General features: G+C 36.7%; 1 protein-coding gene and 4 pseudogenes across 1 annotated transcript; 3 read left to right on the top strand and 2 right to left on the bottom strand.

The window, feature by feature from the left end:
* Positions 1 to 23,286: 23,286 nt before the first annotated feature.
* Positions 23,287 to 24,221, bottom strand: LOC140516768 (olfactory receptor 4P4-like; annotated as a pseudogene).
* Positions 24,222 to 45,648: 21,427 nt separating this feature from the next.
* Positions 45,649 to 46,578, top strand: LOC140516634 (olfactory receptor 4P4-like). Its single transcript, XM_072627636.1, has one exon. The coding sequence runs from the start codon at positions 45,649 to 45,651 to the stop codon at positions 46,576 to 46,578; it is 930 nt and encodes a 309-aa protein (XP_072483737.1).
* A 9,884-nt stretch (positions 46,579 to 56,462) lies between these two features.
* Positions 56,463 to 57,573, top strand: LOC140516767 (olfactory receptor 4P4-like; annotated as a pseudogene).
* A 3,366-nt stretch (positions 57,574 to 60,939) lies between these two features.
* On the top strand, positions 60,940 to 62,313 carry LOC140516519 (pantothenate kinase 3 pseudogene; annotated as a pseudogene).
* A 7,568-nt stretch (positions 62,314 to 69,881) lies between these two features.
* LOC140516825 (nuclear cap-binding protein subunit 2 pseudogene) lies at positions 69,882 to 70,356 on the bottom strand (annotated as a pseudogene).
* Positions 70,357 to 72,089: the final 1,733 nt, after the last annotated feature.

Raw genomic sequence — 72,089 nt, 5'->3', positions numbered from 1 at the left:
TTTGAAAATGTCATTTTTATTTCCCAATGGACAATGCCAAATTTATATTCAATGTTTGTTTCAATCAGTCTTTGAAGTTTTGAAAAGTTTTTAAAGAACACTAGCAATATCAATACAATTTTGAAAGAAAAGGAGAAAGATGAGGAGAGGAAAGGAGAGGGCAGAAGAGGGAAGAGAGGAGAGGAGATAAAGGGAGAATGTAGACATCAACAGACCCCTGCAGACTTTGTATGCATTTTTATTTACTTAATAAAATGTGAAGATTCATGTTATTTTTAAAAGGACATGATCTAAAGATAATCTTCTTGCTCTTTCAGGAAAACAAAATAAAATTAATACAGCTTTTGTTTTTTTTGGTTTTCTTGTGGCCTTTGAATGATGTTCTTTTCCTTTCGGCTCAATGGTCTTAGAAAAAAATAAAAGATTTTGATCTATGATCAACCCATTACTATATTATCATTTTATTTTGAGAACTGGCAATGTATTGCATTATCTTAAAAAAAGGCAAACTAAAACTTTCCAATCTGTTTTTGTCTTGGTAGACTCTCTCAGTAATATTAATTCTAAGAATGTTAAGGATCTGTTCAACGGGCGTGTTTTATGGTTGAAAGGGCACTGGAACAGTGAGGAACCATGGAGATCCCTATCTCTATGGCTCATTGCCTAATACAAATAGGTATGTTTTCTCTTTAAGTATTTTTAACAAAATATGTGTAAAATGTTAGTAAATGGATGTGACCTACTTACCTCATAAGATTTATGGGAGAGCAATGATGTATGTGAAAGTAGAGAATGCTGACATATCTACACCTTCAGTGGAAATTAAATGAATAGAGAAAGAAATTGTTATTTCATGTAGTCAAACAACTCAGAAATGCCTAAAACCCTTCATTAGTCTTCTCTAGTCACCACTTGACAGTTCCGTGATCAAATATCCTCAGTGTTCCCTGCCTACATTTGGTGCCTAATAATCCTGAATCCCTTAGGCTTGTATTGAAAATTCCTTCAGAATGTAAAGTCAGCCTATCCTTGCAACTGACACTGAATATCTTGTCCTCAAATCATCATTCCATTCAGAGTGTTTTGTAGAATGATAAAGTAACCATAGAGACAGTATTGGCAGCTGGGACATAGAGCAGTTTATGGTGGTTACTCTGTGGATAGAGGCAAAATATGAATAAAAGTTCCAAAGATAATCAAAAACATTGGAGAATCATTCACCTTTCTTTATTTTTCTTAACTGGAACATGAAGACTTCTTAGTGATTTTACAACTGCTAATTCTGTAGTTTTGGGGAAGTTTCTACAAATGCAACATCTATAACCTGGGTTTAATTTTACTCGTTCCTTCTGGAAGCTCCCTCATGCCATGAAAGTCAATGGAGACAGTGAGGCTAGAAACAGATTGTTCACAACTTAAGGTGGAAAAACGTATCAAAAAGGTTCTAAACCGTAAATTGACCTTGCTAGTTATTACCTTATGAATGTCATTTGCCTTCTATTTTCACCTTTCCAATTCTTGCCTCCTTAGATCAGAATTCACTTATTAACTTCATCTTTCATCCTCTGTCCTTGAAAAATACAATTAATTCAGTTAGCATTTATGTGCTCAGCATCAAGCAAAGTACAGTCACAACTGAATGAGATTGCTGCAATATCACCAAAACTACACTGTGGTGTGGTGATGAGACATCTGACGGTGAATTCAGTTCTGTTACATGCTAGTATCTTCCTAGAAAGCCAAGTCATGATGAAATTCTTTAAGAACATAAATTACAGAAAAGTTGGTGGTTTGTACTGCTGCAGACAATCTTCTCAAAAATATTCAGTATTCCAACAAAATCCCACCACCAGCCCACCAGTGCTCTCAAAAGGAAAAAAAAATGTCTAAACAAAAGTTACCATTTTTCTTAACAAATTGGAAATTTATGAAGTTCCTTGGACTACCATTCCATTCCACTTCTTTCCTGAAGACCCAGAAATGATACTAGATGAGGTACTTACATTTAACAGAATAAGATGTTGCTAAAATTTTATAAAAGTATTTTCCCCTTTTCTGTTCCAATAAAGGTCAAAGCTCTACTGTCTCTGACCTATACTCTGACTCACAGTGAACACATAAAGGACAGTCTTTCTTAGTCACACAGATACTTATAGATATTACATTAAAGTTCAGAAACTTAGAGAACTGATTCTGTCACCAGGGAAATGAGGCCACCTTTTGTGGGTTAGTTGGCAACTTTAGCTCATTTGACTTTGTTCAGTGACAGAGAAACTTTCCTAGCCAACTAGCACCAGTCTGTCTGCATGCCAGGCTTTGGCTGAATTACCAGGTAAGTGAATCGTATAGTCAATGTATTTTTTTTCTGACATCTATAAAAGTTACAATAACTTCATTTGTAACATTGTTTTTGAGATAAATTTCTCATTATGAATGTCCTGGAAGGTGTCTTTTGAATAACCCAAAGATGTTCAGAAGTACATTTCACAGGATTTTATGTAATTCAAAGTTTAAAAACATTTATTAAATCATAGAATATCAGGCAATATATTATACCCTAGGAAACAAAAACAAGCAAAAAAGAAACCAACCTCTTCCTTTCTACCTGATGTACAAAGCATATATAGAGATAAGCAAATTAGACACCCCCCCCCACATGGACATATACACATATGTGCATATACGTGTTTATACACAAACACATATACATATATACTCCCATATATGTATATGTAGTGCACTTATACACACACATGTACATGTGTGTATGTATGTGTGTGTGTATATATATATACATATATATGTACAATAAGCTCATATACATACATAAATAGGTAGGTAGGTATATATATTTGTATATATATATAGAGAGAGAGAGAGAGAGAGAGAGAGACATAAAGAAGATAAATGGTAGAAAGATGATAAATGATTTCCGATTGTACGTATACAGACAGACATAAATGTTTAATAGATACGCAGAAAGAGATGAAGATGCAAGATGGTAGACAGAAAGTGAGATAAATGGATATAGATATTAGATGGTAGATAAACAAATAAATGTATGGTAAAGAGACAGTAGATAGATTGACAAGTCTGAACATCACCTTTTTTTTAGCAAATAACTAGTCAATAAATAATTTTAAGTACCCATTTTGTTCCAGACTTTGTCACAAATAATGAGGATGCAAAACTATAGTTCCTGCCTTCAAGGAGGTACCAGTCAAAAGGGAGGAGAATGGTTACCCTTAAAACAAAGTCTCAGAGTCACCACAAGTTTGAGGCTTCTCATCCTTCTCTCATATTTGGCTGCCTTCATGTTCCAACTAAATTTCTTTCTCTCCGAGACGCCTTTCCTGTTTCTCTGCAATGTTAGTACTTTGCATCTATTGATGATCTCCAGTTTATGCAGCATATATCTTGTTTGTGCATAGTTGTTTGCATAGGGTCTCCTTCATTAGACTGTGGGCTCCTTAAGAATCTCAGGGGGTGTCCTTTGCCAGTCTTCGATTCCTCAGTACCTAGCCAGTGGCTGCAAAATAGTCCCTTAAGACATGCTTGTTGACTGACCAACAGAGAAAACTTATGTGAATTGATGGAGCATGAAGTGGTTCTGAAGAATAATTTATACAATAAGAACAAGATATGAAAGATTTAGAACACCAATCAATACAGTGCTCCACCTTGATTTCAGAGGATGGAAGGTCATACAGGCTATCCAACTCGTAACAAAGAGGCAATGGATTAAAGATTTAGAAAGAGATGGGCAATTGAAGATATGGCCAATACAGCGATTTATTTTCTTTCATCATGCATATTTGTTTCAAAGTTTTTTTTCTTTTCTTTTCTATTCTAATTTGTGGTTTGAAGTAAAGAAAGTAAATGCTTTTGCAATTAACAATACATAATTTTTTCTTTATTGTGCCAGCATGTAATAATTTACCTTCTTCTGACTATTTTGCACTGTGTGGCTTCATGGAAATTATAATTAAGTACTCTAAATGATAACATTTGTAATTTCATACAGTAAAATAATATTATATTTTATTCATATATGGTAATTTGCTCCCAGTTCCCCAAAAGAAGAGTACCTCCTATGTTTCAGTTTCATTGATACAGCCAAATAAATGTTGCAATCAATATTTGGCACAGATCCCTTCAGATTTTTTAGGTATTTGACTAGAAGTTATTTTACTGAGTTATGAAGTTTGCAAATTTTAGTGACCATTTAATTTTTAGGCATTTTTAAATAATTAAATAATTAATTTATTTTAACATTCTTTAAAACATTCTATCTTCTTTCCTTGCTTCCCACCATTCTCCAACCTGTTGAGAAGGCAAGCCATAGGTTGTCGTCTGTGAAAGTGTCAAGTTATGCCAAACATATTTCCATTTTATTCTTATAGAAGAAAAGGCCAGGAAAATAAAGTGGAGAAGTATGTTTTAACCTTAACTCATAGTTCTTCCAATCTCTCTCTTTGGAAGAGGATAGCATTTTTAGTTATGGATCTTATGATATTTTCCTAGATCATTGTCATTGTGGAGTGGTATCTTGAAGGACAATCTGAAGGCCATACTGACTTGACCTTTGAGTGTGAAATAGAGAGTGATATATAATGAGTATGGTTCATCTCCCTTCAACCACCTAGGCCTTGGATCTCAGATGGCCACATTCTTCTTGGTGACATTTTCACTTATCTTACCAAGAATCATGTTTTCAAGTCACTGTCTAATATCTCCTCAGCATTCGTCTAACATACTCCACTCCCGTTCCATTTCCCCATTATGTATTGTCTATGATTAATAGAGTACAATTGCCATGAGGCTAAAAGTGTCCTTGTTAATTTGTATTAATGTTCCTACCACTTTGCACAATGTTTCACATTTACTGAGTTCAAAATAATTTCCTTATCTGTCCATCCATCTATCCATATATCTATCTGTAATCTTTCTATAAACTATCTATCTATCTATCTATCTATCTATCTATCTATCTATCTATCTATCTATCATCTATTCAGCTAGCTAGCTAGCTATCTTTCTATCTATTTATCTAGTTAAATTGGAAAGAGAGGGTGTGAAAAGTTTTAAAAGCCAAAGAGAGACCAGTCCACCAGGGTTTGTCTGCTTTGATTTTTTAATACACTCCTTTTAATATTTTCATCTTGAGTTTTGCCTCTTTTATCAAAGCAAAAGATCCAAACATAGAATTTTCTCTTTAACAATCTGGCAAGTGTTGGACCCAAGATGACAGAATGATAGCAGGGACTCACTTAAACGCTGCCACAGATTCCTTCAGATACCACCAAAAAGAGAATCTGAACAAATTTTAGAGTCCCAGAATCCAATAGGATACAGAGTGTAGCAGATTTCTAGCAAGGACAGCCCAGAGGGTCGATGCAAAGGATGTGATACACAGGGCTGGGGGAATGCAGAGCACACAGGCTATACCAGAACAGACCCAGCCATAGCAAAGCCAGGGAGGAAACCTCAGGGCATACTGAATCAAAATCAGCAGTGTAGATTCACAAGCATATAAGCACAGTATGAGAGTCCAATGGAACTGAGTGAGAAACAAGCGGAGGACCACTGTAACAGCAGCAGCAGCTTTTGAGAATATCAGTCCACAAACTAAATATTTGTAATTTAACTACCTGAATTTCTGAGAGCCAAAATGGCAGAGTGACCAGTAAATGCTCATACCGTCCCCTTGTTTATCGTGAAAAGCCCACAGAATATATACCCAGGAAAATTCCTGGAAAAGTGGGATCGGCCTAAGGGGTAAACAGTCTCTTAAAGACTAGGCTCAAGGGACTAGGAAAATCGTCAAAGAGAGACCCTCTTGCTGTGGCTGAAGAGGACCAGTGCTGGACTGGAGCTGTCCCAGACAGCACCACTTCATCAAAGCAGGAGGAGATCCTGTGCCCTAGAGGAGTGGAGCCTGTAAGTGCCAACATCAGGACCACAGGCTTACCTTAGCACAACCAGGGAAATTGGAAAGACACCAGCACAGACATAATTCACTGAGGCTACCAGTGTTCTAGCTCAGGAAAGGAGACACAATCAGACCACCCCTCCCTCACACCACATACAGGGAACTTCAGGGTAATTCAAGGGAGACTCAAAAACACTTCACCTGGCTTCTGTCTTGGCACAGCAGCCAGATTAATAGCAGGTAAGCAGCAGCATTCTAGCTTCCAGCTGAAAGAATCAGAAACCATAATACATAAAGCCTCAAGTTATAAGCACAAGAAATGTGGGATAGAACCCCCTGTACCCCAGAAGCAGAGATCCACTTTCAAAGGAAGGAGAAAAGTCATAATCATGAGCAAGAAAGAAAGCACAAAAGAAAAGAACATAGAATGTTACAATGAGGACAAGGACCAAAACACGAATACCGTAGAGGTCAGCATTGAGATTGTACTCCCACGAGAAAACTCAGAAGGGAATATGAACTGGTCTCAAGCACAGAAGAGGTTTTTTGGAAGAGCTCAAGAAGGATTTTAAAAGTCAAATTAGAGAGGTAAAAGAAACATTGACCAGAGATTTTAAAAATATGAAAAAAAAAAGAATTCATGGAAGAATTTAAAAGGAAAATTGTGCAAATGAATGAGAAGATACAAAACCTACCTGGAACAACTGGACAAAAGGAAAAGAAAATACAAAACCTAACTGGAGAAATTGACTCCTTAAAAGGAACAACTGGCAAAATGGAAAAGGAGTTGCAAAAGTTAACTGAAGGAAGCAATATATTAAAACTTAGAATGGGCAAGGAGAAGCTAATAACTCTGTGAGACATCAAGAATCAGTCAAACAGAGTATAAACAATGAAAAAATAGACGAAAATGGAAAATATCTCATTGTAAAATCAATGGACCAGAAAAATAGATTCAGGAGAGACAACGGGAGAATTATTGGTGTACCAGAAAGTCACGGCGAAAAAAAGAGCCTGGACAATATATTCCAAGAAATTATGAGGGAAAATTACCTTGAGGTCCTAGATCAAGAGGACAAAATAGTCATTGAAAAAATACACCTATTGCCCCCTGAAAGAATTCCCAAATTGAAAACTCCAAGAAATATTGTTGACAAATTCCAGAACTATCAAGTAAAGGTGGAAAAACTGCAAACAGCCATAAAGAAGCAATTTAAACATGGAAGAACTACTGTCAGGGTCACACAAGACCTTGAAAGTTCAACACTAAAGGACTGGAAGGATTAGAATATGATATTCTGTAAGGCAAAGTAGCTCAGACTACAACAAAGGATCAATTACCCAGCAAATTTGAGTATAGTATTTCAGGCAAGGAGATGTTCATTCAATGAAATAGGGGATTTCTAGTTCTTCTTGATGACAAAAACAGAGCTCAGTACAAAATTTGATCTTCAAATACAGGTCTAATGAGTGCCATGGAAAGTTATACAGTGAAAGAAACTAGTTATTCAATATGGGCAAACGGTTTATGTCCTCATAAGGAAGGAAGATACTTGTTAATATTGAAAAATTGTATATTTATTGAAATATATAAAAGGGATAGGTAGTGGGAATAAATTAACTGATATGATGATAAACAATGTGATTAAAGGGTGTGAAGTCATTGCAATTGGGGATGTGAAAAGCAGGAGCAAGAAAAAGGTAAATTACATCATAGGAGGAGGCACAAAAACATATTAAAGTAGAGGGAAAAAGAGGAGGGAGATGAGTACTGTTTGAGATTTACTCTCATTTGATTTGATTCAAGGAGGGAAAAACAAATTCATTTAAGTACAGAAACCTAAATTAACTTATAGGATGAAGGATGGGAAGGGGAAAAGAAAAGGGAGAGGAGGTTAAAAGGGAAGGAAGATGTAGTAAGAGAAAAAAGGAATAAAATGAATGGTAGCTAATAGAAAGCAGGGAAGACTAAGAGAGGCAGTAGTCAAAAATTAAAACTATTGTAGAGGCTAAAGGAGAAGGGAGAACTATAAACATAAATGCGGGGAAATAGGATGGAGAGAAAGATACAGATAGTTATCATAAATGTGAATGTGAATGGGATTAACTCTCCATGAAATGGAGGCAGACAACAGAACGGATTAAGAACTATAATCCAACAATAAGCAATTTACAAGAAACACATTTGAAAAAGGGTGATACATACAGGATAAAGGGAAAAGTTTGGAGCAGAAAATATTATAATTCAACTGATATATTAAGAAAGCAGAGGTAACAACCATAATCTCAGACAAAGCAAAAGCAGAAACGTATCTAACCAAAAGAGATAAGGAAGACAACTATATCCTGCTAAAAGGCTCCATAGACAATGAAACAATATCATTACTAAACATATGTGCATCAAGTGATACAGCATCCATCATTTTAGAGAAGTTAAGGGACATACAGGAAGAAAAAGACAGCAAAACTCTACTAGTGGGAGACTTCAACCTCCCCCTCTCTGAACTTAATAAATATGACCTCAAAATCAACAAGGAAGAAGTGAAGAAGGTGAATAGAACTCTCCATAAGATCGATATGATGGATCTGTGGAGAAAACTGAATGGGGATAGAGAGGAATATAACTTTTTCTCAGTGGTTCATGACACATATACAAAAATTGACTATGTACTAGGACATAAAAACCTCACAATCCAGTGCAGAAAGATAAGAGATAGTCAACGCATCCTTCTCAGATCATAATGCAAGAAAATTATATGTAATAAAAGGCCATGGGAAGATAAACCAAACATTAAGTGGAAACTAAATAATCTAATCCTAAAGAATGAATGGGTTAAATAACAAGTCATAGAAACAACCAACAAATTCAGTCAAGAAAATGACAATAATGAGACAACCTACTGAAACTGATAGAATGCTAAAAAGAAATTCTTAAGGTACGTTATATATCATGGAATGCCTCCATGAATTAAATAGAGAAAGAGGAGATCAATGAATTGAGCATGCAGCTGAAAATGATAGAAAAAGAAAAAATTTAAAATCTCCAAGTAAAAGCCAAATTAGAAATACTAAAAACCAAAGAAGAGACTAATCAAATTGAAATGTTAAAAAATATTGAACTAATAAATAAAACTAAAAGGTGTTTTTATAAAAACACAATAGAATGGATAAATCTTTGGTCCATTAGATTTTAAAAAGAGAGAAGAAAACCAAATTATCTATATCAAAAATGGAAAGGATGAACTCACCTCAAACGATGCAAAAATTAAAGAAATATTAGAAAATATTTTGTCCAACTGTATGCACATAAATTTGGCAACTTAAGGAAGATGGATGAATATTTTTTAAAAATGTATAAATTGCCCAGTTTAACAGAAGAGGAAGCTGAATGCTTAAATAACCCCTTCTGAGAAAAAGAAATTGAAGAAGCCATCAATGAACTCCCCAGGAAAAAATCTCCAGGAATAGATGGATTTAAAATTTAATTCTATCAAACATTTAAAGAACTATTAGTTCAAATACTATACAGACTATTGGGGAAAATTAGTGAAGAAGGAGTCTTACCAAATTCTTTTTATGATGCAAATATTCTTTTGATAACTAATTCAGGAAAAGCCATAAAAGAGAAAGAAAATTGTAGACCAATTTCTCTAATGAACATAACTGTCAAATTTTAAATAATATATTAGCAAAAAGAATATAGCAACTTATGATGAGAATAATACATTATGGTCAGGTAGCATATATAGAAGGAATGCAGGGCTGGTTCACTATTAGGAAAACTATTAACATTATTGATCAAATCAGCAGCAAAACTAATAGAAACCATATGATTATCGCACTAGATGCAGCAAAAGCTTTTGAGAAAATACAACACCCATTCTTACTGAAAACACTGAAGAGCATAGGAATAAATTGAGCCTTTTATGAAATAATAAGCAGTATCTACTTAAAACCATCAGCAAGCATTACATGAAATGGTGATAAGCTAGTAACATTTCCAGTTAGGTCAGAGGTGAAGCAAAGATGGCCATTTTCACTACTGTTGTTCCATATTGTACTAAAAGTGTTAGTTTTAGAAATAACAGAAAAATATAAATTGAAGGTATTAGAAGAGGCAAAGATGAAACTAAGTTATCACTTTTCGCAGATGATATGACATACTCAGAGAATCTTAGAGAACCAAATAAAAAAAAACTACTTGAAATAATTAACAACTTTGGCAAAGTTGTTAATAAAAAAGCCACATACATCATCTGTACTTCTATATATTACTAACAAAGCTCAAAGGCAAGAGATAGAAAGAGCTATCATTTTTATTTTTTTTTCCATTTTTTTTATTTAGCTTTTAACATTCATTTTCACAAAATTTTGGGTTACAAATTTTTCCCCTTTTCTCCCCTCCCCCCCCAAACGCCAAGCATTCTAATTGCCCCTATGACCAATCTGCTCTCTCTTCTATCATCCCTCTCTGCCCTTGTCTCTGTCTTCTCTTTTGTCCTGTAGGGCCAGATAGCTTTCTATACCCCTTTACCTGTATTTCTTATTTCCTAGTGGTAAGAACATTACAGTTGATTCTAACACTTTGAGTTCCAACTTCTTTAGCTCCCTCCCTCTCCACCCCTTCCCTTTGGAAGGCAAGCAATTCAATATAGGCCAAATCTGTGTAGTTTTGCAAATGACTTCCATAATAGTTGTGTTGTATAGGACTAACTATATTTCCCTCCATCCTATCCTGTCCCCCATTACTTCTATTCTCTTTTGATCCTATCCCTCCCCATGAGTGTTGACCTCAAATTGCACTCTCCTCCCCATGCCCTCCCTTCTATCATCCCCCCCCTACTCTGCTTATCCCCTTATCCTCCACTTTCCTGTATTGTAAGATAGGTTTTCATACCAAAATGAGTAGGCATTTTATTCTTTCCTTTAGTGGAATGTGATGGGAGTAGACTTCATGTTTTTCTCTCATCTCCCCTCTTTATCCCTCCACTAATGAGTCTTTTGCTTGCCTCTTTTATGAGAGATAATTTGCCCCATTCAATTCTCCCTTTCTCCTCCCAATAATTCTCTCTCACTGCTTGATTTCATTTTTTTTAAAGATATGATCCCATCCTCTTCAATTCACTCTGTGCACTCTGTCTCTATGTGTGTGGGCGTGTGTGCATGTGTGTGTGTGTAATCCCACCCAGTATCCAGATACTGAAATGTTTCAAGAGTTACAAATATTGTCTTTCCATGTAGGAATGTAAACAGTTCAACTTTAGTAAGTCCCTTATGACTTCTCTTTGCTGTTCACCTTTTCATGGTTCTCTTCATTCTTGTGTTTGGAAGTCAAATTTTCTTTTCAGCTCTGTTCTTTTCATCAAGAATGCTTGAAAGTCCTCTATTTCATTGAAAGACCAATTTTTCCCCTGAAATATTATACTCAGTTTTGCTGGGTAGGTGATTCTTGGTTTTAGTCGTAGTTCCTTGGACTTCTGGAATATGGTATTCCACGTCCCCTTCCATCCCTTAATGTAGAAGCTGCTAGATCTTGTGTTATCCTGATTGTATTTCCACAATACTTGAATTGTTTCTTTCTAGCTGCTTGCAATATTTTCTCTTTCACCTGGGAGTTCTGGAATTTGGCCACAATGTTCCTAGGAGTTTCTCTTTTTGGATCTCTTTCAGGCGGTGTTCTGTGGATTCCTTGAATATTTATTTTGCCCTCTGGTTCTAGAATCTCAGGGCAGTTTTCCTTGATAATTTCATGAAAGATGATGTCTAGGCTCTTTTTCTGATCATGGCTTTCAGGTAGGCCCATAATTTTTAAATGGTCTCTCCTGGCTCTATTTTCCAGGTCAGTTGTTTTTCCAATGAGATATTTCACATTATCTTCCATTTTTTCATTCTTTTGGTTTTGTTTTGTGATGTCTTGGTTTTCCATAAAGTCATTAGCCTCCATCTGTTCCATTCTAATTTTGAAAGAACTATTTTCTTCAGTGAGCTTTTGAATCTCCTTTTCCATTTGGCTAATTCTGCTTTTGAAAGCATTCTTCTCCTCATTGGCTTTTTGAACCTCTTTTGCCAATTGAGTTAGGCTAGTTTTCAAGGTGTTATTTTCTTCAACATTTTTTTGGGTCTCCTTTAGCAGGGAGCTGTTTTGCTGTTCATGCTTTGACTTCATGTCTCTCATTTCTCTTCCCAGCTTTTCCTCCACCTCTCTAACTTGATTTTCAAAATTCTTTTTGAGCTCTTCCATGGCCTGTGCCCATTGAGTGGGCTGGGACACAGAAGCCTTGATTTCTGTGTCTTTGCCTGATGGTAAGCATTGTTCTTCCTCATCAGAAAGGAAGGGAGGAAATGCCTGTTCACCAAGAAAGTAACCTTCTATAGTCTTATTTCTTTTCCCTTTTCTGGGCATTTTCCTAGCCAGTGACTTGACCTCTGAATATTTTCCTCACACCCACCTCACCTCCTGATCCTCCCAGCCAGTGTTTGTGGTCTGAGATTCAAATGCTGCTTCCAGCCTCAGGGCTTTGGGCGGGGGCAGGGCTGCTATTCAGTGTGAGATTAAATTCAGATGCTCAGGTGAGGGCAGGGCTGACTCTCAGGCTCAGTTCCCTCAGGGAGTTTATGCACAGACCTTCAACAATGGATCCAGGCTCCTGCCTGCTTGGAGAGCCCTGGTCTGCCGCTGCCCCTCAGCTTCTGTCTGCCGAGGGGGCCCGAGCCATGGGGGCACCCCACTCCCCCCTCGACCCTCCAAAGGGACTCTCTCACAGACCCCCGTCACCTGTGGGTGGAGGTACTTGTGCGGCCGCTGGAGATCCCGTCCCTCAAGCCCGCTCGGATCTGTTCCTCTCGGTGCCGCGGCCACGGCAGGGCTGTACTCAGCTCCCAGTCCCGGCGCCCAGTCCGCAGCACGAAGGACCTTTTACGAGAGGTTTGCAGGTCTCTCCGGAACAGAAATCTCCCTCGCTCCAATGTTCTGTGGCCTCTGGGTGCAGAATTCGCCATGAGTTACTTCTTTGTAGTTGTTCTATGGGTTGTGGGTTCGGAGCTATGTGTATGTGCGTCTTTCTACTACGCCATCTTGGCTCCGCCCCCAAGAGCTATCATTTTTAAAGCAATGATAGATACTATAAAATATTGTAATGGTAATCAAATTTGAATCTTTTGCTGTTTTCATTTTACTAAAAGTTCCTCTGATTGATTAATGTTATTGGAGAGCATCTTTCCCACCCATTGTTAGGACTGCCCATTGTAGGAAGCTAGATTAGGGGAGTTGTTTTCTAGAAGGGTCCCAAGTACCTTTTTTTTATTGAGGCATTAGGTCAGAGGGTTATGTCCTCTGGCTCTAAGAAGTGTACAAATACTTTGAGTGTGAATTTTACTTTGGGGTCTTAGTTTTTGGAAAAGAGTCTGTGTTCCAGATGACAAACTAAGAAGGCACTAAAAACCCACCCCCCTCCCTCCGGCTTTGTTAAAAACTCCGATGCTGTTGCTTCCCTCTCTGGCAAATATGAATGCATGTTAGTGGTCAGACAGTTTGGAAGCCCGATCTGTTGCTTTCTTTTTTGATTTCTCTGAAAATTTGACTTTGATTTTCTCTGATAACTGTGCTGGATTAAAGTGATTATTAATCCCTTGAAAATTGTTTTACTGTCATGAATGCAGATCTAAGAACCTGCTGTTATAAGCCCTCCTGTATATGTTGGGGTGTTTACTGATTCAAGTATCTGGAGGTCTACCTGCCAAAGGAAACCCAAGAATGATATGAACACAATTACAAAACACTTTTCACACAAATAAAGTCAGATGTAAATAAGTGGAAAAACATCAGCTGCTCATGGGCAGGTCAAGCTAATATAATAAAAAAGACAATACTACCTAAAATAATTTACTTAATCAGTGCCATACCAATTAAACTACCAAATAATTCTTCTCTAGAGATAGAAAAAAATAATATGAAAATTCATCTGGAAGAACAAAAATTTCAGAATATCAGGGAAGTCAATGAAAAGAAATGCTAGGCAAGGTGGCTTAGCCCTACTTGATCTCAAATTGTATTATAAAACAGTAGTCATCAAAATTACTTGGTACTGGCTAAGAAATAGAGGGGTATACCGGTGGAATAAGTTAGGTACTCAAGAGACAGTAGTCAATGGTTATAGCAATTTACTGTTTGATAAACCCAAGGATCCCAGCTTCCGGAATAAGAATTCACTGTTTGACTAAAACTGCTGGGAAAATTGAATAACAGTGTGGCAAAAATTGGGCATATAGAAAAATGCCTGACACGGTACACAAGAATAAAGTCCAAATGGACACATAATCTAGGTATTAAGTCTGATACTATAAACAAATTAGGGGAGCAAAGAATAGTGTATTTGTCGGATTTGTGGAGAATGGAGAAATTGATGATCAAACAAGAGATAGAGAACATTGTAAAATGGAAACCCAATGCAACCAAGATAAGGAGGGAACCAGAAAACTGGAAAAGATTTGTTGAAACTAGTGTAGGTGATAAAGGCCTTATTTCTAGAATATATAGAGAACTGAGTCAAATTTACAAGACTACAATTCATTCCAGAATTGATAATTTGTCAAAGGATATGAACAGGTAGTTTTCAGAGGAATAAATTAAAGCTATGAATAATCATATGAAAAAATGCTCTAAATCACTATTGACGCCAGAGATTCAAATCAAAATAACTATCAGATTGGCTAACATGACTAAACAGGAAGATGATAAATGTCGAAGAAGATGTGGGAGAGTTGGAACACTAATTCATTGTTGTTGGAATAATTTGGTACTGTGCCCAAAGGGCTACAAAAATGTGTATGCTCTTAGACCCAACAATATTGCTTCTTGAACTGTAAGACAAAAAGATCATGAAAATGGGAAAGTGTTCCATATGTACAAACATATTTATAGCAGCTCTCATTGTGGTCGCTAAGAACTGGAAATCAAAGAGACGTTCATCCATTGGGGAATGGCTGAACAAGTTGTGGTATATGAATGTAATGGAATACTATTGCGCTATAGGAAATGATGAATAGGAATAGTGCAGAGAGGCCTGGAAGGACTTCTCTGAAGTGATTCTGAATGAAAGGAACAGAACCAGGAGAACGTTGTACACAGTAACAACCACAGTTTGTGAGGAATTTTTCTGGTAGACCTAGACTTTCACAGAAATGCAAGGACCTAAAACATTCCCAACAAACTCTTGTGGCAAAATGCCATCTACCTCTAGAGAAAGAACTATGGAATTGGATCACAGAATATGCTCTCTTCTGTTACGTTTTACTTTGTTTTGATTTCTCTCACTGTTTGTCCCATTCATTTTAATTCTGCTATGCAACATGACTAATATGAAAATGTGTTTAATAAGAATGTATGTGTAGAATTCATGTAAGATTGCACACCATCTCGGGGAGGAAGGAGGTAGGGAGGGGGAGAAAATCTAACACTTAAGGAAGTATTTGTAGAAAGCAGAAAACAAATAAATCAATAATAAAAAGGAAAACCACTGATCTAATAAATAAAACTAAGAGTTGGTTTTATGAAGAAAGCAACAAAATTGATAAATCGGAGCCAAGATGGCAGAGTAGAAAGACGCACATACGCTACCTCTGAACCCACTGCCCATAAAATATCCATAAAGAAAGAACCACCGGCGAATTCTGGAGAAGCAGAAGCTGCAGAACAATCTCTGGAGATTTCTTGTCCAGAGAGCCTGGAAACCTCTCCCAAAAGGTCCTCGCGCCCCAGACCTGGAGCAGAGCCCAACCCTGCCTTGGCAGCATGGCGTGGAAAGGAGTGGATCCGAGCAGGCTTCAGGGATGGAATCTCCAGCGGCTGCACGGGTTCCCCACCCACAGGTGACAAGGGTCGGTGAGAGGGTCTCTTCAGTGGGTCGAGAAGAGTGTGGGGTGCCCCCACAACTCAGGCCCCCTCGGGAGGCACCAACGGAGTTGGGAGCAGACAGGGGCTCCCCAGGCAGGCGGGAGCCCGGATCCACTGTTGAAGGTCTCTACATAAACCCCCTGAGGGAACTGAGCCCGTGAGGCTGCCCTGCTCTCACCTGAGCACCTGAACTTAATCTCACACTGAATAGCAGCCCTGCCCCCACCCAAAGCCCTGAGGCTGGGAAGCAGCATTTGAATCTCAGACCCCAAGTGCTGGCTGGGCGGATCTGGAGGCGTGGTGGGGGTGGAGAGGACACTCAGAAGTCAAGTCACTGGCTGGGAAAATGCCAAGAAAAGGGGAAAAAATAAGACTATAGAAGGTTACTTTCTTGGTGAACAGGCATTTCCTCCCTTACTTTCTGATGAGGAAGAACAATGCTTACCATTAGGGAATGACACAGAAGTCAAGGCTTCTATATCCCAGCCCACTCAATGGGCACAGGCCATGGAAGAGCTCAAAAAGAATTTTGAAAATCAAGTTAGAGAGGTGGAGGAAAAGCTGGGAAGAGAAATGAGAGACATGAAGTCAAAGCATGAACAGCAAATCAGCTCCCTGCTAAAGGAGACCCAAAAAAATGTTGAAGAAAATAACACCTTGAAAACTAGCCTAACTCAATTGGCAAGAGAGGTTCAAAAAGCCAGTGAGGAGAAGAATGCTTTCAAAAGCAGAATGAGCCAAATGGAAAAGGAGGTTCAAAAGCTCACTGAAGAAAATAGTTCTTTCAAAATTAGAACGGAAGAGATGGAGGCTAACGACTTTATGAGAAACCAAGAAATCACAAAACAAAACCAAAAGAATGAAAAAATGGAAGATAATGTGAAATATCTCATGGGAAAAACAACTGACCTGGAAAAGAGATCCAGGAGAGACAATTTAAAAATTACGGGCCTACCTGAAAGCCATGATCCAAAAAAGAGCCTAGACATCATCTTTCATGAAATTATCAGGGAAAACTGCCCTGAGATTCTAGAACCAGAGGGCAAAATAAGTATTCAAGGAATCCACAGATCAACGCCTGAAAGAGATACAAAAAGAGAAACTCCTAGGAACGTTGTGGCCAAATTGCAGAGTTCCCAGGTCAAGGAGAAAATATTGCAAGCAGCTAGAAAGAAACAATTCAAGTATTGTGGAAATACAATCAGGATAACACAAGATCTAGCAGCTTCTACATTAAGGGATGGAAGGGGACGTGGAATACCATATTCCAGAAGTCCAAGGAACTAGGACTAAAACCAAGAATCACCTACCCAGCAAAACTGAGTAGAATACTTCAGGGGAAAAATGGTCTTTCAATGAAATAGAGGACTTTCAAGCATTCTGGATGGAAAGACCAGAGCTGAAAAGAAAATTTGACTTTCAAACACAAGAATCAAGAGAAGCATTAAAAAGTAAATACCAAAGAGAAGTCATAAGGGACTTTACTAAAGTTGAACTGTTTACATTCCTACATGGAAAGACAATATTTGTAACTTTTGAAACTATTCAGTATCTGGGTACTGGGTGGGATTACACACACACACATGCACACGCACATGCACACACATAGAGACAGAGTGCACAGAGTGAATTGAAGAGGATGGGATCATATCTTTAAAAAATGAAATCAAGCAGTGAGAGAGAAATACATTGGGAGGAGAAAGGGAGAAATGGAATGGGGCAAATGATCTCTCCTAAAAGAGTCAAGAAAAGGCTTATTAGTGGAGGGACAAAGAGGGGAGGTGAAAGAAAAATATGAAGTTTACTCTCATCACATTCCACTAAAGGAAGGAATAAAATACACACTCATTTTGGTATGAAAACCTATCTTATAATACAGGAAAGTGGGGTATAAGGGGATAAGCAGGGTGGGGGGGATAATGGAAGGGAGGGCATGGGGAGGACGGAGCAATTTGAGGTCAACACTCATGGGAAGGGACAGGATCAAAAGAGAGAACAGAAGTAATGGGGGACAGGAAAGGATGGAGGGAAATATAATTAGTTCTTACACAACACTACTATTACGGAAGTCATTTGCCAAACTACACAGATTTGGCCTATATTAAATTGCTTGCCTTCCAAAGGGAATGGGTGGGGAGGGAGGGAGGAAGAGAAGTTGGAACTCAAAGTTTTAGGAACAACTGTCGAGTACTGTTCTTGCTACTAGGAAATAAGAAATGCAGGTAAAGGGGTATAGGATGGAGACAATGGCAGAGAAGGATGATAGAGGAGAGGGCAGATTGGCACACAGGAGCAATTAGAAGGCTCGGTGTTTTGGGGTGGGGGGAGGGGACATAAGGGGAGAAAATGTGGAACCCAAAATTTTGTGAAAATGAGTGTTAAAAGTTAAATAAATAAATAAACAAACAAATAAAGAAAGAAAATTGATAAATCTTGGTCAATTTGATTTCAGAAAAGAAAGAAGAAAGCCAACGTACTAATATGAAAAAATTAAACTTGTGAAATCAACTCCTAGGAGGAAATTAAAACAGTAATTGGAAATTACTTTGCCAAATATATGCCCCTAAATTTGGCAATCTAAATGAGATGGAGGAAGATTAATAAAAAACATAAATTGTCCAGATTAACTGAAGAGAAAGTTAAATACTTAAATAAGCCCATCTCAGAAAAATAAATTGAACAAGTCATTAACCATCTCCCTTGGAAAATATTTACAGGGCCAGATGGATATGCAAGTAAATTCTATCAAACATTTAATTAACAGTTAATTCCAAACTGTATAGACTATTTTGAAAAATTGGCAAAAAATGAGCCCTATCAAATTCTTTTTATGATACAATTCATATTTTTTTCTCGGAGGATTTAGATACAGTAGCTTTGGTTCTATTGTCTTCTCCTGCTTGTATGTTTTGATCTTTCTCATCATCAATGATTTAAGAAAATATCTCTTCACTGAAGAAGCAAGAATTTATAACCTGTTTCTCCTCCGCCCTCCCCCCCATTTGCCAATTTTCCCAGCCAATTACTTTTTTGAGCTCTTTGTTAAGTGGAGGGTTGCAGAAGCAGCCTCTGTTTCAAGTGACTGCCACGACTTGGGGGCTGGGTCCTGGGCTGGGGCTCGGTTTGGACTGGGACTGGAGCCGGACCACTCTCCCCTCTCAGCCAGGTGAGAGACACTTCCAATTAACCTTCCAAGCTGTCTGTGGCATTTGTAAGTGGAGAAGTCAGGATACCGCAGCAGCCACCAGCAACTCAGTCCCCTAAGGCTTGGTCCAGCTCCATCCAAGCTGGAAAAGCTCATGCTGAACTGTGCTCCACTCCCAGCCTGTTGGGGTACGCTCTTCCCATTGACCTTCCAGATTGTCTTATGATGGAAATCTGCTTCAGTCTGTCATTCGGTGGCTTCTGCTGCTCTAGAATTTGGTCAGAGTCATTTTTTACAGGTTATTTGAGGAATTGGGGAGGGGGGAAGAGCTATAACAGATCTCTACATCTACTCTGTCATATTGGCCCCATCCACAGCAACATATTATCTTTCACCACAAAATTCCTGTCTTCCAAAATCCACAGTTATTTCTGAGTGACCAAGACTCACTAACTTAATTACTCATTCACACTCATCCCACATATACAGTCTTTTTGTAGTTCCTGTCATTTCTACCTTGTCAAATAAAACAGTATCTTTAAAGTACTAAGCTCAGTGACTCAACATAAGGCAATTAATAAATGCTTTTTATTTCCTTCCTTTATCCTGTAACATTCCCCACATGTGTGAGCTCCTCACCACAAATATTGCTGCCTACTTGATCCCTCATCACATTGTTTCTGAACTATCACAATATCTTTTTGTTCATCTCTCTGCCTCAAGTCTCTCTACACTCTCATTAACTAAGATACAAAAATATTTTTCCAAAAGCACACATCTTCCCAAATCATATACCACTCAGAATACCTGTTAGCTCTAAAATTAAATATAAAATGCTGTGCTATCAAGTTACATTATCTTCCATTTTTTCATTCTTTTGGTTTTGTTTTGTGATTTCTTGGTTTCTCATAAAGTCATTAGCCTCCATCTGTTCCATTCTAATTTTGAAAGAACTATTTTCTTCAGTGAGCTTTTGAACCTCCTTTTCCATTTGGCTCATTCTGCTTTTGAAAGCATTCTTCTCCTCACTGGCTTTTTGAACCTCTTTTGCCAATTGAGTTAGCCTATTTTTCAAGGTGTTATTTTTTTCAGCATTTTTTGGGTCTCCTTTAGCAAGGTGTTGACCTACTTTTCATGCTTTTCTTTCATCTCTCTCATTTATCTTCCCAGTTTTTCCTCCACCTCTCTAACTTGATTTTCAAAATCCTTTTTGAGCTCTTCCATGGCCTGAGCCCATGGTATATTTATTGTGGATGTGTGGGGTTCACAAGCCTTGACTTCTGTGTCTTTCCCTGATGGTAAGAATTGTTCTTCCTCATCAGAAAGGAAGGGAGGAATTATCTGTTCACCAAGAAAGTAACCTTCTATAGTCTTATTTTTTTCCCCTTTTCTGGGCATTTTCCCAGACAGTGACTTGACTTCTGAGTTTTCTTTCCACCCCCACCTCGCCTCCAGATCCGCCCAGCCAGCACTTGGGGTCTGAGATTCAAATGCTGCTTCCCAGCCTCAGGGATTTGGGCTGGGGCAGGGCTGCTATTCAGTGTGAGATTAAGTTCAGGTGCTGAGGTGGGGGCAGGTCCGCCACACGGGACTCAGTTCCTTCAGGAGGTGTATGCAGAGACCTTCAACAATGGATCTAAGCTCCTGCCTGCTTTGGAAGCCCCTATCCACCGCCGCCCCCGCTGCTGCTTCCCGAGGGGGCCCGAGCCATGGGGACACCCCACTCCCCTGTTGACCACCTAAAAAGACTTTCTCACCGACCATTGTAACCTGTGGGTGGAGGGACCTGCGCGGCCACTGGAGATTCCATCCCTGAAGTCTGCTGAGATCTGCTCCTTTCGGTGCTGCGCGGCCAAGGCAGGGCTGGGCTCTGCTCCAGGTCTGGTGCTCGACGGACCCTCCGCCTCAGGCCTTCAGGTCTCTCTGGAACAGAAATCTCCTCCACTCTGTTGTTCTGTGGCCTCTGCTGCTCCAGAATTCGCTGGGAGTTCTCCACAGATATTTTATGGGCTGTGGGTTTGGAGCTAGCATATGTGTGCCTTTCTACTCCGCCATCTTGGCTCCTCCCCCTGTGCTATCAATTTAAAACCTTTCAAGCTATGATCCTTTCCTGCCCTTACAATGTTTTCACAATTTGCTTTCCTCCTCATACACTATGATCCAGTTACACTAGTCTTTTTGCTTTTTATTTAATCACAGCAAATAATTTCATATCTTCATACCATTTTTACTCATTTTCTTGTATGACTGAAATTTTCCACCTCTTCCTGGATTCCTTGAAGACTAGCTCACAACCTGCCTTCTAGAGAAAGGCTTCGTTGCCCGTCACACAATGTTAGTGCTTTCATACTTAAATGAATTCCATTTACAACGTGTATTTTATGTAAACATTATGTAAACATTATGTAAACATTATGTATGTGTGTTGTTTTATCCATAAGACTGATGCTTTTGAAGGTGGGTATCATATTTTAATTTATTTTTGAACCCCCTAATACTTAACAGAGCATCTTACATATAGTTAAATATATATATATTTAACTATATCTTACATATAGTTAAATACATATATATAAACAGTATTCAGCTACAAAAATATTAGTTATACACAGAAGTACACTGAGAGAATAATCTTTCTTCTTTGACATAGAACTGATAATTATAGCAGTATCTAAAGTCTTTGAATGTATTAGGAATATCAACCTTGAGAATGATGAATTAAAAATCCTGAGTTGAAAATGACGTGATATCAAAGCCAGAAAATCAAAGTTTTTCAGCAAAAAGAATAAGAGACAGTAAGAGTATTCCTGAAAGGGAAAAGGTACAAAAATACATGCACACACACCTATACACATATACACATATGTACATGTATAGTTAATTGTGTGTATTTATATTCTGATTCTAATTGTGCTATCTTTTAAAAATGTTTTCTATCCTTAATATTTCTTATTAAAAAACAGACCTATGAATATGTATGTTCATACAAATCTGCTCATATACTTATATCCACATGCAAGTAAATATATGTATGAATGTATGTATGTCGATGCATCCCCATTAAATAATAAAAAGTTTAAAAATATAAAACATTTTTAAAAGAAATCCATTTTATAATAAGAACTATAAACTATTACATATTTGGGAACTGATACACATACTTTCTCCTAAAGAAAAAGGGAAACCATTAAAAAATAATGAATGAAAGGACGACTAATAATTATAGTTCATTCAAGCTTCATGGACAGGTTATATTAATCTAGACCCAAAAATACTACTCCCCAAACTGTGATACATATTGCATTCAATTCCATTTAACTTTTCTTGACTCTACATATTCATAGTAGATAGATAGACAAGTATTGAGATATGTAGTTATATTTGAATAGATGATGGATTGTAAATGTATATATGTATATGTGTGTGTGCATACACACACACCATTTATTCATCTAATATATTCCATAGATTATACAAGCATCAGAAGACTCCACAATGGGGGCAACACTCTCTATTTGCCTACTACTACTTCCCATTAAGAGCTGACAATCTCAGTGGGGAGGAAAGTGCAAGAAGATATAAGTAGTGATAGAAGGTAGTTGTCAAGTGAATAGAGTGATGAACCTGGGGCCAAGAAGACATGTGTTAAAATATAACCTCAAATACTTAATAGCTATGTGACCCTTGGCAATTCACTTAATCTCTTTCTGTCTCAGTTCTGTTATCTGTGAAATGAGAACTGTAATAACAGCTATCTTACAGGGCTATTGTGAGGGTAAAAACAGATTATGTATGCATAGCACTTTGCAAAGTAAAATTACTATATAAGTGGAATCAATTATAAGATAGTGACATAAAGACCCACTCATCTTGAAATATATCTATTCCCTTAAAAAGGAAGGATTCCAGTTAGTGGATTATTCCACTTTCTGTATGATTAAGTAACCTGGTAAAATCAAAATATATGAACAAAACTTTACTAACCAATGAAATCACTTGCCATCAAGATTATTCAACATTTAGAAAGGTTTAGCAGGGTGAAGTCAGAAAGTGAGAAAACTAGAATTCGCATTCTGGTCTAGTAAAAACCAACTCTATGTCCTTCAGGAAGTCACTTGGCTAATCCTCACTCTTGTTTACTCATTAGTAAGAATAATGTGGTGGACCTGATGAATTCTAAGGTCTCTTCAATTCTGCATCTCATGCCAATATATATATTTGCGTGTGAGCCACAGAGTAGCCTCTGGTACTCCTCTGCTGAATGAGTTGGTACTTAGTCATTGCATCAACAGCCATAGAGAAAGGCACCAATGCCTTTTAGAACATTTGTTTTCTTCCCTTGCATAAGTTTCTGTTCCACACTTTCTTCATGGTCTTTTTCATTTCTGAATTCTTCAAAGTGCAGACCAAAGGATTACACATGGGAGCAGTGATTGTGTGAAAAAGAGCCAAAATTTTATCCTCCTGGAATGTGGTGACTGGTCTAATATAAATGAAAAGTAAAGGCCCAAAGAACAAGACAACAGTGATATGTGATCCACAAAAGGAAAGAGATTTTTAATGGCTCTCAAAAGAATGTGCCTGAAGAGTATATAAGATCATAGCATGTGAAGCCATAAGAACCATGAAAACCACCAATGCAATCATCCCTGAATTGGGTCTCACTAAAAGATGAAACCTGTGAGTATCAATGCAGGCAAGTTTCAGCAACGGATATGTGTCATAGAAATAGTGATTGATCTCATTGGGGCCGCATAAAGGTAAAAGAAAAACAAGGATAAGTTGTGCAAATGAATGCAGAAACCTCCCACCACAAGCAGCCAAGACCAGTGCATTGAACCTGTCCTTTTTCATGATAGCTATATAGTGTAGAGGTTAGCAAACGGCCACGTATCGGTCAAAGGCCATCCCTGTTAGTATGAAGACCTCCTCTCCTCCAAAGAAATGTATAGTGAAGAGCTGGATCAGGCAATTAGTATAAGAAACACTCTTCTATTCAGCCAACGTATCACTGATGAGTTTAGGGGTCACTGTGGAGGGGTAGCAAACATCCATAAAGGACAAGTAAGTCAGGAAGAAGTACATGGGTTGTTCAGTGAGCCAGCTACATGTGATAGAGATCATGACAATGAAATTTCCCATCAGAATAGCCATGTAATAAAATAAGAAAATGACGAACACAGAATCCGAACCTGGTAATTCTGAGAAAGACTCAAGAGAATAAATTCAGTGACATTACTCTTATTTTTCATCTTTTTTTTTTAACGTTGAAAGATGACCAGTAGTTATCTGAAAAAAAAAATAACATGAAACAACATGAGAAATGCTGTATCAGTAGTGCGTCAGTTCCGTTATGGGGAAATGTTCACAAACACAACATTTATGCCTACAGAGTGAGTAATTTGAAGTATCACTTAAATATCCTATGTGGAGGGCATTTAGGAGCTCAATTAAATAGCACTGATTTTTGATGATTCAACTCATAAACTCTCATAATGTCAGAGTTCGAAGGAATGGCTGATATCAAATCCAGACCACAACTGAGCAAGACCCAGGTTTATTCCCAAGTGCCTTCTTAATTGCTTCTTAGATACTTCCTGTGGCAGGAAACATGCAACATTCTGAGTCAGATCAAGTCAGTTCTTAGAAGTACTGATAATATTAACATGTCATAAAATTGATCAACAAAAATTATTTATATATGATAACAAACTGCTGTTTAAAAGGTGGTGGTCTAAAAGTGAAGTTTCTTGTTCTTTATTTTTTAGACATAGCCAAAGCAGTAATTTGCTTCAGTTCACTTTTGCATGTTTGTAATTCATTTTGTGTTTTTACTTTCTCAATGGGGATTGAATAGGAGAGATTACAGTAAGAAAATGCAGATCCAAAACTACAATAAAATGACTTGAAAAAGGTAAAATAAAATCATTAAATTCTTATTTTAGCTAGCCCTTAGACCAGTCAAGCAAGAGGTGCTATATATACATGTATACACATACACATATGCGTTTATATGTATATATGTAATTTCCTATTTCTTACAATTATTTTTTTGACTACGGTAAATGAGAATGTCATTCAGAGGGACAACACATCTGTTTCCACATCTGCAAAGTGAAGAAAACAGGACTTGCTGTAGGTACCTGAACTGATGATTCTGAGTCTCAAATAAAAAAAATAGGTGAATTACAGATGTCAATTCTTTTTTCATTTCACAGCATCTTTCAGTTGGCAAGATTTTATCAAGTTTATACTCTTTATGAGTAAGAATCACTCCTATATCTCTGATCAATGCTTATCCATCTCATTCTTAAAGATTTCCAATAATGAGGAGCTCACCACCTTGAGAAACACATCAAATTCGGTATTATGCAAGTTAATTATTATGATAGTTATATGCAATAAAACAGTAAAACCAACTGACTAAGTATTATAATTGCATTTTGGACTATTCTTTGGTGTTCATATATGTTCAATTTGATCATTTTGCTCACATCCAAAGGAGATAATAATAATAAGTATAAACAAGCCTGCTGCCTATGAGGCAGAAATCTGGCGTATTCTGTACAGAGTGGAAGTGGGGAACAACTAACAGGATATAAAACGGAAAAAGATAAGACCAAAAATTTACTAGTTAATGCCTAAGTCTAAAGTTTTCATTTATATGGCATAAATTCTACCTTTACTCTACTCTACTCTGGGCAGCTGGGTGGTACAGTGGACAGAGTGACAGTCCAGAAGTCAGGAAGACCCATCTTTCTGAGTTCAAATCTGGCCTCAGACACCTACTAGTTGTATGACATTGGGAAAGTCATTTAATCATTTTTGCTTCAGTCTGCTAATTTGTAAAATGAACTGGCAGAGGCAAAGACAAATAACTCCAGTATCTTTGCCAGAAAAACTCCAAATGGAGCGGTGAAGAGTTGGACATGACTGAAATGAATGAACAATAATTTACTCCACTCGAGTATATTTTAATGAATGTTTGTATAAGTTTGGGGAATGACTTGTATTCTTGTATTGACTTGACTCAGTTTTCTATATAAAAAAAGAAGCCTTTAAAGAAAAGAATACTTACTAAATAGCATAGGAAGCAAAGACAAGATGAACAGCTTGGATCACAAGGTGTAATATTTATTATATAAACTCTCTTGAAATGGATATTTACTGCTGTGTATTTTGAATCCTCTCATAATCTTCTGTACCCATGGAAACTTTTCATTCTTTTTCTTTACTATTTAATTTTCTAATGTTTCATTTTCTTTTCTAATTGTACATTTAAGTTTTTGTATTTAACTTTAAAGGAATTGATAAAAAATAAAATGAAGCCTTTATCAGAGAAATTTGCTATAAAATCCTCCTTCCCAGTTTTCTGCTTTACTTCTAATACAGGTTGCAATGCTTTTGTTTGCATTTTTTCCTTTTAGTGTAATCAAAATTATACTTTTAATATCCTGTAATGCTTCTTATCTCGTGTTTGGTCACAATATATTTTCTTTTCCCAGATCTGGCATGTACACTATTCTATGCTCCCTTAATTTGCTTATGGTATTACCCTTTATGTCTAAATATTGTATCCATTTTTTTACCTTATATTGTTTTATATTGTAAAGTATTGTTCTCTAGCTAACTTCTGCCAACATGTTTTCCAGTTTTCCTAGCAGTTTGTGTAAAAGAGTGAGTTCTTTTCCAGAGTATTATCAAATATTAGATTACTGTAGTCATTTACTGCTGATTATTGTGTGCTTAATCTACTCTACTAATCCATTACTCCATATCTTAGTCATCACCTGACTGTTTTGATGATTACACTTTGTGATGCAGTTTGATATTTAGTATAGTTAACCCACGTTCGTTCAATTTTTTGTTCATTAAATGTCCTGATATTCATGACGTTTTGTTCTTCTAGATGAATTGTTACTATTATTTTAGCTCCATCAAATAATTTTTGGTGGTTTGAGTACAATGGTACTGAAAAAGTAAATTAATTTAGGTGGAGCTATCATTTTGGGGCAATCAATATTTTTGAAATTCTTTAGATTTGATTATATTTACGGGAAAAGAGTTTTTAAATTGTGGTCATATAGTTGCTTGGATTATTTTGCTAGGAAGACTCCCAAGTATTTTGTATTGTCTATGGCTATTTAAAATGGAATTTCTATCTCTTGTTGCTGTGTTTTATTGGCAATATATAGAAATGTGAATGATTTATAGGAGCTTGTTTTCTATAACATAACATTACTGAAACTGTTATTTCCACTAGGTTTTAGCTGATTTTCTGTGATTCTCTAGGTAAATCAAAAGCTCTTCCACAGTGATCGTTTGTTTCCCTCATTGCTATTCTAATTCTTTCACTTTTTAAAAAAAATTCTTATTGCCATAGCTAACATTTCTGTATAACATCAAATAATAATAGTGATAGTGGACATCCTTGCTTCACATAATCTTTTGGGGGAAAATTTACGTCTTATCTCCCTTACAGATAAAGCTTACTGATTATTTTAGAAATACTACTTACTATATTAAGTAAAATTACATTTTTTCCTAGGCTTTCTAGTATTTTCAATATTAGTAAGTGTTTTCTTTTGTCAAAGAGCTTTTTCTGCACCTTTTTAGATAGGTATGTATTTTTTGTGGTCTTTATTATTCATATGGTAAAATTACACCAATAATTTTCCAAATATTCAACCAGCCCTGAATTCCTTTTATAAATCTCACCTGGTCAAAATATATGATCTTTGTGATATATTGCTATTATCTTCCTGCCAGTACTTCTACTGTTTTTCTATCAATATTCATTAGGTGGTGCAGTGGATAGAGCACCAGTGCAAAAGTCAGGAGTACCTGAGTTCAAATGTCACCTCAGACACTTGACACTCACTAGCTGTGTCATCATGGGCAAGTCACTTAACCCCAATTGCCTCATCCTGGGTCATCTTCAGTCATCCTGATGAATATATGGTCATTGGATTCAGATGGTTCTGCAGGAGAAGTGAGGCTGATGACCTACACAGCCTTCCCTCACTCAAAACAAAGTCAAGTGCAAGTCTTGTCATTATTTCTCTGATGGCATGGTCTTCCTCTGCAGTGAAGAATAAACACACATCAATATTCATTAAAGAAATTTATGTGTAGTTTTCTTTCTCCGTATTTGTTCTTCTTCTATGAGGTATCAAAATCATATTGATTTCATAAAATGAATTTAGTAGAACTACATTGCCTCTTTTCAAAATACTTTATTTAATATTGTAGCTAATTTTTCTTTAAATGTTTGATAGAATAAACTTGTATATACCTCTGGTCCTGATTATTCTTTCTTCAGGAGCACAACGATGACTTGTTAAATTTCATTTTTTTCTAACATAATCTTAATTAAATATTCTAGTCCTTTTCTGTTTATCTTGGATACACGCACACACACATACACACTCATACTCACATATACGCATACATGCACATATACACACATAAATGAAAACATATTTATACATTTAAATTGATTATGTATATGTATAATATATACACTTGTATGTATGTATTGCCATCCATTTTACATATGTTATCAAATTCATTGGCATAAAATTGAGCACAATAACTCATAATAAGTGGCATAATTTCCTCTGGACTGGTGCTAAATTTATTCTTTTCATTTTTGACACAAGAAATATTTTTCCCTCAGTTTTTAAAAATGAATTAACCAGTGGTTTATGTATTATATTTGTTCATAGGAGAGCTGCTAGTTTTATATATTAGTTCACTGAATTTTTATTTCAATTTTATTAGCAACTTCTTTGATTTTCAGGATTTTCAATTTGGTGTTTAATTGGAAGGTTTTAATTTGTCCTTTTCCTAGTTTTACTTTTTAGTTGCATGACTTATTCATTGATCTGTTCTTTAATTTGTTGGTGTGTGTATTTAGAGACATACAATTTCACTTATAAAAACATGCATAATCTACTTTTAAGGATATAACCCCCCCCCCCTTTTAGAGCCAACTGAGTAATGCTTTAGAAAAAGTGCTGAATCTGATATAGAAAATCTGTATATGAATCCTAGCTTGAACAATTTGCTGATTGTGTAAGCCTGAGTAAATCATATTAAGTCTTAGGGAATCTAAATTTTGTTTACTGTCAAATGAATAAATCGTATTGAATTCAGTAATTTCTAGGTTCTCAAATAAAGATCTCTACTAAACATTTTCAATATATTTCATATGTTTGCTGAATTGAACTAAAGATATGCATACATACATACATACAAACAGATAGGTAGATAGATAGATACGTAGACAGACAGACAGACAGACAGAGACAGAGAGAGAGAGACAGACAGACAGACAGACAGACACAATAAACTTGGTTTCTAAACAAGGGCACATAGTGCTTTTATATTAATATTATTTTTTTCAGTGTTCTACAATCACTACCATAAAACTTAGATCACTTTGTCCCCTCCCTCCCCAAGATGGCATACAATTTTATATAGGTTGTAAACATACAATCCTATTAAATACATTTTTACAATAGTCATGTTGTGTAGAAGAATTAAAATGAATGGAAAAAATCATATAACAAACAAAACCTAAAACAAAAGCAAATGATCTGCTACATTCTGAAATTGAATCCCAAAGTTCTTTCTCTGTGTATGGAAGTAATTTTGCCTTAAAAGACAATTGGGAATTTTTTTAAGTCCTTGCATTTCAATGAAGTTCCAAGTCTACTAGAAAAATCTCACACACACTGTGGTCGTTGCTGTGCACAAAGTTCTCCTGTTCTGCTCCATTCCCTCACCATAAGATCATATAAGTCTTTCCAGGCCTCTCTGAAGTCTTTCTGTTCATCGTTTCTTATAGCGCAATAGTATTCCATTACATTCATATACCAAAATTTGTTCCTCCATTCCCCAATTGATGGGCATTCCCTTGATTTCCAGTTTTTGGCCACTACAAAGAGAGCTGCTATAAATGTTTTTGTACATGTGGTATTCTTTCCCATTTTTACGATCTTTTAGGGATACTGTCCTAGTAGCGATATTTCTGGGTCAAAGGGTATGCACATTTTTGTAGCCCTTTAGGCATAGTTCCAAATTGCTCTCCAGAATGGTTGGATGAGCTCACAGCTCCACCACCAATGAATCAGTGTTCCAAATCTCTCACGTCCTCTCCAACATTTATCATCTAACTGTTCTGTCATGTTAGCCAATCTGGTAGGTGTGATGTGGTATCTCAGAATTGTTTTGATTTGCATCTCTCCAATCAATAGTGATTTAGAGCATTTTTTCATTTGATTATAGATATCTTTAATTTCTTCCTCTGAAAACTGCCTGTTCATATTTTTGACCATTTATCAATTGGAGAATGACATGTATTCTTGTACATTTGACTCAGTTCTCTACACATTTTAGAAATGAGGTCTTTATCACAGACATTAGTTGCAACAAATATTTCCCAGTTTTCTGCTTCCCTCTTAATCTTGGTTGTACTGGATTTGGTTGTGCAAAAACTTCTCAGTTTAACGTAACCAAAATTATCCATTTTGCAATTCATAATGCTTTCTATCTCTACTTTATTAAAAAAATTCTTCCCTTCTCCATAAATCTGAAAACTACACTAATTCTTGCTCCTCTAATTTCTTTATAGCAACAATTTTTATACCTAGATCATGTATTCATTTGGACTTTATTCTTGTGTATAATGTCAGACATTGGTCTATGCCTAGTTTCAGCCACATTGTCATCTACTTTTCCCAGCAACTTTTGTCAAACTGTGAGTTCTTATCCCAGAATTTGGGGTCCTTGGGCTTATCAGACAGTAGATTGCTATGTTCATTGACTGCTGTGTCTTGAGTACCTGCCATTTTCCACTTGTCTACCCTTCTGTTTCTTAGCCAGTACCAAGTGGTTTTGATAATTACTGCTTTATAATACAATTTCAGATCTAGTAGAGCTAGGCCACATTCCCTAGCATTTCTTTTCATTAGTTCCCTTGCTGTTATGGACCTTTTGTTCTTCCAGATGAATTTTGATAATATTTTTCAAGCTATATAAAATAATTATCAGATAGTTTGATTGGTAGGACACTAAATAAATTAATTCATTTAGGTAGAATTGCCATTTTTGTTACATTGGTTCAGTCTACCCATGAGCAACTGATGTTTTCCCACTTACTTAGATCTGATTTTTTTCTGTGAAAAGAGTCTTGTAATTGTGTTCATATACTCCCTAGATTTGTTTTGATAGGTAGACTCCCAAATATTTCATAATGTCTACCGTAGCTTTAAATGGGATTTCTCTTTCTATCTCTTGCTTTTGGGCTTTGTTAGTAATATACAGAAATATAGAATATTTGTGCGGGTTTATTTTGTAACGTGCAACTTTGTGCATTATTTGTATGTATTATTTCAAGTATTTTTTTTGCTTGATTCTCTGGGATTCCCTAAGTATATCATCATATCATCTGCAAAGAGTGATAAATTAGTTTTTTCTTTGCCTATTCTAATTTCCTCAATTTCTTTATCTTCTCTAATTGCTACACTAACATTTCTAATACCATATTGAATAATAGTCGTGCTAATGGTCTTCCATATTTCACCCCTGACCTTATTGGAAAGGCATCTAGCTTGTCTTCATTGCATATAATTTTGGCTGAGGGTTTCAGATGGATACTGCTTATCATTTTATGGAAAGTTCCCTTTACTCCTATGTTTTCTAGAGTTTTTAATAGGAATGGGTGTTGTATTTTGTCAAAAGCTTTTTTTTTTTTTGCATCTATTGACATAATCATGTGATTTCTGTTAGGATTGTTGTTGATATGATCAACAGCTAATAGTTTTCATAATATCGAACCAGTTCTACATTCCTGGTATCAATCTTACCTGATAATAATGTATTATTCTCATGATAAACTGTTGTATTCATTTTGCTAATACCTTATAAAATTTAGCATCTACGTTCCTCAGAGAAATTGGTCTATAATTTTCGTTCTCTGTTTTGTCTCTTCCTGGTTTAGGTATCAAAACCATATTTGTATCATAAAAAGAATTTGGGAGGACTCCTTCCCCAATTTTCTCAGATACTCTATGTAGTATTGCAATTAACTCTTTTTTAATTGTTTGATATAATTCTCTTGTAAATGCTTGCAGCCATGGAAATTTTTTTCTTAGGGAGTTCATTGATGCCTTGTTCAATTTTTTTTTTCTGAGGTGGGATTCAGTATTCAACTTCCTCTTCTCTTAATCTGGGGAATTTATGTTTTTTAAAAAGAATCATCCATCTCATTTAGAATGTATAATTTATGGGCATAAAGTTGGGCAAAGTAATTTCTAACTATTGTTTTAACTTCCTCTTCATTCGAGGTGATTTCACTCCTTTCATTTTTGTTATTGGTAATTTGATTTTCTTCTTTCTTTTTCTTAAACGAATTGACAAAAAGTTTATAAAATTTATTTTTTTTCTTAAAACCAACTCTTACCTTTTTTTATTAGTTCAATGACTTTCTAAATTTCAATTTTATTAATCTCTCCTTTGGTTTTGAGTATTTCTCATTTGGTATTTGCTTGGGGGTTTTCAACGTGTTCCTTTTCGAGCTTTTTCAGCTGCATTCCAGATTTGTTGATCTCCTCTTTCTTTATTTTATTCATGTGGGTATTCAAAGATATAAACCTTCCCCTAAGAATTGCTTTTGCAGTATCCCATAAGATTTGATAGGTTGTCTCATTATTGTAATTCCCTGAATGAAGATGTTGATTGTTTCTATGATTTGTTGTTTAACCCATTTCTTTAGGGTTAGATTATTTAGTTTCCACTTAATTTTTGGTCTATTTTTCCATGGTCATTAATTACATATGATTTTTATTACATTAGGATCTGAGAGGGATGGATTGACTATTTCTGCCTTTCTGCACTGGACTGTGAGGTTTTTATGCCCTAGACAATGGTCAATTTTTGTATGTATACCATGAACCACTGAGAAAAAGGTGTATTCCTTTCTATTCCTATTCAATATTCTCCAGCGATCTATCATATCTTCCTTATCCAGAGTTTTATTCACCTTCTTAATTTGTTACTTCTTTATTTTAAGGTCTTATTTATCAAGTTCAGAGAGTACTACTAGTATAATTTCACGGTCTATTTCTTCCTGTAACTCCCTTAACTTCTCCTCTAAAGATCTGGATGCTATACCACTTGGAGCATATATGTTTAGTAATGATATTGCTTCATTTTCTATGGTGCCTTTTAGCAGGATATAATTTCCTTATCTCTTTTGATTAGATCTATTTCTGCTTTTTTTGTGTGTGAGATTAGGATTGCTATCCCTGCTTTTCTTACATCAGCTGAAGCACAATATATTCTCCTCCGACCTTTTACCGTTATCCTGTGTATCCCTCCGTTTCAAATGTGTTTCTTGTAAACAGCATATTGTTGGATTCTGACTTTTAATCCATTCTGCTGTCGGTCTCTGTTTATGGGAGATTTCATCCCATTCACATTCACAGTTATGATTATGATCTGTGTCTTTCTCTTCATCCTCTTTCCCACAGTTTGTCCTTTTAGATATCCCTTCTCCCTTCCCCTCTACAGTAGAGTTGTAATTTTTTACATCACCTCCCACAGTCTTCCCTTCCTTTTATCAGACCTTCTCTCTTTTCCTTCCCTTTATCCTTACTACCTCTTCCCTCGCTTTTACCCTCCCCTCCCCTTTCTTTCCCGCTTCCTCTTCTCCTGCCTATACAGCTAGTGAGATTTATATACCTAAAAAAGCTTGCTGTTTCCTCCTTGATTAATATCAGATGATAGTGCCTCTCAAATAATGCTTGTCTCCCTCCCCTCTTTCCCTCTACTATGATATAATTTTGTAGTTCTTCCTGTGATGTAATTTACCATTTTCTGCTTCCTCCTTTTCACATCTCCTGTTACACTCCCTTCTCATGCTTAAATGACATTTTTATTATCACATAATTTACGTTATACCATTTTCATCTATCTCTGAATATTTCTTTTATATTTCATGTTAGATATACAATTCTCTAGAGAAATGAGTATCATATTACCTTATAGGGAAGTAAACAGTTTGCCCAAATTGAGTAACAAGTTTTTTTTTTCTTGTTTACTTCTTTATGCTTCTTTCAAGACCTGCATTTGAAGATTGAATTTTCTGTTGATTTCCAGCCTTTTTATCAGGAAGGTTTGTTAATTACTTATTTCATTGAATGTCAGTCTCTTTGCCTAAAATGTTATGCTCAACTTTGCTGGGTAATTGATCTTTGGTTGTAGTCTCAACTCCTTTGCCTTGCAAAATATCATATTCCAATTTCTCCAATCTCTTAATGTAGAAGCTGTAAGGTACTATGTGATCCTGACTGTAGCTGCTCGATATTTCAATGTTTTTTTTTCTGGTTGTGTGTAGTATTTTCTCCTTTACTTCGTAGTTCTGGAATTTGGCAACAATATTTCTTGATGTCTTTAGTTCGGAATACCTTTCAGGAGGTGAATGGTGGATTCTTTCGATGACTATTTTGCCCTCTGGATCTAGTACTTCTGGGCAGTTTTCCTGGATTGTTTCCTGGAAGATATTGTCTAGACTCTTTTTTTCATCATGGATTTCTGGTAGGTCAATGATTCTTAAATTTTCTCTCCTGGATCTATTTTTCAGATCAGCTGTTTTTCCAATTAGATATTTCACATTTTCTTCTATCTTTTCATTCTTTAAATTTTGTTTGACTGATTCTTGATGTCTCATAGACTCATTAGTGTCTACTTGCCCAATTCTAATTTTCATCAAATTCTTTTCTTCAGTTAACTTCTACATCTCCTTTTCCATCTGTGCAATTATTCCTTTTAAGGAATTATTTTCTCCAGTTAGTTCTTGTACTTCCTCTTCCATTTGTCCAATTTTCCCAGTTAGGTTTTGTGCTTCCTTTTCCATTTTTCCAGTTTTCCCAGTTAAGTGTTGTGCTTCATTTTCCATTTGCCCAATTTTCCTTTTTGAAGAGCTGTTCTCTTCTGTGAATTCTTTTTCATACTTTTAAAACCATTGGCCATTTGCTCCTCTATTTCCTTCTTCAACTGTTGCAGGAATGCTCTTTGTGTATGCGAGCAGTTCATAGTCCCATGTGAAGTTTCAGATGGGAGTACAGTCTCAATACTGACCTCTTTGGTATTCTTGTTTTGGTCCTTGCCCCATAGAAAGATTCTATGGTCTTTTCCTTCCCCCTCTGCTTCTTGCTGATGATGGTGAAGCTTTGTGTGTTGTGGCCTCTGGTTCTATCATCTATGCTCTAAAGAACTTCCTGCTGAACTGACTGGTGTCAGAAAGCAAAAGCAGTGGAAATCTGTTTGTGTTTCCTGGGATTAGCTCTGGAGCTAGCTTGTCAAGTATGGGGGAGGGGTGGTCTGTTCAAGGGACATCTGCTCAGCTGAGCTAGAGCAGAGGCAAGCTCAGTGATTGGTAATCCCGGCTGTCTTCACTTTCCCTTTGAGTGTTTAGGCACACCTGAGTCCAAGTGCGAAGCTCCACACCCCTGGAAGCTGTCTGAGACAGCTCCGTTCCTCAGCCACAGTAAAGGGAATATTTCTTTGCTATTTTCCTAGCCTCACGTGCTATGGGACTGTTTGTCCCCTTTTCCTATCCCACTGATCCCAGGTTTTTCTGGGGAAATATTTTATGGTTCTTTCAAGGTCAACAAGGGGAGAGAGAGAGAGCATTTACATATCACTCCGCCAATTTGGCTCCCAGAAGTTCAAGTAGGTGACTTACAGCCATTTAATCTTCGGATTGAAATTCTCCGTGAAGCTGCTGCAGATACGTGGGCTTCCTTCCTTGGTTCTTACTTGCTCAACTCCACTTGACCTTCACCCTGAGTTGCTATCGCACCATGTTGCCACTTTCTCAGACCACCCCCGGGTTTTCCTGCTCAGCTGTGCAGTGCCAGGGACGTTATTCTGTGAACTGTATGCTCTCCCACCCTAGTGGAATATATTCTTCCCGTCAACTTTCCAGTCTGTCCTGGACTGTGAAACTGCTACAGTCTGTCTCCTATTGGATTCTGTGCCTTTAAAATGTGGTCACATTCTTTTTTTAGAGGTATCTGAAGGAGTTTGTCTAGGATCTTAGATGAGTAGTTGCTCTCTCTCCACCATCTTAGCTCCACCCTCCTCACAGAAGAATTTAAAAAGGAAATTGGACAAAGGGAGGAAGAGATACAGAACTTAACTGGAATAATTGGACAAATGGAAAAGGAGACTCAAAAGTTAACTGAAGTAAAGAATCTATGAAAAATTAGAATTGGGCAAGTAGAAGTTAATGACTCTTTGAGACATCAAGAATTAGTCAAACAGAATCTAAAGAATGAAAAAATGGAAGAAAATGCAAAATATCTTATTGGAAAAAGAACTGACATGGATAATAAATGCAAGAGAGAACACCCAAGAATTATTGGTCTCCTGGAAAGTCATAGCTTGGATAATATCTTCCAAGAGATCATCCAGGAAAACTGCTCAGAGGTCCTAGATCCAGCGGGCAAAGTAGTCATCCAAATAATCCACTGGTCAGGTCCTGAAAGAAATCCCAAACGGAATATACCAAGGAATATTATTGCCAAATACTGAAACTATGAAGTAAAGGAGAAAATACTGCTAGCATCCAGAATTCAACAATTAAAATATCAAGGAACTAAAGTCAGGATCACACAGGACCTTCCAGTTTCTACTTCAAAAGATCAGAAGGACTTAATTATTATATTTTGTAAGGCAAACGAACTTGGCCTATAACCAAGGATCAAGCACACAGGAAAACTGAGCATAACACTTTAGCCAAGGAGATGGACATTCAGTGAATTAGGGAATTTCCAGAACTTCCCGATGAAAAGTCCAGAGCTCAATAGTAAATTTATTTTCAAATACAAGTCTCAAGAGAGGCATAAAAAGGTATCCTGGGAAAATGACACTTCTTTTTCAATATAGGAAAACTGTTTAAATTCCTATAAGGGAAGATGATACTTGTTAGTCTTAAAAATTGAATATTTATTCTGATATTTAGAAGGGAAAAACATGGATAGAGAGAGTGGGTGTAAGTTAAATAATGTGATGATAAATAACGCGATTTAAAGCTGCGAAGGGAGGAGCCATAAAAAGGTAAATTAAATCACAGAAAAAAGGCACAAAAACGTATTATGGTAGAGGGAAGGAAGAAAGAGATATTAGCACTATTTGAGATTTACTCTCATCAGATTTCGTTCAAGGAGGGAGAACAAAATCTGTGAAGTATAGAAATCTCACTATGGCAATAAGCAGTAGGAGGGGAAAGAGGAAAGGAAAGGGAAGGGAGGCTAAAAGGGAGAGAAGAAGTTGTAAGGGAAAAGGGGAAATAAAGGGAGGGGGGCTGATAGAAGGGAGGGAAGACTGACGGAGGTGGTGATCAAAAACTGAAACTTCACTGGAGAGGGTAAGGGAGAACTAAAAGCATAAATGAAGGAAACAGAATGGAGGGAAAGACACAGATAGTAATCATAATAGTGAATGTGAATGGGATGAGCTCTCCCTTAAAACGGAGGCCAAATAGCAGAATGGATTAATCACCTTAATCCCACAATTAGTTGTTTACAAGAAGCACATCTGAAGCATGAGGATACACACAGGAGAACGTAAGAGGTTGGAGCAGAATATATTATGAATCAGCTGATCTAAAGAAAAGCAGGGGTAGCAATCCTAATCTTAGGTAAAGCAAAAACAGAAATAGATCTAATCAAAAGAGATAAGGAAGGAAACTATTATACTAAAAGGCACTATAGACAATGAAACAATATCATTACTAAACATATATGCTCCAAGTGGTGTAGCATCCAAATTCACAGAGCAGAAGTTAAGGGAGTTGCAAGAAGAAAATCTAATATTTAAGGAAGTGATTGTATAGAACTGAAAACAAATAAATAAATTTTAACAATTAAAAAGAAACCCTTGCTTATTGCCTGTTTGTACGTTAAGAGAAAATGGGTGGTGTGACGGAAAGTGTGCTGTATTTGGTGAATTAAGAGAGAGACAAGGAGCCAGAGAAGAGAGAAGGCAAAGAGAGAGGAAGAGAGAGACAGACAGACAGAGAGAGAGAGAGAGAGAGAGAGAGAGAGAGAGAGAGAGAGAGGAGTTAAAATCTATTAAGTACTTTATACACACTAAATGCTGTATGAAATGTTGGGGTACAAATACAAGAAAACAAGATCAGCTTTACTCTCAGTGTATTCACATTCTAAATCAATTAATACAAATTCATCTAGGGAGCAGAAGAGTGTTGTTTAAGAAGTGCTACAGCTGGGAAGAGAGTTGCAAATTGTTCTATATTTCACACCTGAACAACTTCTGGCAAATCAGTTAATCTTTCTAGATCTTAATGTATTTATCTGTAAAATATAAGAATGGTTCAAGCTTTAAAGCCTCTGAAATAAACTAAATGACCTTGCTGTCAACGTACACTCCTATCACAGCACTCACAAGTGCTGTAACTTTTCCAAATCAAAATAGGCCTCCTTAAATACCACCTTTTAAAACATGTGTTCTTAGCTCCTTTGAGAATGTGTGCTCTCTGAAGGCAGAGACATTATCTTATTTGTATTACCAACCTTTAGCATGATGCTTGGTGCATTATAAGAGTTTAGTTCTTTTTTCAATTAATCAATTGATTCATTTTAAAGGTCATCTTATATTTCCCCTTTTCAATATTCTGAATTTATATATATATATGTATATATATTTGTGCATGTATGTGTACATATATATACATGGATGTACACATACGTATACACATATGTGTCTATTTATACATACGTTACAAGATAAGATCATTTTGAAATGCACAGTGTTATTTTCATAATATTATGGGTAATCAAGCAACATACAATTTTGAAAATGTCATTTATTTAAAATCTACTATATACATATAAAGAGTGAATGTTCAGTGAGAGACATATAAATGGACTTAAGATTGCTCTTGTTGAGCTTTCAGCTGAATGGAGCCAATATGACAAATTTATATATTGAAACTAATACTATGCACAGAGTAGTTAAACTTTTTTTTTTAATCTCGGAAGGCAGAATCAGGAACACTGAGTATATGTCATAGGGAGGCAAATTTGGGTTTTGTGTGGAGAATAAGAATAACTCCAAAACGGGGTGAACTTTTCCAAGGGTTGGTGAATTTCTATTCTTTGTCATTCTCCTCTTTGTTTTTATTTTGAAAAATACAGATTATCCATGAAATATGTTAGCATAGCAGGTTTATTATTATTTCAAATAAACTAATAAATATTATGAAAGTTATTAATCTAAATTTCTAAAACTAAATATTGATCAACCTCACCTACATTTAGGATACACACACACACATATGTATGTGTATATATATATATATATATATATATATATATATATATGTTATATATATATATATATATATATATATATATATATATGTTATCATTGAAAGGAGTCTGATGACTAAGGCTGAGAACTGTGTCATTAACCTAAAAATAACTACTTTGTAGAATGTGACAATCAAACAAAATGGAGATATAACATGCTTTGATAAAACTAGAGAAATTGAGATAATTTCACATATGAAAATGAAGGATACCTTGAAGGAGAAGAGAGTTATTTGAAGTAGAAGGATATTTTGCCTATGTGGAAATAATTACTGAGGGCTTTTTGAGAGTTGAGAATGATGTCAATGAATGACGGAATATAAGAAAGAAATGGTGGCTATGTTAGCTCCCCACTGTGTCTCGAATACAAACTATGTGGCAGAAAATCTTTTCACTAAAAGTTGGAAAGCTAAGAGTGGTGAAAGGTTGTGAGAAGCCTTAAGTGAAAAATTACTTGCGCTTTCTCTCTAAGGAATCTGGAGCAACAGGAAGGTTTTGAGAAGAGGAATGATGTAGGAATTCTTTAATAGCGTCCCTCTTCTCACTTTCACTTAAGAATTAAGTCTCCCAATGAAAGAAGACCTTGTGATCAAGGTGTTCTGAGTCAAAACTACTTAATGATAACTTATAAGCACTCAGTGTTGCATTCGCATTCAATATGACTTGCTAAAAGCAAAGTTATTTGCTGGTATGAAAGAAACATTTTCCCCCCATTGGCAAGAGTAGTTATATATTTAGAATACACTGCTTAAGTAGCACACTCATGAAAAGGCAACTCATACCTCCAGCATTACTGGAACTCACTTTAACAAAATCCATTGAATTTGACAGTTGGGAGAGACTTCAACAGCCCTTGATATATTTTAAAAAATATAGGGAAGGAAGACATAGTTGAGTTTAACATATATAACATTTTTGAGATTAAATATGGTCTTAGACATTTACTAGCTATGGGATACTAGGCAAGTCAGTCCATCAGTTCCAATTTACTCATCTAGAAGAGTACCTATCTCTCAGGTTGTTTTGTATGAGGATAAAATAAGATAATATTTTAAATACTATATAAATATTACAGTGTTATATAATTGATAGGCATAATAGGTGAGAAATTGTCATCTAGACTGTCCTGGAAAATGTTGTAGACCTTGAAGGACTCCTCTCTCTCCCTCTTCCCCACACCTGCATGCACCGCCCCCCCACACACACATTTTGAGATTACTCTAATTTTTAGTGTTTCTCTTTTCCACCTCACTCTGCAAGTTATCACTTGCTTCTTTAGATCTTTTACCTGTTGTTCTTGGTTTTGTACTCTTGCACTCAACAGCAATATATATCTTCCATACAACTTCTTCTGTTATATCTTCCATATAACTTCTTCATGAGTCTTTTCTTTCTTTCGTCTTTATGTACTGTTGCTTTATGTGGTTCTCATGTGACTTAGAATAGGAATAAGAACTTTTAACCATACTTGTTGCCCCACTCTCGTCATTCTTCAGCTCATCAATATCCTTGGAACTAAGACTTGCACACTGCAGATGAGTCCTGACAAAGTCAGAGTACACCATGATAAATATCTTCCTGTTTCTTGTAGTTCTACCTCTATTGATGCAGTCTAAATTGGCCCTAGCTTTATGAATGAAGCATCAAAATGTTCCATTTTAAACTTGTGGGACAGTAAAGTCCCAAATGTATTTTATTAAAACAACTCTGGTCTAAGCACACATTTTTTTAAAATTTTATATTTATAAAATTGATATTTTCTACCTACGTGCTAGAATTTGCATTTACCCTTATTGAATTTCATCTCCGTCAATGTAGCCCAATATTCAAATATAGTTGAACCATATCAAAACATAATTTGGAAATATTTAACAAAGTAAATAGAAATGCAATGTACAAGATCCTATGCATTCTGAGGGCTGGGCCCCACTCCCACATATTACATGGGGATATCATTGTATGGTTCAAAGAGACATGGAATAGATATTTCTAGCCTCTTCTTCCCACCTCCCTTAGTCAAGAGAGACATTCATTCCTGCCAGGAGGGGAAGCAATCATCAAATGCTATAGAATTGCAGGACTAAAAGGAAGGATTTGGTGACACATGCACTTTAGACAATTTTCAAAAGAGGTATATGGAAACTAATGGGAATAAAACCAGATGCCGGTGGATTAAGCAACAAATGATTTTTTTTAATGTGAGCATGCCTCCATTGGTATTGGTTTGATTGACACAGAAATGATAAAGGAGGAGAGTCTTCTATGTTTTCTCTCTTGATCTGTACCGTCTAACAAATAGACTCCTGTGGTGATGTGAAACTCTCAGGTATGTTCTAAAATTGTAAGTAGGCGTTTGACTTAGGAATGCATAGATTGGAGGGGATTGGGACTGGATAGCAAAATTGCCTGATATCTGGTAATTATGCCTGACAGGAGCCAGAAAGGAAAAGAGAAAAATATGATATCCCGTTGCATCAAAGTCTGTCATTGTACCATAAGTCTACATTTTGGTAGACTGCTTTGAAATGCCTCTGGGAGCCTATCCCCTGACCCCAAACATACCTTTAAAATGAGAGCATGCTAGATAAAAATCCCTAGAAGCTTCTTTCATTGCAAGTTTTGATGTGGTATCCAGAGGTGGGAGCACTTCTTTGTGCTTCTTTGGACTCCTCTCTCAAAGAAAAAGAAGTATTTCTTGACCACAAAATCCCCTTGACACATTTCAATGAATTTACACTTCCCTGAAGATCTTTTCCTCTTCCAGGTGACTTAAAAACCATTAAATGAAGTACATATGTATCATACACCTCCTTTTTTGAGATACCATCTAAATAGGTAACTGTTACGAAGTATGAGTAAGGAAGCAGTGTAGGCTTCATGTCACAATGCTCTTCTATTTTTGTTTTAAGAGAAGACATTCTGAATGAATGAGCCTTGGTATCTGGAGTAATGTAAGTTCCTACCTATATACATATATTTTCCACTGCTTTCAGTCCTATATTGGTTGCTACACTATATACGAATTTGCTTACCTCAGAATATATTTTGAAGGGGAGTTTTTTGTATATCTTTATTGAGATTTCTTTCAATACAAATGTAGTTTGGGTGCACTATGGAATCAGGCAAAGAAAATAATTAAAACTTTTGTGGAGACTTGACGATATGACCTACACACTTGTGGAACCTTAAATCAGTCAGGGATTTGGAAAGGCTTCGTAACAGATGATGGGATTTTAGCTGGGATGTGAACAAGATCAATTGCCAACCTTGGCTCAATCAAAACTTTGGGTACAGAATCATTTAAGATTTAAGAGTGGAAGTAGATAGTTTTATCTAAACTTTATAAATGCTTTGTTATATTCACCTTCACCATATTGCTCTGCCTTCAAGCAGGACTTTCATGTGAGAGTATTGTGATATGGAAGGTATCAGAAGGTAGTTCCGTCCCTGAAGATTCATGAAAAACAAATTTAAGTATGACCCTAGAAAGATATTGTCTAGGTAACCTTAGTTAAATCATATAAGTTGTATGTGCCTTAGGCAACTTTAAGATGATAAATTTCAGAACAGTGACCAATCTGCCTTAGCAAAAGTACTTTTATTTGTGAAAATTCTCTATACAAAATCTGAAAAACAAAGCAACAACAAAACACAAACAATAAACACACAAGGTAACTATATCACATATTATTGAAATAAATCAGCATTATAATAATAAATAATTTTCACTTTAAGGAACTATTCTTTTCTTCCTCTTTCTGTTAAAATCTTATGCCTGAAAAGGTTAGTCAGACTCTGAAGGGTATCAGTGAGTGATAAGTTTTCTTCTAGCCCCCAAAGCATATGTTCATTCACTAAGTTGGGTGGGTATACAAATAGATATAAATTACATCAGGAAGTATCAATGTCTCTCAAAAATGCAGAAGAATTATTTTCAATTAAATTTAATTAAATTGTGTTTGCCAAGTGGTCTTTGCTCAACTTCTTTGCTACTTTTCTTGAGAAGCTGTTAGGCCCTCATTTTCTTCCTTCTTGTGTGAGAAAATACACTATTTATTGATATCCCTTACCCACTGTCCTCTACCCAGAAAAGAAAAAAAAGTTTTACAATTCACTGAATGTCAGAGTTGTAAGGTTCTTTGAGGAGATCTCGAATGCATAGATGTATATGTGTGTTTGATTTCTCAGTTTTCTCTTTATCTCTCTCACTGTGTCTATGCTCTCTCTCTCTCTCTCTCTCTCTCTCTCTCTCTCTCTCTCTCTCTCTCTCTTTCTCTCTCTCATTCTCTATTACTCTCTGCTGTCTGTCTCTCTCTTTAGTTCTCCCAGTCTTCATTATTCTGTCATTCCTCTTCCTTGTCTGTATCTCTATCTCATCTCTTTTTCTCTGTCCCTGTCTCTCCTTTTTTCTCTATTTCTCTTTCTCTGACTATCTCTGCCTGTCTCTTAACACAAAATAGTAAACATGGTAGGTTTGCACTTACAGGAACTAGATTAAATCTCTGCTTTTCTAAGTTATAATTGGGAGAACTTAGATAATATATCACCATTTTGAGATTCAACTTTGTCATCTGTAAAGTGAGGGAAGTGGTACAAGATTTTTTCTAAGGTCTTCCCGACCTAGATTCCTTCATCCACTTCCCGTTTATTAGTTACAAGTGTTCATTTACTGACCACCAGCTCATGAGCGCTTTGGCTGAACTCATTTTAGGACATAATATGAAACAAGTACAACAGTGAGGTAGATTCAGTAGCTCAAGTTCTATGGCTAAAAATATTTGTAGTCACAGTAAACTCTCCCATCAGAATCAGTCCCAGGTCTCTATGTTCTGCACTGTACATCCAAGAAATAGAAACAAGGTCCTCACACCAACAGGACTGAAATGTTCATGTCTGTGTTGTGGCTCGAAATTTTGGCTGTGAAATTGCTTGTTAGAAATATCTTGGAAGATCTCTCCCCACCCCCCAAACAAAAAAGAGCAAGTAATCTGAACTTTTATTAACTAACATTGCATAATAAAAGATTATGAAAATAGAGGTCAAATTCTGCAGACCCTGGCAAGTATGTAGTGTATGAAGTATGACTCAATATATTATTTACCTAAGGGACAACCAAAGTAAGAATAGAAGGGAGGGAGATAAATAGAAGTGAACAGAAAGAAATAGAAGGAGAAGAGACCCTTACCTGAAGAATAATCAGAATAGCACAGATACATCCAGTATATATGAAAAGAGATTGATAAAGAGTGAGAAACTATGGACTAATGGAGAGGGAAGTGACAACACATTATTTCATTCTGCTCCACAAATGCAGTCCGATCAAGCTTCCTTACCAATACTTCAGCTTCAATTGTCCCAGAGCTTACAAATATCAGTGCTCTGTGGAAAGCGTATGCTTTTTGGAAAAAAACCAAACAAACCCTTCACATTGCTTTCTCAGATCTTTTTAAAATTCCCTTCAATATATTATTAAGCCATTCAGTTTCTGAGCTCAACTTGACATAACAGTTGCATTGATTGGTCAGTTCTTTGTTTTACTTTTTGTCTCATTTCTTCCTTGTGTTAAATGTTAAATGGTTTAGGTACCTATAATGAATCAGGGACTACAAATTGATTGTGGGAGGCAGGCAGGCTCAGGAGAAATCTGAAAATTATTTATCTTTATTCTTTAAAAATATTTCCCTTATATTTGATATTCAAAAGGCATTTTCAATTCATTTTAGGATATCTTTCATCATATTGACTTTCAATAGCTTAATATTAAATTTTCTCCTAAACATTAGTATATTTTGTCATATGTCTACTTAAGAAGTTAGAATAAATATTTATTTCCTTATTTTTCTTCACTAAATCAGTGTGTTAACATTAGCTTTGTCATAATTGTCTATAGAGTTAATTAGTTTTGTGATTCAATTACCATCCTAATGGAGAAATATTAAAAAAAATCTTAGAGTTTTTAAAAATTGTCACAACATTTAAAGATACATGATGTCTTCTTTTCTTTTAAACTACGTACATAAAGTGACGTTAGTAGAATGGACAAGAAGATGGCTGAGGTACCTAATTTTCAAAGAAATTCTAGGACCTAGCTGAAAAAAATTGATCTTCTCAAATTTAAAAGTATTGAATGATCCACTCTAATATTAGACTGCACATTTAAATAATCTGAGTATAAGCTTTACATCTACCATGATGTTGGTAATAATTTATCTTGTTATATTTGATTTCAGAGGAATTAGAATTCTCCTGGATATTTAAAAAGTATTTGAATTACATGGAAAATCACAGCAATGTAACAGAATTCATTCTTTTGGGGCTGTTCATGAATCAAGACCTGAAAATGATGTGTTTTGTAATCTTCTTGTTCTGCTATTTTGCAATTTTCCTGGGGAACTTCATCATTTTTATCACCATTACATGTAGCCATCTGATCCAACAACCCATGTACTATTTCCTGTGTCATTTGTCCTTAATGGATCTGTCATATACATCCACCATAGTCCCTAGGCTCATCAGGGACTTAATTGCTAAAGAAAAAATCATATCCTTCATTAGCTGTATGACTCAGCTCTTTACTGCTCATTTCCTGGCTACTGTGGAGATGTTCATCTTGGTGTCCATGGCCTTTGATCCCTATGTTGCCATTTGTAAACCCTTACACTACATGATCATAGTGAATAGACAGAGATGTAACACAATGATCCTGATGGCCTGGGGAGTAGCCTTTTGGCATGCCATTGCCCAGATGCTCATGGTAGCTAGGTTGCCATTTTGTGGCCCTAATCAAATAGATCACTATATATGTGATGTCAAACCCCTCCTAAAACTTGTCTGTGCAGACACACATATTGCTAAGATCTTAGTCATAGCTAACTCTGGCATGGTTGTGTTAACAACTTTTCTTGTCTTGGTGGCATCTTACGTTGTCATACTATACAATCTTAGAAAGCACTCATCAGAAGGTCGGCGCAAAGCCCTTTCCACTTGTGGGTCTCATGTCATGGTTGTTGTTCTGTTCTTTGTGCCCTGCATTTCCACCTATATTCGACCTCCCAGTGCCAGCAAAAATGATAAGGAGTTTTCTATGTTTTACACTGTCATTGGACCCATGCTGAATCCTCTCATCTACACACTAAGAAATACAGAGATGAAGAATGCCATGCAGAAAGTGTGGTCTAACCAAATATCACTGATATTTAAATAAAAATATGAGATTTAATTTAATTGTTTTCCCCCTTTATGCCCTTAGTGAAGAAATGGATATTGCATCACCAAAGGTACATTAATGAACATTCTTAAAAAATCATCATGTCCAAAGTGAACAGGGATATATCTTTATCAAAACTTTGTTAAACTGTTGGTGTTTGGCACTAGGCTTTATACAATTTAGTTACTTCCCAAATACTATGTTGTGGGAAGGAGGAACAGGAAGCATAATCTGTCTTTTTTTTCTTCTCTTAAATTACCCATTATTCCAAATCCAGAACATGTTCCTCTTCTAAGAATGGCAAAGAAATGGTCTGTGACATATGGGCAGGCTCTGTCCCAACTGTCAAGTAATCATAGATTTTCTTTGATAGTCAAGTATTTCAGCCAAATCAACAAGTATGTATGAAACCCATACTCTGTGTCAGGCAGAGTGCAAAGCACTTGGGATACAAATGCAAGTAAAGAGAAAGTCATTCCTTGCCCCTAAGTAACTTATGTTCTAATGATGAAACCCAATATATAAAAACGAGTGCTAACAATTTGGAAAGAGAGAGGGTAATGGAGAACTATGTCTATCTAGAGGACCATGGCAGGAAAAGAATCCCAAATGGGAAAAAGAAGAGTCTACTGAGGAGTAATGGAGTGAAAATGGCTAGCCTGCATACTTTCTTTAAAAGGATGTTGAAATAGGAATGGACCAATAAGAGGAAGGGATTATATAAAGCAGTAGGTATCTTCCAGGATGAAAAGTCAAAGAGTGGTGGAAAAATAAAAAAATAACAGAGAGAAAGGAGCAGACTTAGGAGACAAATGGCACTTTCCAAAGTGCTCTTTTTTGCTTTCTTCTGATATGTTTGAACAAAAGAAATTCAAGAGATAGATTCTTCTGTCCCTTTTTGGTTCTCAGGGTTATTTAAATTTACCCTTTTAAAATAAATTTCCTACATTGTAAAAATGTCATTAGAACTTAGGAAGCCCTAATTTTCAAATTACCAATGAATGATCAAAGTCAACAAAAATGCTTAGTGGATGCTCGATTTGCAATACTGCATGTGGAATCAGAAACACCTGACTTCAAAGCCTAATGCAGACACTTATCAGTAATCTAACTATGACTGGTCATCATCATCATCATCATCATCATCATCATCATCATCATCATCTTCCTCATCATTACATTTCCTACGAGATATCAATTCAGGCAATCAAAATGTGAATCTGATTAAATTAGCTTCTCTGATGAGGTACAAGTTCAAATTACAAATTTTACTATGAGCAATGTTACACATAAAAACACACATACACATCTGAAGACAAACCACTGATGGAATGAGAAGTAATACACAGTAATGATCCACTCTTTTGTCTTTCTCATTAGAAATTTTTCCTTAAAAATTATTAGTATACATAGAGAAAAAAATACTTTAAATATATGCTTCACTTTTTGTCCTTCATTCTTTGTATAAAATAAGAAGGCATCACATGTAGAAGAAGAACAACAACCACAATATTGCATTTCCCACTTGAATACTGTGGTTATACCTAGACTATCAGAGGGGAAACATGTTCCATGTTCTTCTCACAATATGGCATGACTACTGTTTTCCTCTATTATTCTACTGTGGTGTTTTCCCCACGCTATATAGTAAACAGTAAGTTTCTGAATTCAGGGAGTTCTTAACAAAAGACAGGAAAGAAATGAGATCTATACATTCTACAAGTACTTGTTAATTTCTCAGAGAATATATTGGTTGACTCATTTACATCAACCTCATTTAATGTGGATCAATGACGTTGTCTCCATTTTTATATGAGTGAATAGGTTCTAGAATTGTTTAGACTGTCCCTTATTCATTCTATCAAAGATGTCTAAGGCGATGTGGATACAGGGAATCAAGTCATAGTTCTTTCTTATCTAGGTAAAACCATTCTTTCTTCTACTTATCATTTGTCCACAACCTTCTGCCATAGAAAATGGAACTAGAAAGGAGTCTGGAATAAACTGATACTTGAATAATCACTCTTCATTTATGGCCTCATAAGAGATTGTAAGAGGAAGAACTGTGAGCTAAGTCTAGAAAGGAAAGAGAGTACTGGATTGTATGAGTTCTAGAACATTTTAGAGTATGAACTTTGCTAAGTAGATAATAAGGAATTATGGAAGCACTTAAAGGAAAAGGTGATGCAAAACATTAGATTATAATAAGGACCCTTTTGACAACGAATGTCAGATTATAGGAATGAGGCAAGGGAAAATTTCAGAGAACAGACACTTGCTAGGATGATATTACAATAGTCCAAATGTATTTGAAATAGTGCCTGTTCTCTGAGGGTGTCAGTAGCCATAAAAGGCAATGAATTCACAAGTATTTCAAAGATAGCACATACATCACTTAGTAATTGATTGCATGTGGGAAGGGTGAGAGAAAGATCAACAAATAACACTGAGATTTCAAGCATAAATGAATCAATTTTATTGATCAAAACAAAGTAATAAGAAAGGAAGTCTTTGAGATGGAATAATATACTCTATTTTAGACATTTGTACTATGTGATACCAAAAGAATAGCAAAAAGGAAATTCCAAATATGACATTGTAAGTCTAAGTCTGACATAAAAGAGACAGAATAAGAATGATAAGCATTTATAAGACTCATCAGTAAAGAAATGAGGATTTAAAAGAAGAGAGGGAAAACAAACCTTTTGAAAGCCCAGCATTAGGGGACACAGAAAGCAGAAGGGGAGACAGAAAGCAGAAGGGGATCCAGTCTGCTTATAAAGCAGAAGAAAGTCAAAGTTGAGAGCAAGTAGTTGAATATATGTGAGTGTTGAGTGCAGGATGCACTCAGTCAATTAGCATGGATTAAGCTCTAAGCGCTCTCTCTCTTTCTCTCTCTCTCTCTCTCTCTCTCTCTCTCTCTCTCTCTCTGTGTGTGTGTGTGTGTGTGTGCGTGTATGTATATATGCATATGTATATGTATATACATATATACATATATATGTGTGTGTGTGTGTGTGTATATACATACATACATATATATACATACATATATATATATATATATATATATATATATATATATATATATATATATATATATATATATATATATATATATATATATATATGCCAGGCAATTTGTTAAACATTGGGGATGCAAAGAAAGGCCAATCCCCTAAAAGAAAAGCTTTCCTTCATCTCAAAAAGTTCATTTTTTAATGGGGGAAATATGCAAAAAGTAAAAATATACAAAATGGTATATAGAGAATAAATTGGGGCTAATCTCAGAGAAAAAGCACTAGTATTATGGATATAGATATAGAAAGGCTGTTTGCAGAAAGTTGGAATTTAGACGACACTTCCAGAAATCCAGAAAATTTAGGAGACAGAGATGAGAAGGGAGAAAGTTCTAGACAAGGGTGACAGAATATGTAAATTCTTCATGTTAGTGGGGGGTTTTCTATGAATAATATAAAAGAACACAGTGTCACTTCATCACAGAGTATTTAGAATGTAGTGTAAGAAGACTAGGAAGGTAGGAAGTGTCCAGGTTAGGATGGTCTTTAAAAATCAAACATAACAATTTGGATTTTTTCTTAAATGTGATAGAGATCAATTAAAATTTATTGCATAAAGTGGTGACATGTTCAAGGGTATATTTAAGAAAATCAATTTGACAAATGAAAGGACTGAGTTGGAACATAATAATATTTCTCTCAGTGAGAACAACAAAGATGCTTATTTCAATCACGTAGGCATGAGTTATTGTAATGTCTGAGGAGAGTAGGAGGCATATCCGAGAGCATTTAGGCAGGTAAAAATGACAGAATTTAAGGACAAAATAGATGTTGGCGCAAGCGCGCATGTGGGGAGGGAGATGGACAGCAAGAAAGTCTAGGATGGAAGCTAAATTCGACTCTAATGATTGAGAGAATATTAATGTCTTTGACAGTAATAAAGAACTTAGGATAAGGTGAGAGTTTAGAGGGAGAAGGTAATGAGCTTAGTTTTGGATTTGTTGAGTTTGATATGTCTACCGAAAATTCAGTTTCAGATATTGGATAAACAGCTGTGGATGTGATACTGGAAGTTAAAAGAAAGCTTAGTTCAGGGGGGAAATGTTATCTTAATAGAAATCATATTAGGTGGTGATATCGGCCAAGTGAAATAGTGGAGAGAGGAGATGAGAAGTGATGTGCATTTAGAATGGAAAGACAAGTCAGTTCCAAGTTGGGAGACCTTTGGATGTCAAATAGACAATTTTGTATTATGTTTTATCATATTTTTAAAAGTGATGGAAAATCATTCTAGCTTTTTTTTTTGTCAGAAGAAAAGTATACTCAGAATTATTCAACTGGACTAGTGTCTTGGTAACTGGTTGAGGGGTGGATTAGAGGAGAAGAGTGTATCCAAAGAGGTCTATTTTGAGATTATTACAATATTTCAGGGAGAAATGATAAGGATCTCTCATTAGGTGTCTATGATATGACTACGAAAAAATATACTGATGAAAGTGATGTATAGGAGAAAGAATTGACAAGATTTGGCAAATTATCAGATGGGGAGGATTAGAAAGAACAAAGAAACAAAAGACATTAGGAAAATGATTTTATAAATAGGAAAATTCACAAAGAGCAACAATTTAGGGCAAAATTATTAATTTTGTAGGCCATTTTGAGTTTGAGATGCCTTTTAGGCATACGCATGGAGTTATCTAGCACGTAGTTTAAAAATGTGGAACTTGAGATAATCAAAGTTGTGGGGTAAATATGTATATATGGAAGGGTTTTTCACCAAGGTGATAGTTTTATCTATCATAATAGATGAAATTACCAAGTACCTAATTGTAGATAAGTAAAAGGAAATTGCTTAAAATAGAGATCATGGTAATTTCCACTCAGAGACATCAGGACATTGATGATGAGGTTCTCAAACAAATGTAGGTGAATCTGGTCAATTGGCAGGCAGAGAATCACATTATATTTTCCACAGCAGCATACTGTTGCGAGGTGGAGAGGGAGAAACAGAGACACAGACAGAGAGAGAGAGAGAGAGAGAGAGAGAGAGAGAGAGAGAGAGAGAGAGAGAGAGAGAGAGAGAGAGAGAGAGAGAGAGAGAAACACACAGAGAGAAACAGAGACAGAAAGAGAGACGGAGAGAGACAGAGAGACACAAAGAGAGACAGAGACAGAGGGGAGGGAGTCAGAAAGAGAGAGGAAAGAGACAGAGGGAAAGAAAGAGGAGGAACAAAGTGTGAGAGGGGGAACAGGAAGAGAGGGGAGATAGGGAGAATATGTAGAAGGAGAAATTAATAGTATTCTACAGAGAAGTCCACAAATTTTCCTAGGTGTCACATATACTTCTGGGATGCACTCAGATATCGGAAACACTAAGTTTGTGTATTTTCAATATCCAGTTAACATCTATCATTTAGCAGACACAATGATATATAGTCCTCAAGATTTGCTACACAGGAAGAAGTGGAAAGGCAACTGAATGCCAAAGTACAATTTATGCTTGTGGTATATGTGTCAATGAAGCAGCATAATCATCACTGAAAAGTAACAGACTAAGTAAAGTTTGCTTCCTGTTGGTAATACTGTACTTGTTGGAATGCTTTGAAGGGCCTTTGGGAACCATCTCCCTGGATTCTAATATGCCTTTAAATTCAAGTAATACTCAGTAAGTTTTTCCTGGAAAGTTTTTTGATTTAAAGGTTTAGTGGAGAGATAGTGACTTTAAATGATTGATTGATAATTTTTATGGACTCTGGTCCAGATGAAGAAGAACTATCTACACAACATCAGTCCTTTTCTTACCATTCTTAATGAGTTAGTCATTACGAAAAACACAGCTTCCTCCCAGTTGAGATACAGCCTTTTGGAGATCCTTTCAGCCACTGTGTTGTCCCACACAGATAGATGTTTGCCATCAATGCTTCCTCAGGTATCAGTCCAGGTTTTCAGGTGCTATGTTTGGATTCTTATAGTATGGCCATTATTTGTTATTATTATTTATTTTTCTTTTATAGTTTGTATTTATTTTCACTGTCTTGAGTCCTGGATTTTCCCTGGACTAGGTATTTTTTAAACCTGTTGTGTCCTGTATAGCATTCGTCTGTCTTGAAAGTCTTGTGGACACCTATGAATGATGTTGCTAAATGCATAAAATACAATTCACGTTATTACAAAGGGAATCAACTGTATTTAAAAAAAAAGATGTACTTTTTTTCCATCCAACATCCCAGACACCCTAAATCTGTCTGTGGTTTCCAGGTTAATACTCCCTTCCTATACATATCACCATTCCACTAGTTTCAGAAATCTCTATTATTTTTATGTATATTTTTGTGTACATTTATATACATTTCTCTAAAATCATCATCTTTTTAGATTAAGTAATCAAAACTCTTTAACTGTTTTGGGAGAGATCTGCACCAACTCATAAACATAGAAACATATTAAATGGGACACTTCAATACAACAACAGGGTCAATTCTCTATACAATCTTTCTCCTTAAAATTCTTTTCCTCTATTTCCCACACATAATTCTTGTCATTGATATCTTCCTCACTTCCGTGGCCTCAAGCATGGGGAGAAAGGTGAATGAAAAAAAATACGGATTAAAGGGTTTTTATGAGGCAAGTGCCATCTAAAGCTCTTATATGTTACGGAACCATGATTAATTATTTTTCAGGCATCAGTTTGTTCCTCTAAAAAACATTTTTGAGGCAAGAAAAGAAGCACTTAGGTGGGCATAGTTTCACTTATATTTTTGATCCTTACAGTGGTATAGTGCTTAATGTACTTCAAAATACATTGTCAGATATTATCTGGTCTATTACCAGGAGCCAGTGACTTGTCAAGTATCTATTATGATTCCCTTTTTGTGAGTAATGAGGCTCAGAGATATTTAGTCATGTGCCAAAATCAAGCTACAAGCTATATAGTAGCATACACTAGATGCCATCCCGTTACAGACTTTACCCACTAGGACGACCTTCTGTGTTCCTTCTATCAGTCACTGGATCTAGGGGGAGAAATGAATTTATCATAATAGGTTTACAAGAAATCTCATAGTTTAAAGAGGATTATTCTTTGTTTTCATTAAAAATAACCAAGCATGTAAGTGGGAAAATCTGTCAAACCCTCTCAACTGCATTTTTATTTACTCCTGAAGTACTTATTCTCATGGAAAAATAATGTTGTATTGCACATCATATGTAAATGTTTCTGTTTGTGCGAGAAAAAAGAAGGAAGAAAGGAAGCAAAGAGACAGAATGAAAGAAAAAATAAAAGGAAGAGAATGAAAGAGAAAGAAAGTAAAAGTAGGAAGAAAAAAGAATATGAAGAAAGGAATGAATGAAGAACACAGAAAGATAGCACACAGCACTAGGATTCCAAATCACGCCTTCCAACTGCAAGAGCATTACTTTTAGTGTTGTATCCCATTGATAGCTTTTAAAATATTCTAACAGGAGACAATAGCATCTATCTTAATTTCTCTCCCCTTAGAACTTTGAAAAATCTATTGGCAGGAAAACATTGAATTTGAATCCAGACCGTCTAGTTTTGAAGACCAGCTCAATTGCTTAATAGTTATGACAATCAGCAAATGACTTCACTATGTGATACTCAGTTTTCTCACATGTAAAGGGAGAAATCGAGTTTTGATGAAATCCCAGTTTTCTTCCAACTTAAAAGTTCAATATATGATTTATCATGTAATAGATTACAGTCAGATCTATTACAGAGATATGGGATATACAGCTGAGAAATGTGTGAAATCCTTCAGGTATTTTTTCTTCTCTATTCCACTTTGGAAAATTCAGGAATGCAGTGTTTCTATCTACCTCCAATCTATTAGACATCAAAGCACAGGATACACACAACTGATGGAAATGTAACCTAAGAAACACCATGCCAGATTCCAGTTGAATTTTTTTAAGATACTTGGAAGAGGATTGAAATTCTGGAGAGGGATTGAGCAGAAATTATGTTAATCATTCATTTTAAATGGCAACAGATGTTCATAGAGTTATTCTCTCTTATCTATAAACAGATCAGGTCCTCCAAATAGGAAGGATTTTGAATTAACTTGAGCTTAATAACAAATTATGATGACAAATAAGTTCTCTTAGCTCCATAAGATAACCTGGTAACTCCTGTATCTCTCCAAGTACAATCACAGCACCTCATCCCACAATAAATACTTCCTCCAACAATATCTCCTCATATCTTTATTAAATTTCTACCATATGAAAAATATAACATGATAAGCTCTGGCTTGAGGAAGGCAAAATGTCTAACAGCAAAAACTGCATCTGGAGGGCATCTAGGTGGCCAAGTGAATAGAGTACCTGCCGTGGAGTCAAGAGGACATAAATTCAAATCTGCGCACAGACACTTAACATTTACTAGCTGTGTGAGCTTGGGCAAGTTACTTAACCTCAATTGCCTTGCCTCCCCCCCTCCAATTTTTTTAAACTCAGATATCTGTGTCCCACATCTGATAGAGACAGAATTCTTAAGAACAATTCCCTAGTCCTCCCTCATTCTGACTGGAGTGTGACTCAGCTCTTTACTTCTCACTTACTGGGAGGTACTGAGTTGTTGGTCCTGGTTTCTTTGGTCTTTGTTGGCATGCCACCATACATAAAGCCTTAAATTCCATGATGTTTTTCAACAGATAATGATGTGGCACTCTAATCTTGCTTGCCCGAATGGTGACATTTTGGCACTCTGTCCATCTAGTTATGATCCTGAGGTTAACTTTTTGTGGCCCTGATGAAATATTTCACTATGTGTGTGTCTCAGAAGTCCCATTACAACTTGCCTGCACAGTCATATATACTGGTGTATTTTAGCATCTGGAATAATGTGCAAAGTTCTAGTTTCACATTTGTAAAATGACACTTATAAGATAATATAATGTCCAGAAGAGGGCAAACAGTGTGTTGGTAAACATCAATATTACACCTTAAGAGTATCTATTGCAATCCATGGAAATATTCAATCATCAAAAAAAAAAAAAAAAAAACATCACAGCATTTTCAGTTTCATGCAGGAATTAGTTGAGGAAGAAGAATTATTCTCAGGCTGTAGGATGGAGTGAGACGTCATGGATTTCAGTTGCAAAGAGGCAGATTTATTTTCAATATGAGGACAAATGCTTCCTAAATATTGTTGAAAAGGGGAATAAAGTCTGTTGGATTGTATTTGGTTCGATAGTTGAGGATAATAGGAGATGTATAAATAAGCTTCAGTGTCCAGGACCTAGCAAATGTTTAATACTTGGGGTAGCAGGTTTAATTGATTGGAGTAAGGAATAAACTATGAGGTAGACGTAGGTGGTAAGATGGTACATGGAAAATGCAGTGGACGAAATTAAGCTTATCTTTTGCCTAGGCTGCCCTTTACTTAGTGTAAAGACACTTTCATCATTGGTTTCTGAGAACATTGTAAAGCATTTCTAGAAAATCCACTTTTACTCATATGATCTAGCCAACACATAGTTTGGTTTAGTTGCTTTTGTGTGTATGTGCGTGTGTGTGTGTGTGTGTGTGTGTGTGTGTGTATTTTCCCTAGTGTCCTGACTTGACTATTGTTTGATGCTTTAAAAGACAGAAATGAGATAATTTAATTTAATTTATTCTAATGGATTATTTAAGTATGTGGTATAGGGAAGGGCCTGCAAATCTATTGCTTTTGATGACAGCTTTTGATATCCCCCTATATACATATATATAATATAATTATAATATATAATATATAATATATATAACAATAATATATATATATATATAAAATATGTTAATCCCTGAACTGAAATCTCTTATCTTTGATCACTTCATTTAAAATGTTTAAAATATTTAAGCATGTCTAAAAATGAGATCAAATTTAAGAACACAGTGTAAGTTGTAGTAATGATGTGGACTTTGATTTTAACTTCAAAAAATTATTCAGTCATTGCTAGCCAGGCTTTATCATGATATCTATATTTTCAGGTTAATTAAACTTCTGGAAAGAAACAAATGAAGAAAATGTGTTTTGTAAAATGACACTTATAAGATAATATAATGTCCAGAAGAGGGCAAACACTGTGGTGGTAAACATCAATATTACGCCTTAAGAGTATCTATTGAAATCAACGGAAATATTTTCCTGGTCTGTTAGTTAGCAATCTTCCTGGGGAATTTCACTATCTTTATCACTATCATATCCAGTTATCTGATGCAGCAACCCATTTACTACTTTCTCTGGCACTTGTCTTTCATGGATCCATGCTTCACTTCCACCATAGTTCCCAGGCTGATCAGGGACTTAATTGTCACTAGGAAGGTCATCTCCTACAATTGCTGCATGACTCACATCTTTACTTCTCATTTACTGGGAAGTGTTGAGATGTTCGTCCTGGTGTCCATGTCCTTTGATCGTTTTGTTGCCATCTGTAAACCCTTATACTACATGATAATCATCAACAGGCAGAGGTGCAACATGCTGATCCCGCTTGCCTGAGTGGTGCCCAGCTACTCATGATCCTAAGGTTACCTTTCTGTGGCCCCAATCAAATACATCATTATATGTGTGATTCAAAACCACTCTTAAAGCTTGCCTGCACAGACACACAGGTTGATAGTATTTTAGTCATTGCTAACACTGGAATGGTTGTCTTGGCAACCTTTCTGGTCTTGGTGGCATCTTACATCATCATACCATATAATCTCAGGGAACACTCCTCTGAGGGTCGGAGGAAAGCCCTCTCCACCTGCGCTTCCCATGTGATGGTGGATGTTCTGTTCTTTATACCTTGTATCTCCACCTATATCCCACCCGCCCAATTTTGTAAACAATGACAAAGCCTTCTCAGTGTTTTACACTGTGATTGCACCTATGTTGAACTCTCTCATCCATACACTGAGAAATGCAGACATGAAGAATGCCATGACAGTGGTATGGTCCAGGAAACTGACTTTGTTATTCAAATAAAACAGATGAATTTCAACTTGTGATTTTCTTTTTCTTTTACATTCATCCAGTTAAGAAATAAGTATTTGGATCACAAAACTTTCAGGAATAAACAGTACCATAAATAACAAGGACTACCCAGACTCCATAACGGCTAGAAAATGGTATATTTCATGGTTATCAAAGGGTTTTCCTGAATCCTTAATGGTATATTAGATATCCAGACCAGTGACTACATTGCCCATTGACTGCTTTCACTGAACTTTCAGTCTGGCCACATGTACACTAGTTCTGCTTATAGCATTAGTCATCGAACGGCTTTTACAAAGACGTATAATAATGAACACATAAGCTTATCTCTTTACAATTTCAAACTCCGGGAAGGGAAAGGGGATTAGGCTCATAGATTAGCTCAGTTGTTATGTAGCACAGTCATAGTTTCAAATTCAATCTCCCTATTGGGCTCAAGTACCAGACACCTTGGCTTCCAAGTCTTCCCTGCTAGGCTGGCTTAATGCAATATCCTGCCTAAAATCCTGGTTTATATGTCAGCATGGCTACCACTCCCAGGCCCAGTGGAGACTACTCTCTGAATCTGGCGAATGAGAGTGAATAAAAGAAAATAAAACAAATACCCAATATCCATTTCTCAGAGTTAAGGGCAAAACTGAGAGGAGAAGAAGGGAGGCCCCTTTCTTGAATCAATGATTCTTTCAGTTCATGGTGCCCATAATGAGGGTTAATCTTCACACTCTCTGAAATGCTGAAACAGGAAAAAGAGCATAACTGTCCAAGCCTCACGATTTTAAAGATGGAAATTGTTCTATTTTTGAAGGCAATCAAGAGAAGGGAGAAAGTGTTTTTGTCCATGTTAGGCTAACTTAGCAGATTATTTGTATACACACATATACATACACACATAGACACATATATAAATGTACACACATATTCATACATAGACATATATTTAAATCTAAATTAAAACCGTATTTAACTTGGGGCAAGTCACTTAATCTGTGTTTCTATCAGTTTCATCAACCATAAATTGGGGATAATAATAACACCTGCCTTTTAGGTTTGCAGTAAGGATCAAATGAAATAATATTTGTAGTGTTTAGCACAGTATTTGGCACATAATAAGATGAAATTTAAAAAAAGCATGGGAACGAGTTTCTGAGTAGTTAGTAATGAATTTATTAATTAGGCTAGCCAACAATCATGAAATTGATGGTCAATAAGTCAAAGGCTCTCCACCCCCAAAGGAAACCTTAAGAATCTTAAATAAATTTGTAGAGGGAAGGCCCCTGATAAGTAAAAATCAACCCTTACTGGTGGATCTTTAAGGAAGAGGTATGCTAGAAGACTTCAGCTCCTCTTACTGAGAATATACCTTGATCATTAGACACAACAGCTTCCAGACTGCTGGAGTGCAATCCATCTCCATCCAGACACCTCTCATTTATTTTCTCCTTTATAAACTGGTTCAACCCATACCTTAATGGAGGGTTACAAGGATAGGGCCTTCTTTCTCCAGGCTAAAGACATGTCCAGACTGGATTCTGTTTATACTCCTAGTTGAGTGGGGTTCTGCGCAAAATTGAAGAGCATATTCCTTGAGGGCTAGGAGTAGTTTCATCAATTAGTCATGTCCTTGACACACTGACTTTTGTTTGTTTGGTTTTTTTTTTTTTTACAATTTATTTATTTTTCAGTTTTTCAGTTCTCAGTCTTAACTTCCAGAAGAATTTGAATTCAAAATTTTCTCCCCATCTCTCCCCACCCCCATACCAGGACAGCATGATCCTCATCCACCCCCTTCCTAGAGTCTGTCCTTCCTTCAATTAGCCCCCTTCTTCCATTTTCCTCCCCTGTATTTTCCAATAGGGCAACTTAGATTTCTATACTTCATTACCTGTGTATCTTATTTTCCAGTTGCGTGCCAGAACAATTTTTACCATTCATTATTAAAGCTTTGAGTTCCATATTCTCTCCCTTCCTCTCAAACCACATTCATTGAAAAAATAAGCTATTCAACATATGTTGCACATGTGTAATAATGCAAAACATTCCATAATAGTTACACTGCGAAAGACTAACCACATTTGCCTCTGTCCTATCCTGCCTTCATTTTTTTCGTCCTCTCCCTTGACCTGTCCTCTCATAATAATGTTTGCTTTTGAATATCCCTTACCCCAATTTGCTGTCCTTTCTATCATCTCTCTCCTTCTCCCTTGCCTTCCTGCAGGGTAAAATAGCTTTCCTGATCCAACTGAGTGTGCGCTATTTCCTCCTCAAGCCAAATCCCTTGAGAATAAGACTGGCTTATTTCCTTTTATCTCACCCCTCTTCCCCTCCATTGAACAAATTCTTTCTTGCCTCTTTTATGTAAAATGATTTGCTTCATTTTACCTCTCCCTTTCTCTCACACGAAGTATATTCCACTGAACAGTAAATTTTATTTTATTTTTTAGGCATTCACCCATCATATTATTCAGCTCACCCTGTACCCTTTGTCTATGTGTGTGTTTGTGTGTGTGAGTGCATATGTATGTACACATGCACACATAGACACATACACCCATGTAAATATACATTCCCATGCATATATATATATATATATAATATACACACACCTGCATACCTCTACACACCTACACATGCATTTATATATGTAAATATATGTATCTATATATGTGTATGTGTGTGTGCATATATATATGTATATATGTATGTATGTATGAACGTATAGGTACTAATATTTCCTCTAAATACCCTAATACTGAAAAAGGTCTCCTGAGTTACAAATAACATCTTTCCATGCAGGAATGTAAACAGTTCAACATTAATAAATTCCTGAAAGCTTCTTCTTCCTATTTGCCTTTTCATATTTCACTTGATTCTTGTATTTGAAAGTCAAATTTCCTATTTAGCTCTTTTCTTTTCAACAAGAATGCTTGGTCTGGGCGAGCTCGCTGCTTAGTGGCGGCGGCAGAGCGCGGCGGCTCCCGGAAGAGGGGCCTTTTTTCTGGAGCGGTGGCAGTGGGGCGGGAGCGGCGAGTGCTGGCGTCCGTCCCCCATCGCACCCACCCACCCCCACCGCGTTGGCCGCGCCTCAGGAGCTGCAGGGGGTCCCCATCCGGAGGCTGATCTCCCCCCCTACCCCAGCCCACTCGGCCGGGCATCGCCTCAGGCTGCTGGCAGCCCCGCCCCACTCTGAGCCCACCTCCTGAGGCGTTGTGGGGAGGACCCGGCCCGCGCTTCAGCGCCGCCCCTGCCTCGGTACCGAGGAGCTCTCGGGCCGAGCAGCCGCCCCCGCCATCGTCTCCCGGAGCAGGCCCGGTCACCGCCGCCGCCGCTGTTGCTGCCCCAGCTCCCCCGGTGGGCAGCATGAAGATCAAGGATGCCAAAAAGCCTTCTTTCCCATGGTTTGGCATGGACATAGGAGGCACTCTTGTGAAACTTGGCTACTTTGAACCCATTGATATCACAGCAGAGGAGGAGCAAGAAGAAATTGAAAATTTAAAAAGTATCCGGAAATATCTGACTTCTAATGTAGCCTATGGGTTAATTGGAGTTAGGGATGTTCATCTCGAACTTAAAGATTTGACACTTTTTGGGAGAAGAGGGAACTTGCTCTTTATCAGATTTCCAACCCATGACCTGCCTACTTTTATCCAAATGGGGAGAGATAAAAACTTCTCAACGTTACACAAGGTACTATGTGCTACTGGAGGTGATGCTTACAAGTTTGAAAAAGATTTTCGCACTACTGGAAACCTCCAGTTGCACAAACTGGATGAACTTGACTGTCTTGTAAAGGGCTTGCTATATATAGATTCTGTCAGTTTTAATGGGCAGGCAGAATGCTATTACTTTGGCAATGCCTCAGAAGCTGAAAGATGCCAAAAGACGCCTTTTACCTTAGATGACCCATATTCACTACTGGTCGTGAACATTGGTTCTGGAGTTCGTATTTTAGCTGCCCATTCCAAAGACAACTATAAGGGAGTTACTAGAACAAGCCTGGGAGGTGGTACATTTCTGGGCTTATGCAGTTTACTGACTGGCTGTGAAAGTTTTAAAGAAGATCTTGAAATGGCTTCCAAAGGTGACAGCACCCATGCTGATAAATTGGTCTGTGATATTTATGGAGGAGATTATGAAAGATTTGGCTTGCCAGGGTGGGCTGTAGCATCTAGTTTTGGAAACATGATTTATAAGGAGAAGGGAGAATCCGTTAGTAAAGAAGATCTAGCGAGAACTACTTTAGTTACTGGGACCAATAACATTGGTTCTATAGCAAGAAAGTGTGCTGATAATGAGAAAATAGAGTTGTCTTTGTTGGAAACTTTCTACGTGTCAATACCCTATCTATGAAACTTTTGGCATATGTATTGGATTATTGGTCCAAAGGCCAGTTGAAGGCGTTGTTTCTAGAACATGAGGGATACTTTGGAGCAGTTGGTGCTCTCCTGGGGCTGCCAAATTTCAGCTAAAGCATCGAAGTCACTATGTCAGTAATGCCATCCAAGTGGAACTGAAAATGGGAAGGATTATTATTGCATTATTTAAATTGATGGGAACCAAAGGACAGGGAGGGGAAGCGATGTTGCTGTTCATTTTTAAATGTCAAAATGGTAAGCTGCTGAATGTTGCCATATTAAAGTGAGATCTTGGTAACATGAAGCATTTCCTAATGAAATGCTTTAGGAATTTTGGTCTTACTCTTCTCTGTATATAGCCAGTATTAAATCCTTTTGATGCAATACAACCTCTGACTGAGCTTCGCAAAAACATTTTCATTTATTTTTAAGTAGTCAGCATTACAATACTGTTTGCTCAAGTAAAAATCTTGAAGTCCTCAGATATTTAGTTTGTGAAAATAATTCATTCTGAATGTATGTTACAAGGGTCTCTTTTACCCATCTTTTGGCTACTTTTCACACCCTGTACTGAAAATTGACCATGACAACCAAAGTGTCTTTGAAAGGTTCCATTTGCACCTGATGATATAAAATTTCAGGCATTTAGAACCACTGAAGCTTTCTCAATGCATTTTCTTAAAGTATGTTTCTATGGTTCTTTGACAGACCCCCCCCCCCAGTAGATTTCAAACTATTTTCAAATACCAGAGTGTAATTAAAATATATAGCGATTTGTGAAACTATAGCTACATAGCAGCTTAAGCTCTGACAGTGTATTTTATAAAACTACTCTAATTACGGTTAGTTGGTACAATAGAGCATTGTTCATGGAGTAAAAAATCATTATGCTTAATACATTTAAAGATATAATATCTAAAATTTTATCATTTGATAACTTGATTGGTGACCTGCTTAATATAGGTACAGTAGAGAGATAAAATGGTATGAGATCGAAGTACATCATTCAAGTTTGGTGTATTTCCTCTGCTACATTCCTTTCAGACCAGAGCTCAGTCACTCATTTTTATGATGTTTGAACCAACAAGGCAAAAAACTTTGCATTCTGTTACGTGAAAAAAAACCCCTCCTTAACCTTTGAGTGTTTTGTTAAGCTGGAAGATTTAGTTATTTCTGAAGTTTTGTAGGATTCAGAGGAAATATTGCAGAATCATAAAAGGATCAGTGTTTTGTACATTCTGGCAATAAAAGCATTATTATTCCAAAAAAAAAAAAAAACAAAAAACAAAAACGAATGCTTGGTAGTCCTCCATTTCACTGAAATTTCATTTTTCCCCTCGAGTATTATGCTAAGTTTTGCTGAGTATGTTATTCTTGTTCTTAATCCTATCTCCTTTGAGTTCTGGAATGTCATATTCCAAGTCCTTCAATCTTTTAGTGTAGAAGCTGATAAATTCTGTATTATCGTGATTGTATTTCCAATATGCTTGAATTGTTTCTTTCTGGCTGCTTGTAATATTTTTTATTGACCTGATAACTCTGGAATTTGGCTGCAACATTCTTAGGCGTTTTCCTTTCGGGATCTCTTTCAGGAGGCAATTCAATACAGTCTACATATGTGTGGTTTTGCTAAAAACTTCCATAATAGTCATGTTGTGAAAGACTATCTGTATTTCCCTCCATCCTATTAAAGCCTCCATCATTAATTCTATTCTTGCTTTTGATCTGATCATTCCACAAAAGAGTTTACTTCTAATTAGACCCCTCCTCACATTTGCTATCCCTTCTATAATTCCCCAGACCCGATTTATTCACTTCTCTCCTACTTTCCTGTAGTATAAGAAATATTTTAACACTACATTGAGTGTGCATGTTATTCCCTTCTTAAGTCAAATGTGATGAGAGTAAGCTTCACGTCTTCCCTCTCACCCCCCACTTTTCCCCTCAATTGAAAGTTTTTTCTTGCCTTTTTTCTTAAATTTATTTATTTAACTTTTAACATTCATTTTCACAAAATTTTGGGTTCCAAGTTTTCTCCCCTTTTGTCCCCTTCCCCCACCTCAAAACACCGAGCATTCTAATTGCCCCTATCACCAATCTGCTCTCTCCTCTATCATCCCTCTCTGCCCTTGTCTCCATCCTCTCCTCTGTCCTGTAGGGCCAAATAACATTCTATACCCCTTTACCTGTATTTATTGTTTCCTAGTGGCAAGAACAGTACTCAAAAGTTGTTCCTAAAACTTTGAGTTCCAACTTCTCTTCCTCCCTCCCTCCCCACCCCTTCCCTTTGGAAGGCAAGCAATTCCATAGAGGCTACATCTGTGTAGTTTTCCAAATGACTTCCATAATACTCGTGTTGTGTAAGACTAACTCTATTTCCCTCCATCCTATCCTGTCCCCCATTACTTCGGTTCTCTCTTTTGATCCTGTCCCTTCCCATGAGTGTTGACCTCAAATTTCTCCCTCCTCCCCATGCCCTCCTTTCCATCATCCCCCCCACCCTGCTTATCCCCTTATCCCCCACTTTCCTGTATTGTAAGATAGGTTTTCATACCAAAATGAGTGTGCATTTTATTCCTTCCTTTAGTGGAATGTGATGAGAGTAAACTTCATGTTTTTCTCTCCCCTCCCCTCTTTATCCCTCCACTAATAAGTCTTTTGCTTGCCTCTTTTATGAGAGATCATTTGTCCCATTCCATTTCTCCCTTTCTCCTCCCAATATATTTCTCTCTCACTGCTTGATTTCATTTTTTTAAGATATGATCCCATCCTCTTCAATTCACTCTGTGCACTCCGTCTCTATGTGTGTGTGCGTGTGCGTGTGTATGTGTGTGTGTGTAATCCCACCCAGTACCCAGATACTGAATAGTTTCAAGAGTTACAAATATTGTCTTTCCATGTAGGAATGTAAACAGTTCAACTTTAGTAATTCCCTTAGGACTTCTCTTTGCTGTTTACCTTTTCATGCTTCTCTTCATCCTTGTGTTTGAAAGTCAAATTTTCTTCTCAGCTCTGGTCTTTTCATCAAGAATGCTTGAAAGTCCTCTATTTCATTGAAAGACCATTTTTTCCCCCTTAAGTATTATACTCAGTTTTGCTGGGTAGGTGATTCTTGGTTTTAGTCCTAGTTCCTTGGACTTCTGGAATATGGTATTCCACATCCCCTTCCATCCCTTAATGTAGAAGCTGCTACATCTTGTGTTATCCTGATTGTATTTCCACAATACTTGAATTGTTTCTTTCTAGCTGCTTGCAATATTTTCTCCTTGACCTGGGAAGTCTGGAATTTGGCCACAATGTTTCTAGGAGTTTCTCTTTTTCAATCTCTTTCAGGCAGTGGTCAGTGGATTCCTTGAATACTTATTTTGCCCTCTGGTTCTAGAATCTCAGGGCAGTTTTCCTTGATCATTTCATGAAAGATGATGTCTAGGCTCTTTTTTGGATCATGCCTTTCAGGTAGGCCCATCATTTTTAAATTGTCTCTCCTGGATCTATTTTCCAAGTCAGTTGTTTTTCCAATGAGATATTTCACATTATCTTCCATTTTTTCATTCTTTTGGTTTTGTTTTGTGATTTCTTGGTTTCTCATAAAGTCATTGGCCTCCATCTGTTCCATTCTAATTTTGAAAGAACTATTTTCTTCAGTGAGCTTTTGAACCTCCTTCTCCATTTGGCTAATTCTGCTTTTGAAAGCATTCTTCTCCTCATTGGCTTTTTGAACCTCTTTTGCCAATTGAGTTAGCCTATTTTTCAAGGTGTTATTTTCTTCAGCATTTTTTTTGGGTCTCCTTTAGCAGGGTGTTTACTTGTTTTTCATGCTTTGCTTGCATGTCTCTCATTTGTCTTCCCAGTTTTTCCTCCACCTCTCTAACTTGATTTTCAAAATCCTTTTTGAGCTCTTCCATGGCCTGAGCCCATTGAGTGAGCTGGGATACAGAAGCCTTGACTTTTGTGTATTTCCCTGATGGTAAGCATTGTTGTTCCTCATCCAAAAGGAAGGGAGGAAATACCTGTTCACCAAGAAAGTAACCTTCTATGATTTTATTTTCTTTTCCCTTTTCTGGGCATTTTCTCAGCCAGTGACCTGACTTCTGAATATTCTCTTCACACCCACTTCGCCTCCAGATCCGCCCAGCCAGCTCTTGGGGTCTGAGATTCAAATGTTGCTTCCCAGCCTCAGGGCTTTGGGTGGGGGCAGGGCTGCTATTCAGTGTGAGATTAAGTTCAGATGCTCAAGTGGGAGCAGGGCCACCACACGGGCTCACTTCCCCCAGGGGGTTTATGCAGAGACCTTCAACAATGGATCCAGGCTCCTGCCTGTTTGGGGAACCCCAGTCTGCTGCTGCCTCCCACGGGGGCCTGATTTATGGGGCACTCCACTCCCCTCTCGGCAAGCCGAGAAGAGCCTGTCACCAACCTTTGGGGCCCATGGGTGGAGGGACATGCGCGGCTGCTGGAGATTCTGTCCCTGAAGCCTGCTGAGATCTGTTCCTCTCGGTGCCAAGTGGCCAAGGATGTGTTGGGCTCGGCTCTGGGTCCGGGGTGCGAGGGACCTTTTGTGAGAGGTTTTCAGGGCTCTCTGGAACAGAAATCTCGTCTGCTCCATTGTTCTGTGGCTTCTGCTGCTCCAGAATTTGTTGGGAGCTCTTTTTTACGGATATTTTATGGGCTGTGTGTTCAGAGTTAGCATATGTGTGTCTTTCCACTCCGCCATCTTGGCTCTGCCCCCCTTAAATTCTTTTTCTAGAATATTGTTATTTAAGTATTGTAGCCCTCTTCTGTTAATCTGGGATACACACACACACACACACACACACACACACACACACACCCCTTCACACTCACATATACATATACACATAAATGAAAACATGTATAAGCAAATATTTAAATTTATTACCTACATGTATAATACATACATGTGTGTTTGTATGCGTGTATTGCTATTTATTTTATGTAAATTATAAAATTTACTGGCATACAATTGGACACAATAGCTCCTAATAACTGCTCTAATTTCCTTTGCATTGGTGGTGAATTTACCCTTTTCGTTATTGACATGAGTAAATTTTTTCTTCCTTTTTAAAAAAATGACATCAGCTAGTGGTATATGTATTATTATTTTCCATAAAAGAACTCCAAGTTTTATTTATTTTTTCACTGCTTTTTTATTCAGTTTTATTAGTCACTTTTTGATTTTCAGGATTTCCAGTTTGGTGTTTTGCCAGGCCTAGAAGCCTGAGGGCTACCTGAGTCTTACCTTACCTCTATCGCAGGTCTTCAGCTGGCCAAACCGGATAAACGTATGAGAGAAGAGACTTTCCTGAGTCGAACAAGGGTTAAGCTTTATTCAGGGTCCTGGTTACAAGTGCAGGTGGAATTCTTCCTTAGGAGGGAGAGAGAAAATCTCCCAAGGAGGCAAAGATCTTATAATAAGAGATTGGAAGCAGAAGTGTTAGTGGGGAGAGAGGGGGAGGGGAGAGCGAAGAGAGGGAAAACGGAGCCTTCTGTCCTGTCAGGGCCCCTCCGCGTTAAGAGAGCCTTCAGGCTTTCCTGATCCTAATTAAGCTCTCCGGCCGCATAGTTTGCACCTAAATACCATGCCTGTTAGATAACAATAGGTGTGCCCAGATCCGGGACAGTCTCGAGGGCGGGGAGAGCTCTCTCCCATCACGTTTCTCACTGGAAGAGGCGGAAATACACGAGATAGCTCGGTTCACCTCGATTCCCAGTCGTTTCCTGGGGGGCCTCGTGAGAACTCTAAGATTTAGAAGTTCCCACCTTTACCCGCCCGAGACTGTCCACATGGAATTGAGCTTCCATCCCCAGCAGTGTTTAACTATGAGTTTTTAATTTGTCCTTTTTCTAGTTTTATTTTTTACTTGCATGCCTAATTCATTTTTCTGTTCTTTATTTTGTTGATGTATGCATTCAGGGGTACATAGTTTCCCTTACAAAATATGCATTATCTAATTTATACATATAAATCCGCCTCCTCCCCCTTTATAGTCAACAGAGTAATGCATTAGGAAAAGCATTGAATATGATCCATAAAATCTGAATATGAATCCTACCTTGAAAATCTTGCTGGCTGTGTAACTCTCGATAAATTATATTACCTCTTAGGGAATAGATGTTTCATTTACTGCCAAATGAATAAACTGGATTGTATTCAGTAATTTTCAGGTTCTCATCTAAAAAAACCAGTCTATTATCATGCATTTTTAATATAATTATATACTTGTTGAATTGAAATGAATATATATCAATTGCACTAGGTTTCTAAACAAGGGCACAGTATTTTTTTGGAGGGACAGCTTTATTGGAAGGGGACCTGGCCAGGTAACTCGTGGGAGAAAACACAGTACCTTCTAAAATTCTTCTTCAAAACGAAACCAAATTCAATCTTTCTATTTATCACAGAACGAAATATGCAACTAAAACTATTCTGTAAAGAAAACCATAAAGGAAAAAAAAAAGTCAAGCTTTCTCTGAGTGTGAGAAAAGCACCCTCTTCTCTAAACAGCACGTGACTGTTCCTTGCTAGGCTAGGAGGGCTTCTGCAAACCTAAAGCCCTGCTCATAGTTAAGACATGGATACGATCCAACCCAGATCAAAATGTACAAGTCGGGGTCACTTGAAATAAGACAACTTCTGTAAACTCTACAACTGATCACTTGGTCATAGTCTAACTTGAAAAAAGAAAGTTTACCACTAAGAGAATTCCTCCCTGATGTCCTGAGCCACACACCGCTGAAAAGATAGCAAGTTACTGGTTGACTTCAACCCTTCTTGATTTTTCCCCTTTGATAAAATTTTTTAATGTGAATTATAGCAGGTTTCTGCAGTGGGACTCCAATCTGTGCTCCCTAATGGATGCAGATGAGCCAATAGACTTATCAGGAACAGACTCTTTCCTGGTTGGAGCGAAAACAGTCCTACTCTGTCCCAGCTGAGTCATTATCTCAGGTACATAATTCAACAAGAATTCAATTATTTTATCAGCAATGCAGAAGCTGATAGAAGGACCCTAATCACTTAACCGGAAAATCAGTTCTAAGTGAAGCTTATCAGATCTTTCTCATGTGAAAGGTTTTGTTCCCTTGATTTCCACTTTCTCCTCTCAACAGTGCCAGTTCCTTTACCATTCTGGTGAAATAAAGAAACAAACAAATAAATAAACACATGGATAAATAAATAAATACAACAGGGATAGCATCAACTTGTGCCAATTTCCCAGTTAAAAAGACCCTCTGAGGAATTCATCTGACATTTCTTCCCTAAAGTCCATAGGAGGAATTTCCCATAGAAAATTATGTTTCCTTCTGCATTTTTCGGACCAGCGTCCCATTGAAAGCCCAAGGATGTGCTTAACATTGAAAATACACATTTCTTTCTAAATCATCCATTCGGAGCACTAATGCAGAGCCTTCTTCCTAGGTGTCGGATAGTTAATGCACAGGCAGAACTGTTTTAAGAATTCCATATAAACTTGTGTATCTTTATGAGCTAGAAATCACCTTGGGAACAAGGGATATCTTCAAAAAGCTTAGAAATAAATTTCCTCATTTGTTGGCTATTGCCACTAGAGCATACATCATTACACTCATTTCATAAAAAAATTTCATGAGGATCTTTTCCCTAAATGACCACTCCAAGTTAGTAACACAGTCATATAATGAGACTTTTCTATTTCTGTTCTATACTGGGTTTAAATCTATGAACAGAGCCTCTCAAGGCTCCGACACGGTCACTTGCTTAGTTTGGGGTATTTAATGATTTTCAGAGTGGAAAAGCCAAGTTGAGGCTTGGGGCTTAATTCCTGTGTGGAGGTAGAGAACCCAGAGACAGCCTGTTATACGTCATCTGTTTTCAGAACTTGAGTGTTGCTATTAAAGGGATCCGTCAACCAGCCAACTTCCCCTGTTTGTACGTGAGGGCTTCCATCACTCCTTGATTTTGCACATTTTTCCATAACCTCCTCTGCCAGCATCATAGTCCTTTCGATACTCATATCGTACCTGGCCCCTAGATCATCCTCGTCTATATTGTCGCCCTCTTTGAAGCCCGTGTCCCAGTCTGTTCAGATAATGCTATCATCCAGGTGGATCCCATTAATGTAGAACACGGCATTTTCAGCATCTGCTCTGGAGTAATATTCCACAAAGCTGGAATGTGGAACCCACATGCTGTTTTCTTCACTTTATCTAAGAACATGATAATTTTCTTGATGCTTTTGCCAAAGAGCTGATAGATCTGCTCCTCGGTGATGTAAAAAGACAGGTTCCCAACGTACAGGGTACAGTTTTTCTTTAATAATTTCTCTTGGTCCTTCTTGTCACCCCGAAATTGCTGGTCGCGGTACTGGCCCAGCTGCACGTAGGAGTCGCTGTTCAGTGCTCTCAGGAGTCCGCCCCACATGGCAGGGGCTCTGGTGCAGGGTGGCAGCGAATAGGGCACAGTATTTTTTTAAAGGAAACTCATGCTTTTCCAGTTCACATAGATGGGAACAGTTAAAAGTATTAGAAAAGACATCTATTAATTCTTAAATTAAATTTTTGAAAATTTAATAATTTCAATAATATAGAATAATTTATTAATTGCCTCTTATTCCCTAGTATTTCCGATCCCTATCTTCACCTTTCTGAATACAGTAGTGTTTGTCCAAGTGTTATGAATACCCTAGTTAAAATCTGGCCTTAGACACTTACTATCTGTTTGACCCTGAGTAAGACACTAAAATCCTCTCTATCTCAATTGCTTTAAATGTAAAATGGAGATAGTAACAGAAGCTACCTAGCATGATCTTTGTGAGGATCAAATATGTAATTTTTGCAAAGCTCTTAAAACAGTGTCTAGGACATACAAGTAGCAAGTGTGTAAGGCTGGGTTTTAATGTCAGGTCTTCCTCACTCAGGATGAAATGTAGCAGGAACTATCCCTTTCCATTTAGAGATTGACATACCTGATCACTGAAGCTGTTTCTAATTCTAAAGTTCTGATTCTGTGACCCACAGAGAAAAAAAATAAATTCACTAGGGGTGGTGATGCTGGGACAAGGAATATAAACTGAAAATGATAGTACATGGTGGGGTATAAAGGTTTCAGAAGAAGCAGCAACTGAGTTGAGCTTTGAAGGAATACTAAGGGCTGACTCTTAGGCAACATCTTCATGTTGTAAAGCATTTTTGAGACAAAAATTCATTTCATCTACTGAAATACCCTGAGGTAGAAACCAAAGGTTTATTGTAATTCATTCATTCATTTGTTTGTTTCAAGTTAAGGAAATTAAAGTGGACATAAGTTAATTCCATCATTCACATTTACTCCTCTAATGATTATCAGGGATAGAATTCAAGCCTACCTGTATACTCATAAACTTTTCATTAACCTATCAAATCTTTTTTGAGGAAAATGAATTCTGGTTAGTTAAATTTAATTGAACCTTCATTTAAGTGGATTTTGCCTGTACCTAAATTATATTTATTAATTATGTTTCTCTCTCTCTCTCTCTTTCTCTCTGTCTCTCTCTTCCCCTTTATCTACCTTGCACTATACTTCTTTTTTTCCTATTAACAAGTAATTCATTATTGATTTCCTACCTTGGACCATATATTTTGAAGGTGGTTGCCTAGGCATAACATTGTAATGAAAATTAGGATAAAAATTGAAAACATCAGGAAAAAATTACCTTGACTCAACACCTCTAGGTATATGTTAAAAGATCATAAAAATCATGAAAAAAATTATCTAGTCATCAAATTAAGTAAGTCTATACTCCTCTTCATTGAAAGAAATTACAATGGAGTAAATTGGGACTGGGTATATCAGAAAGAAGGGAATACATCCTGGATAAATAAAGGTAGAATGGCAAAGAAAATAAAGACTTAAGAACTTGCAAAGATAATGGCCAAAACTTCCCTCCAACTTGTTCCATTCACATAACTTTGAATTTGCCAGATGTTTTCAATGATGCTTCAGTTGAAATTGCTGAAGTGCTTTAAAAAATTCACCCTTTCCTACAAAGGTCAACACATGCATGCATACATACTGTATGTATGTGTTCTGAAATAGCCAAAATACTCTCTCCTCTGTGCCATAATGTCTTCTCTTCATATCTATCTCTGACCTCAGCATAATTGTGGCTACAATTC

The sequence above is a fragment of the Notamacropus eugenii genome, chromosome Y (assembly GCF_028372415.1).
Source record: "Notamacropus eugenii isolate mMacEug1 chromosome Y, mMacEug1.pri_v2, whole genome shotgun sequence".
Lineage (NCBI taxonomy): Eukaryota > Metazoa > Chordata > Mammalia > Diprotodontia > Macropodidae > Notamacropus > Notamacropus eugenii.
Note: the sequence above shows the minus strand (reverse complement) of the source record. Positions and strands in the feature narration are given on the sequence as shown.

Bases quoted from the DNA above. Each gene is read 5' to 3' on its own strand.
- LOC140516634 (XM_072627636.1), top strand. From the start codon at position 45,649: ATGGAAAATCACAGCAATGTAACAGAATTCATTCTTTTGGGGCTGTTC.